Source organism: Leguminivora glycinivorella, chromosome 8, assembly GCF_023078275.1.
Source record: "Leguminivora glycinivorella isolate SPB_JAAS2020 chromosome 8, LegGlyc_1.1, whole genome shotgun sequence".
NCBI classification, from domain to species: Eukaryota; Metazoa; Arthropoda; class Insecta; order Lepidoptera; family Tortricidae; genus Leguminivora; species Leguminivora glycinivorella.
The window spans coordinates 19,953,057-20,025,145 of NC_062978.1; the positions used below are offsets into that span (position 1 = coordinate 19,953,057).

Genomic DNA, 72,089 nt, shown 5'->3' on the forward strand with positions numbered 1-72,089 from the left:
AAGTATTAGGTATAGTACCTTATATTATGCATGGCATATAACTATTTTGACGACCGGTCTGGCGCAATCGGTAGTGACCCTGCCTGCTACGCCATGGTCCCGGGTTCGAATCCCGGTAAGGGTATTTATTTGTGTGATGGGCACAGATATTTGTTCCTGAGTCATGGATGTTTTCTATGTATATACATACGTATTTACATGTATATATTATATATATCGTTGTCTGAGTACCCACAACACAAGCCTTCTTGAGCTTACCGTGGGCCTCAGTCAATCTGTGTAAGAATGTCCTATATTTATTTATTATAACCGCAAAATCCACGAAAATAGAATAAATGCCCGCAAATAGCAACAATATCTAAGAGAAATGGTGGCTCAGTTCGACAATTGCGGTTGGCTCCCTGGAACGGAGGGACAGTATTTTGACCGCGAGAGAGACTAAATTTAGAATTCGTCTTTTTCTAAATATAATAATAAATGCAAGAACTTTTTAACTAACTACTATTGCACTAAAAACCGTTAATTTTATAAGTTCAACCTTGGACTGGAAATGGATGTTTGTACCTGGGAAGCAACACCGTAAGTGCGTTTTCACATTATCCGATCCACATCCGATCCAATTTGTAAGAAGGATTTCAAAGGCAAAAATAAAATATGGCGGCTTAAATATAATTACGAGATAACGGTCCTACATCCGATATCGGATCGGATTTTCATTTTTCTTACAGTATCGTCCATAACTTTTGATGCTCCGCCGATGAATAAAACTATATTTTAGAATAATACCGTATATTTAGAGTTATTCAGAAGCATATCACTGTAAGCTTATAAACCTCGTGTTGGAAAAACTACAAGGCCGATCTTGACACAAAAATGCATCTCCTATAAATTTATTAAAATACCACAGTAAGTGCTATATCTGACGGTATATACGGCACTATTTACCGTTACGTGTGTTACTGTTGTATTTTTTTCGGTCATCGAGGTATATAAAAGTACCTATTTTTTTAAGTAAATAGTTAGTATAATACCTTTTCTCATTAGTGAAGTATTTTATTTACTAACCCCGGAAGCAGCATACCCTCCATATTAACCACAAAAAACTTACCTATCGCCGGTCAATGTTCCATACAAATCCTTGACAACATAATTTGGCCTTTATAGACGCGTAATAAAGTGCATACATCAAATAGCAACTAAACAACCATTTTGTAAATCAAACGTTCATTACCATTAGTATCCCTGGTCATTCTGACGCAGGGGAGTGAATCCTGTCTCATTTTAAAACAGCTTAAGTCTCAAAAACTTTGTATAGTAATAGGCTGTTTTAGATCGCAATATTGAATGCAAAGCCCATCCTGTGGGCTATTTTGTGCTCGATTATATGAATTGCACTTCTTTTATTGACTTTTCATGGTTTGTGTTAGTTATATAATAAAAATAAAAGCTATAAAGTATAAATTATTGAAAAGATGTTAAATGATAAATAAAAAATAAAATGATTTATTATTGTGGTTTTATTGAAAATAAACATATGGGTATGTTTTTAAATTCGTATAACTGTATTTGTACCACCTTTGTACATAAAAACATTATCAATATTAACAACATGTCAAACATGTATACACCTGGTTCAACACAAATCAAAATAACGTAAACAAAGTAAATATATGAATATTCTTTAAAATAGTCTGATGGAAAGAGGATATAACAAAAACCAGGTTTATACACCTTAATTTATAAAATGTCTCAATAAGCAGAATTATATTAATACTAAGCAATATTTGAATATTATTATTTTCTTTACTAAGCAATAAACCAATATGTGAACAAATAGCAAAGCAATATCTACTATAAAAATAATTTCATTTCATTTAAATCACAGCAATATAGAAAACAATAAAATGAAGCATGATCGTACCTCTTGTTGTCTTGTCGCTTAACCAGAACAAACTCTGCCCGAGAACCGAGCTACCTGGCCTTTTAAAGCCTTTAGAACAAGGAGCAACCATGCTAGTATGACCAGTTATCACTGTTATCAGTTAACCATCTTTTAAATTGATGGACAATACATTATGATCACAATTATCATCTTTACGAAACTTCAAATCACATAAGATATTTGTTTTCTTAGATTACATTACAGTAAAATACAATTAAATTATAGATAGGAATAATAAACACTAAACTGAAACATCAACGTCCAAGTAACCAAATTGTGATACTAATAATGAGGGTAGTTTACAATTCTGAAATGTTACTATGACACAATCTTTAAACATAATGAGGTTTTATAAATCTGTAAGTATGTGTAGGTGTTTGTATTGTATTATATTAGATAGAAAGCTATTGCAAATATAATCTATCACGGCCATACTGACAAGTACTTCGCTCTCGAAGTACCCAATAAAATAAAAATCTTCTGATAGTGATTGATTGTATTGAATATATAAGTTTTGACCACTTGCCAAGTATCTAGACATGTTTGTCCCATTCACCCGCTGCTTATGAGAAAGACAAACACCAAACAAATGGCCGACCAGCGGAGTGTATTAATATATATTTATAAAATTTGACCACTTGCCAAGTATCTAGACATGTTTGTCCCATCACCCGCTGCTAATGAGATAGACAAACACCAAACAAATGGCCGACCAGCGGAGTGTTTCATATATACATATACATAAAATTTGACCAATCAGTCACTTCTCAGTAATGTAATTTATAATTTAGGCCGATCAATATAATACAATTCAATACAGGTAAATATACATAGATTAACATACATTGCATCGCAGGTATATTGTGGACAGATCTCTCAATTCCAGAGATCTTTTTCGTAATAAAAAAAAATAATGAAACTTTCCACAATTCGTTCGGCCAATCTGACAAATTATTTCAAATACTACTGAGCATCTGTTACTGTGGTGCTCAACATGTAAATCTTTCAAAAATCAAAAATATTTATTCAGCAAGTAGGCCACAGGGGCACATTTACATGTCAACATTACAATAGATAATATGATGGATTCAACTCAGTAAAAAGTTACTATAATTAATAAGAGATGTATAGAGTTTCTAAATGTCCAAGTAAATCTAAAAAATTATACGTGATAAAATAAATACAAACTGATACAAATAAAAAACTAACTAAAATAACTGTGTAAAAGACTCTAAATAATAAATTAACTTATTTTTCTTTTTCTTAGAGATTATGGTCTCCATATAACAATTCTTAGTCACAGTTAGATAGAACAATCACTGTACAAATTATATTTTTATTAATAAATTATTTGCATTTGTATTTAAACAAGCAAGGACTGAACGAAGTGAGGCACTTTAAAAAGGGCTTGAATTTCGCTAGATGTAAAATTTTTTGTCGCTTTAACCACGTTAAAGTATTGCCCTTCAGGGCCTCACCGGCTTCTGCAACGGTTGCGATGCTGCTCCACCAGAACTCCTTGGTAAGCTCGGCGATGTTGTTGCACCACGTCTCTGCACCGTTGTCGCTTGTGGCCGGGTCGAAGACGGGTAGCGCCACGTCGTCGTCTGGGCGGCGTTTGGACACAGCATCCGCGATACTTCTTTTAATTCGGCAGATTCCATCCTGAAACTCGTTTCCAAATGTATTAGCAAATGGGTTCATGTTTCCAGCACTTCTGATGTTAGTTATATAATAAAAATAATAAGCTATATGGTATAGATTATTGAAAGATGTTAAATGATAAATAAAAAGAAAATGATTATTATTGTGGTTTTATTGAAAATAAACATATGGGTATGTTTTTAAATTCGTATAACTGTATTTGTACCACCTTTGTACATAAAAACATTATCAATATTAACAACATGTCAAACATGTATACACCTGGTTCAACACAAATCAAAATAACGTAAACAAAGTAAATATATGAATATTCTTTAAAATAGTCTGATGGAAAGAGGATATACGTAACAAAAACCAGGTTTATACACCTTAATTTATAAAATGTCTCAATAAGCAGAATTATATTAATACTAAGCAATATTTGAATATTATTATTTTCTTTACTAAGCAATAAACCAATATGTGAACAAATAGCAAAGCAATATCTACTATAAAAATAATTTCATTTCATTTAAATCACAGCAATATAGAAAACAATAAAATGAAGCATGATCGTACCTCTTGTTGTCTTGTCGCTTAACCAGAACAAACTCTGCCCGAGAACCGAGCTACCTGGCCTTTTAAAGCCTTTAGAACAAGGAGCAACCATGCTAGTATGACCAGTTATCACTGTTATCAGTTAACCATCTTTTAAATTGATGGACAATACATTATGATCACAATTATCATCTTTACGAAACTTCAAATCACATAAGATATTTGTTTTCTTAGATTACATTACAGTAAAATACAATTAAATTATAGATAGGAATAATAAACACTAAACTGAAACATCAACGTCCAAGTAACCAAATTGTGATACTAATAATGAGGGTAGTTTACAATTCTGAAATGTTACTATGACACAATCTTTAAACATAATGAGGTTTTATAAATCTGTAAGTATGTGTAGGTGTTTGTATTGTATTGTATTATATTAGATAGAAAGCTATTGCAAATATAATCTATCACGACATTGCGGTTTGTCCGTCTTTCACGACAAAACGGTGCGACGGATTGACGTGTCTTTTTAGTGGAGATAGTTGAAGGGATGGAGAGTGACATAGGCTACTTTTTGTCTCTTTCTAACGCAAGTGTAGCCGCGGGCAAAAGCTAGTGCATTATAAAAATATTTATTCAAATACCCATTCACAATTGCCGCCACTCATTTTTATTTCAAAAATAACACTAAAGATTATATCACACTAACCCTGCCACGTATCACTCCCTATCTGAACCTAACCTTCAATAAATAACCCAAAATAGCAAAAACAAATAAGTACACAAAGGCGAGCATTAAGGCCCGCCATACATTTTCCATCGAGCCCAATAGAGTCTGAGATAAAGTCGCTAGTGGAGCGAAAAGATAGGACCAAGGAATTGTCAAAGAGGCCAGGATACGTAGCCAAATGCACAAACGCTCACGATAATATCGTTTTCTTAGCCATCTATCTCTATCGCTCTTCCGTATTGGCGCGACAGAGCCAGACAGCGTTTCCATCGGCGTCTAGCGTTATTGATTGTCATTCGGCTAGACCGCCAGCTAAGAAAAGATAGGAGCAAGGAATTGTCAAAGAGGCCAGCTAAGGGGGACTAAGCCCCTTCGGACGCCAATGGATTTATTGTTTAGGGTTTTACAGCGGACGGGACGTCCGGCGGTGTTCTGTTTTCGTGACAGTTTTGATGAAGTTATGGAGTGTGTTTATTTTTAATGTAGTAGTTTAAAAAATGTATTAGGCTTATATTGAGCAGGATATAAGTAAGGCGTTATTACCTTTTTGATTACGTCATCCGTAATCATGATTTTATGGTACATATATAGGTAACTTCGTCGAAACATCAGAACTTGGAGTCTTGGACAAAAATCACAAAGGTAATCCATATCAAAGGTAATCCATCCACAAAAATCATAAAGGTAGGTAGAACTATCACGTACGTATAACCATGAATTATTCAAAAGTTCATGTGTTGGTTTTTAGACTTAAGATTAAAATATATGTACTTATCAAATTGTATTAACAATATTTGACGATAGAAAATGAGAGCGTTCGTCATAAAGAGCGAGAAGATCCCGCATGGAATGAAAATACCTAGATATTTTTTCTATTCTATGTTGTCGGGTATTCTGCCTAATGTTATATTGATGCATGTGGGTAAGCTGAGAATAAATGAAGTCAGTCTTGATCTGGAACTTGTGTTTGATTGCCGCTCCCCGAGTACTTTAACATGGCGCAGCCGAATTGAACCTATTGTAGAAAAATACATACAATATTTCGTTAGTGCGCGTTTTGAAAATAGGACAGTGCAGTGTTTTCTTTTACTGATTTTGTAGACGGTTCGATTACAAGATCTGTATTACGAGAAGTTGTAAGGGCCATAATGGAAGCTGTGTTGCCGCCGCCATTGCCATTTAGTTTTTCAAATAATTTAGAAAATGTTACATCGGGGAACTTGTCCAAGGAATGGGAAAAATGGAGGAAATCATTCCAAGTTTATTATGAGGCGTGTGAGTTATCCAAAAAAACTGCTCAGGTGCAAATGAGTATATTGCTACATGTGATTGGTGAGCAGTGTCGCGAGGTACATGCTCAATTTGAGGATACATTTGCCAGTGTAAAGGACTTGTTGGACAAATTTGAATCATTTTTCTCACCTAAGAGTCCCCGAGTACTTTAACATATGTCTAAGTTATCGAAGTTAATAGATCAGTATCCAGTATAGCAGTATAATATACGAAATTATGCTTACAATATTTTTTTGGAAAACATTACGTAGTCAAATCTGTAGTAGGTAACTAGGTAGGAATCCCTATAAACTAGAAAGTTACCTGAGTCTTCAATCTACATCTGTACGGATAACCATACATTTCGGCAAAGCTCTATTGAAATTCAAATAGCGAAGTGGCCTGCGATAACTAAACGGGTGTTATTTTTTTTCGATCCTGAACTTAAGCTCTCGATTGTTTTACGAAAATAAAAATAAATAAAATAAATAAATATTGGGGACACCTTACACAAATCAACTTAGTCCCAAACTAAGCAAAGCTTGTACTATGGGTGCTAAGCTCCGATATACATACTTAAATAGATAAATACATACTTATATACATAGAAAACATCCATGACTCAGGAACAAATATCTTCAATATATATATATATATATATATATTCAAAAATATCCTTACAAAAAATCAGCAATTTGATTGCGGATACGCAAAATTAGTCGAACCAATTATACTTATTAATAGAATTTTAAATGGAAAGAAACACAAATAAAATGTCTCACAAACTTCATTTATCTAAGGCTATTTATTACAATAGTATATTTATTATATTATAATAGTAGTCAGAGGCCCATTGTGTTATTGTTTATCTACTTTATTCAGCAGTAAAGTTATATGCAAAACCAAGTCGATCTCGCCAAAATCTAAACTAGGCAATCTCTCGCATCGGCATCGCAGCCTATCGGCTCATCAATCCGACGCTTGATCACCTGCAAAAAATAAAAGATCGCGATAACCCGGTCGGCTAATAAGCTAACAAGATTCCCAATTTATAATTTCTATACAATTTATTTATATGGTCAAGAAGCTCCTGAATAGCTGAAGGTTCTACGGATCGTATTGGGTAATTGCACAAAAGATCCCAATGGGTCAAGTGTATCTGTAAGGGCCCCCGCAGATTTAAGATAAGATATGATTTTTTTTATAAGATTTATTTATATTGTAAGACGACAATTACCATCGAACACCTTTTGGACTTAAAATAAGTGTGAAATTTGGAGTTTCTTTCTGCGACACCTTTGATACTAACATTTCTGATCCATATCACACTTGTCTTAAAGCTAATTATTCGACATTATCTTAAAGTCTGAATTGATCTAACAGGCAAAATAAAATCAAAACCGATACTCTGTACTCTCGTCCCTCGCATCGCATCGCAGCCAATCGGCGTCCCATCAATCCGACGCTTGATCACCTGCAAAAAGTAAAAGATCGCGATAACCCGGCCGGCTAATAAGTTTGCTCGCTCGCGCATGCCGAACGGAATTGCTCCAATTCCCTCTTTAATTCGGGATTTTTTTGGGGCACCGATTCGAAACGTAGGTAGACCAAGGTGTGTTTATGGTTTTGATAGGTAAACTATGATTTAATTTATTTTTAATTAGAACTGTTGACTGCTAAAATGTCGTTATTTTAGAACCAACCCTTTATTTTACTATTCCAATATGGCGTTTTAGTTTTAAACAAAAAATACATTTTTGACATTTACATATCCGATCTATAGAAATAATACTTTGCAATATTTTAACTATTTAAAGTACCAATCTAGCCGAAAATCTCATCTCACCAAAACTGAAATAAACTCTTTACTTAATTCCGGATCTTTTTTTTGGAGCACTGATTTAAAACGTAGGTCAACTGTGTTTTTGATTTTGATATGTAAATTATTATTTTTCTTTATTTGGATAAATATTAGGGCGCGTTATAATTTCATGACTCGCCCTAATATTTATCCAAATTATCCGTTAACATTACTTATATAATACAACTCAAATTCTAATTTTATACATTCAGAACGCGCAAAGGCATTAATCATTCATCCGGCATTAAATTTCACAACCGTCATTTCAGTCACTTAAAAAAAGGTACCTACTTAATTAATAAATAATACGAAATAAAAATAAAAGAGCCACCTTTCCGTGATCGTTATAAATTATTCTATCAGAAAAATATGTTATTCGCCTATCTTAAAAAAACTTTACCTGCCCAACTATAAAACCCAAAATAAATTCCTACGTTTGGCCTCTGATACTGTCTCTTTGCCAGACTCCGTGTTTCCCACACAGAAGGCCCCCACACGTCTCCGCCAACAGCATTACAATAATTGATTAACTAAACGCAAAGAGAAATAATCGCAATTCAGCGTTTCAGCAACTAAGGCCGGCCGCAGACAGAACTTTTTAACCCGCGACGCAAAAACGATGGGGTGTTGATGTCTGTCTGTTTTTCAAATTTATTATTATAGTGCTTCCATATTGGCTGATATGAAAAGTGACGGTGAAAACATGATCGAATTGTTTTGTAACAATTTACAATCAATAATATAAGAACACTAGGCGCCGTATGCAATATTGCCGTAGGCAATGTACCTATGTAGGTATGTCATTGAATAATTGTATATATTTGACTTAGAGTAGAAAGTAATAAAAATCTTTACAGCCAATGTAATCTAGTATTAGTAAATTGTACATTTTATAAGAAAACATGAACTTTATTTTTATATATTTATGTAAGGAAATGTATTTTATGTGTTTCAGTGATTTGTTAAACAGGTAAGAAATGGTCTCTCACTCACGTTTTGAAGTCGAAAATTGCTTAACGTTTTTGGTCCATAATGTAGTACAATTTTGATTTCAACTATATAATATGACATGTGTATCTAGTTACTATACTCAGACCTGTGTACAGAGGTAATATTGTGTACAGAATGACATGAAATAGTAGAAATGTACGAGGGTGGCCGCCACTTTCAATGTATCTGTAGTCTGTACTGTACCAAATTTTGACATAAATGCAACATGTTAGAAATTAAATGAAATGAAATCATACTTACGTGTCAATTGGCTTTTGCCAATAAGCATTTTATGTCTGTTACATACTTCTAAGTAGAAGTTAGAAAGTGTCATCATTAACATTGATAACATTAACATTACAATCATTAACATTGATAAGAAACATTTTAAATATCACCATCAATTCCTACCCATTTGCAGCCGACCTAAACCTCCGCCGTGCCAGGAAAAATGATTTATAAAAGCCAGCGGATCCCACCTCCCTCTCTTACCCCCACTTAACCCTATCGCCCCGTCCCTATCTGTTCGAGTCCAATTTCACAGGCTGGTGACTGCTCCTGCAGCTCGGTAATGCCTCCATTGATTAAGAAGCCTGAATATTCATTCAATTATTATACCGACGAGGTTTTCTGATGAAATCCTCGTGTTAGTTTACGCTTGACGTTTTTGCTTTTATTACGCGTGCGAGCTTTTTGAAACGTTTTGCATGTTTCGAATAAAAATTTTACAATAAGGACCCGCGTTTAAACGATGCGAGAACTCGTGTACGAGTTTTAATAACTAATATCTGGGCAACCGAGCTTCGCTCGGTTCTGTTTCGTATCCTTGACATGTGTCGCCATCTAGTTCAAAAATGAATAGTACCTACATCGAGCGAAAGAATTCTCAGCCTTAACAACACAACTACTCCACACGAGATGGCGCGCATTTCGCCACAAAAACTCAAATAGTGTATTTTCTATTCGTTTTAGCCTTGACCTGTGTCGCCATCTAGTGTTTGCAATAAATAGTACTTACATCGACCGAAAGAATTCTGTCTTAACAGTACAACTACTGCACACGAGATGGCGCGCGAAGAAAAACGCATGAAAACTCGAAAATTCGCGTTTTCCGGGACCTAAGGATAAGTTAGACCGATTTTTCACCCCCAAAAACCCCCACATAACAAATTTCTGCGAAATCGTTAGAGCGGTTTCCGAGATCGTCAGTGTAAATAAATATATATATAAATAAATAAATAAATAAATATACAAGAATTGCTCGTTTAAAAGTATAAGATGTACTAGTGTTCTGAAATGTATAGGTATATCCTTAACAGTCCATAATGTAACTAAAATCGCAAGCCATGTAAATGTGCTCTAAGGGTAAGTCTTTGTTAAAACTATAACAGAATCAGAACTACTAAAAGTTTGGTGTTTTATCACAACAGTCGATCGTATGTACATACCTATTTGTATTTGTACGGTCACGGACTTTAATTGTTGATCCACTTCTAGCTCATTTTATACTGGACATCTCACAGTTAAGCTTAGTTAAGCTATGTCGTTCCAGTATAAAATGAGCTAGAAGTGGATCAACAATTAAAGTCCGTGACTGTACCTACATACCTAGAACCCGCTGAAGGCGACAGACTGGCAAACAAGTATACGGTACGATCCGTCGTCCTGCAACTCATGAACTCTACCTAATAATCCCTAATCCAAACGAAAAATGAGTGAAAACTGCATGAGAATTTTCTCACAAGTTTTTAGGTACTTATAAAAATCTAATTTTGCTTAGGTGGTATGAATATTGCGAAAACTGAATATAATTTTATCTGTAAGCAAGCAATAGACAAAAAGTAAACATAGTTTCTGCGACGGAGTTCCTCTTCGTATAAGGTGCAGGATGAATATTTCCTTGTGCCAGTTCTATGAAAGCAATGAATGTGTTGGTTTTATTAACAAATAATTTCTGTATATTAAATACTAAAATATTTATGTTTGTAATATTTACTTTTAAATATTAATATTCCTAATGAATTTTTATTGTGTATTTACACATTTTTTGTTGTTGCAAATACAGTTACAAATTAATTTTCCTTTTAATCCACGAAATAAACGACATAAATGATAGTCAAGTGAAACATATTATCCTACAAAAGTTGCTCAAAAATATGTTTCAGAACTCTTACGTTCACGAATAATGGGACATAATTTTGAACAACTTTTAAATGCTTACCTTCACACTTCACCGTACCATTTGAGGCCATAACGCAGTTTTTTCAGAAATTGAATTAGGAATTATTTGGAGCAAATGGATTCGCTGTTCGTGCACGTGAGACGCCCAATGACTCAAGGTAGCAAAATATCAAATCCCTATCAAAATCGAAGTATGGTATCTATCTAGTAGTTTAATAATACATACAACTAAGTAAGTACTCCTAACTATTATATAGCCAGTATGAGCAATCCTGACTATGGATTAGAATTTTATAAGGCAATTACACTGACGCTTATTGGTTGTGATTGTGTGATACCTAACCGATTAAACCAAAGAATAGAATAAAAACTTTATTTAGGACAATTAGGACGCTTAAACAATAAAAATTACAAAAACATGTTACAATAATTGCATTTCAACGTCACTGAAAAGGTTTCCACTCAGATTGGTCAGGAACCTTTTGGATACTTTAACGCTGGTCTTCCGTGGTAACCCATCCATTATGTTTAAAAGTAAAAGATCCCCATGGGTTGAAAAACAGAAAACAATAGTTATTTGTTACTAGCTTTTACCCGCGGCTTCGCCCGCGTAATAAAAGTATTCATTAAGATTTTCATTTGGATCCTTAGGTTTCTCTGTAGGTATATTTATCTGCGATTATTTCGATTGCACATAATACTTTTGCTTGCAATGATTGTAGAAATATTACACATCGACCACAGCGTAGGTAATTCTATATACGCTGGGGAAACCTTTATAAACATCCCACATAGCCCGTATTTCGACACTATGATCGGTGGGTAAAAAGTACTTTTTTCTATTATCCCTTACAATTTTTTACATTTTGCTTATACTTATCACAAACGTAATCTTCAAGCAAGCAAACAACGATCGTCTTAGAGCACATTGATTGTAAGAGACCGCCGACCGATTATCCGTATCCCTCTAACGATACCCATATTATCCGTATCCGTATCCGTATCCGTATCCCTATCCCTATCGCTATCGCTATCGCTATCGCTATCGCTATCGCTAACGCTAACGCTGTCGCTATCGCTATCGCTAACGCTAACGCTATCGCTATCGCTATCCCTATCGCTATCCCTATCGCTATCTCTATCGCTATCCCTATCCCTATCGCTATCCCTATCCCTATCCCTATCGCTATCGCTATCCCTATCGCTATCCCTATCGCTATCCCTATCCCTATCCCTATCCTTATCCCTTATCAAGATGTTTAATGATATAACACTTTAAGTTCTCGCGCTTTGTACACATATTTAAAGTCACATACAGGTCGAACGCGATTAATTAACATTATTTTTACCTTTTTTCCCAACGTTTCGGCCAGGTTGCACTGGCCGTGGTCGCGGAAGACTGACGTCCCAGCAAAATGTCACCGGAGATGTAAACAACACAAAACTACCCGATATTAATTTATATAAATGTTCGGGGTAGACAAATAAATATAATCTACCCGCTTTTAGTTAATGTTTATTTCCCACCATGTTTATTTTAAAGGTAAAAATAATGTTAATTAATCGCGTTCGACCTGTATGTGACTTTAAATATATGTTTAATGATTTCTTATTTTTAAAATTAAGAAATCCCATACAAACTTTCAACCTCTTTTTCAACCCCTTCATCCCTTTTTTTCGAAATAAAAAGTAGCCTATGTTCTGTCTCAGGGTCTAAAGATTGTCTGTTCCAAATTTCATCAAAATCGGCTGCGTGGTTTAAGCGGGAAAGCGTAACAGACAGACAGACAGACAGACAGACAGACAGACAGACAGAGTTACTTTCGCATTTATAATATTATAGTATGGAAGTATGGATGGATACAAGGGGGCAAAGTTGTATTTTAACGCCGAGTGTGGAATTGAAAAACGAGCAAGTGAAATGATTCTATAGTTGAACCACGAGCGAAGCGAGTGGTTCGAGAATAGAATCCTGAACTTGCGAGTTTTTTAACACACGAGAAGTAAAATACATTTGCACCCGAGTGCAACACAAAACTTTTCCTCTCACTATAGCTAGGAAACTACAACGCAAAAAATGCATTTATCACTGCTTCCAGTAGTTCCACAGGTGGTAAATCATCTTTATTACTAGATTCACCTACATTTATCAATTTTAAAGCAGTTAATTTGACTTTATTCAAGGTCAAATTACTTTACTCACTAGTGGATAAAATGCGTTTTTACCCGCTAGTATTAAAGGACAAAACACGTGTTTCCGAGCTAGTGAGGGGAAAAAACAGTTCCGCTCCAAATCACATTATATAGTTACCTAGAGTAGTTAGAAAAAAAAACATAGTTTACCTATCAAAACTAAAAACACAGTAGGCATTCGCTTCAAATCAGCGCTCCAAAAAAATCCCGAATTAAAGAGGGAATTGGAGCAATTCCGTTCGGCATGCGCGAGCGAGCAAACTTATTAGCCGGCCGGGTTATCGCGATCTTTTACTTTTTGCAGGTGATCAAGCGTCGGATTGATGGGACGCCGATTGGCTGCGATGCGATGCTAGGGATTGCTGAGTTTCAGTTTTGTTGAAATGTACTAGTTTGTCACCTCGGTTGGTACTTTAAATAGTTAAAATACTTTAAAATATCAATTATATTGTAGATAAGATAGCGATCGGCTATGTACCTAAATTTCAAAAGGGTAATTTTTGTTTGAAACAAAAAACGCCCTTTTGGGACAGTAAAATATAGGGTTGGTTCTTAAAATTTAAGAACCTATTTAATATCAGAGAAAAATGTATTAATAATTATAGCAGTCTTATCAGCGCCTTCAGAAGTGTAAGACGCTTAAGATCATTTATTTGTAGGTTAGCAGTGATGACTGAACTCAAGTGTATTGGTTTTTTAATACTGCATAAAAATTTAAAACGAAAAATCTTACTCAATACAGTACCCTGAAGCAATATAAAGGAAGTAAGTTCAAACAAAATATTCATCGGTACAGGCGGAGACGCTCACAATCTATCGTGATATAATGGAGCTGTTAAGGACAATATTCCGGGAAACATATTGGATGCAGCTCGGCGAATGTGTAAGCGAGCGAACACAAGGACTGGGGCGTACTGGGAGGAAGAAAAGTGCGAAAAATATTGTCTTTGGCACCAGTGAATTTTTTCAACATTTCGCTAGCGGCCCATCTTGCTACGGGAGGAGTGGCGAGGGCTCAAAAATCGGCCCGCAGGTCTTAAATTTTTTCCCCTGACATTGTTAGGCAAAGATACCATATAAATTGGCGATAAACTGTCGTTTGTAAGTTACATGGGCCCATAAAAATATACTGGTCACATCATACTCGATACGTAACGTTTTGGGTAAAAAAAATTGTGGTGATTCTCTTTAGGAGGGGCCAGATTTTATATGTTTTTATAACTTATTCCAGCCGCAACTAAAATATTCTTTCATTGCTGTCTATTTCGCAACCATTGAATTAATTTAAGATTCCACCGGTTACAAACATATACTAACATACATGATATTGTAATTAATGTAGTAAACGCTCGTAGCTCTATATTTTGGAGGCAATCAAGTAATTTATTCGTTTCTGACATAACTTTGGCACTGAAGCTTCATGTGCTCTGCCTACCCCTTCATGGGATACAGGCGTGATTGTATGTATGTGTGACATAACTTTTTTCTTTACGGGATTACCCCTGTCAGGGGCGGCTCACTCCGCGATCCTTTCACCGCGCTACAAGTACATGCCGGCGGCCGCGAGTTCGCGGCCCATTCACTGGCGACGACCTTGGCGCGGCGCAATAGAATTCAATGTCGTCTGCACGCGTGCGGTCCGTTTGTTAATGTAGGTAAAAATTTAGAATGGCGGCGTTTTGTGAACATCAAAGGAGTGAGCCTTCTGTACTTGTACTATTATATATTCTGTGCCCCTGTGCACCCCCCGCCCGAGCGAGTGATAAATCCGCAGCTACATCTGGCCAGGCGCTCGGTTCAATTTTATTACCATTCTCTCTCGGCGACTTATTTGATTCGCCGTCAAAGCCTTCGAGACGATCTTGGTTACATTATCTTCTTTACACTCCCGCCTTTCCTTACCTTATCTTATCATCGCTATCCTTTGCTGATCAGTCTACATTTGCAACTGGGACACAGATGCTAAGCGGATCTATTGAGTGAGGCACGCTTTTAGTTCCGCGTGGTAGATTCGCTCGGTTTAAAAAAGTATTGCGTCTTATTTTGTGTCTACTTATATTTGAATGTAGCTGTAATCACTTAAATACATAAAAATTCATACCTGCAGGGCTAACGACGGCTGCCTATCATTCGTCACTACATACCTATGCAGATATAGGTATGTAGTGACGTGACAGATCACGTTCTAACAAGTATGTAAATGCGAAAGTGATGCATGATATGACAAGTGACAAAATCAAAACCATGATATGGCCACTCCTAGTTAACCAAAGGGTAGACTGAGCATTCTGAGCAAACTACTGCTACAGTTTCAGTGTATGTCAGTATGAAAGAAATCTAAATCGTAATATTGCAGTGACAGAATGCTAGCCCATCGACCATCTCACAATTGAATCCAAATTCCCCAGTCGACTTTTACAATATCCACGGGAGGAAACGGGTTAAATATGACTAGAAATAAAACCACCGATAGTCCAGTCATATCCTTTTCCTTTTTAATGTAGGTATGTCAATAGCCGAATCATTTTTGTTAAACTGTCTTAAGTAACCGGACTTCCGCGATACAGGCTTTGCCTAGTGTGGAAGTCACAGTAAATGATAAAATTGTAGCTATTCCTTTTCTTGGTAAATAAATTATTCTATTCTATATGTCGGCTATTTTCGATTAAAATATGTGTTTATTTTTACAAACCTAAACTTACAAAATATATTCAACTAGACAGGTTTTTGCGCATAATTACTGTATTTCTCTTCAGCGGCCAACCGTTGTTCTTGAATTGTAATATTTTACATAATTCTCAACAAAGTCATCCTGATTTTACGATACTGTGCGGAGAGCTTATCGATGTTGAATTTGTTTTGTTGGACAATAAAACGGTTTTACAACTCTTACAAAATATAACGTTCGCGTGAACGGGAAAATGGATTCAGTTAGTTTTGGTAGCTATGTTTTGCTTATATTTTAATCAAGTTCATATATTCTAGTTACAATTTTTTTACTTCGATTTTTAAAGCTCATATATTTTTTGGTTGTTTTTAGATGTTGATGGTTTATTTCTTATATCTTAGGAGTTACTTCGTATCTAAGATCATTTATTTATAAATAACATATAAAATAATACAATAAAGACTTAAATTAAAACTTACAATAAAACTTATAAATAAAATATTTGGCCCAGGTCTTGCTCGTTGGGTAAGGTGCCCAGAAGGCTGGCCGCATTGCCCCGCTGGATAGCAATGCTGATCCGCTGAGCAAGGTATTGGCCAGCCCTCTGGTCACCAGAAGCGTCTATAAGGCGCTTAGATAGGTCTTTGTAGAGGCAACGCGCACTTGGCCCCCACGGCCATGGGGCCATGGGGAAACCATGGGGTTTCGACCCCAAACGCTGCAAATATGTAACTACTGCCGAGGGTGACATACTTGCGACGCTTGAGGTATTCAGCCAAGGATGCAGCCGCCCCAGCACCAACTTTGGTGCCTGGAACATGGGACGGCGCCAGGGTATCTACACAAGTAGCATCCCAGACAAGCGGCCGACCCATACTCGAAGGCACCAGCGTCATTCCGTCAGGCCTCTTGCCGTCAACCCTGGCCAGTCCATTGGGTTCGAGGACGGCCGGCACTTTTGCACTAACAAGGGCCCTCCGGATGACATCGTTGAGGCTGGCGTAGCGAGGAATTCTCCCAGCACTTCGGCTGCATGAGAGGCCGTGGTGGCCAAGATTATCCACCATAACTCCGCACTGACACCGATGGGGCACATTTGTTGATGCCCCTATTCTCAGACAGGTGGCCAACCGGAATGTGGTATTGTCCAGCAATGTACCTATTGTGATGGATGGTAGTGTCTGCAGCCACAGACCCGACTCCCATTCCGCAGTAGCGAGGAGGCGAGCCCGATCAGTCGAATCAACATGACTTCTTTTAGATAATAAAAGCAAATTAGATATACTTCAAAAAAGTTTACGCAATATTTTTCAGCGTTCGTTGACTGGCATACGCTGTTTGGGTGTATCATCATATCTGTTTAAAGTTTTCAAAAGTGCTGGAATTTTTAATCATACAAATCAGTTTTTTAATACATGTCAGTCAGTTTTTAGGGTTCCGTAGTCAACTAGGAACCCTTATACACCGTGTTTCCGGTATCACTCAAAACCTCAGACACCCCAACTGATTTTTATTTTTTTAAACGTATCTAGAATATTCATTTTTTAATTTGATGATTATTGTTTTTTTAAATTGAATATTTAATTTTCTGTGCAGCTCTACTCGACTTTTAACTCTACACTCAATAAAATAATTGCTAGCTACTGTCGTAAACCTTAAAACTGATTAATTGTGTACATTACTGCAACGACATAAGGTCTACCAATATACAGCTATGTCACTATAAAGCACGTTAAACTGTGTCACAGTAAACTTCAAATTGGACAGGTGACGCAGTAAGCAAATTTAAACCTAACGTTCAAAATGACAAGGTTGTAATTAGGTAAGAGTTCAATTTGTTATGACTTATGATAAACTTTAAAATTAAAGTGACGCACAACGTCAAACTCGTAGCGGAAAAAATAATCGTCCAAGTAACCAGCCAGTATTAATACCCCTAAATACTGAAAAAGGTATACAACCTCTAGCAATATGATATGCACAATGTTGTATTACGAATTTGTAGAATGGGCACGTAAACAATAACTAATAATACAAATTAAAACAAAAAATATGACCCCCATCAAGATATAGCTCAATCGATTCTACTCTCGATTCTGAACAAACGGTTTTCAGGTTTTTAGTGTTAAGTGAAACACGGTGTAGATTCGCCATGTCTGTCTATCCGTCCGTCCGTCCGTCCGCGGATAATCACAGTGACCGTTATCACTAGAAAACTGAAATTTAGTACTAATATGTATAGCCTGTCAACCAAAGTTTGGCAGTAGCAATGTACATCGAACTAAAGTATGGTATCCCTATAAAACGAACAAAAACCAGCAATGTACGTCGAACAGCCACAGATATAAACTAACTACCCTTTACAGCCAAACCACTTCAGAAAATAAATCTTCAAATTGCACACACTGCTCAGAATACAAAAACGAAACAAGACAAAAGAAACTTGTGTTATACGGACTTCATGAAAATCACTGGGAAAACGACTCTGAACTTTTCGATCGCATTTTATACATTTTCCAGGATATCCTTAATGTGAATTTAGTTGAGTATATGGAAACCTGCACAAGACTCGGTAGAAAAGGACAGAAAAGACCTATAGTGATAGAACTATTAAGTAAAAAGGTGACAAAATACCTACTGGATAACAGAGCTTACTTCAAGAACACAGGCGTATGGATATCTGAATTTCTTGACCAAGAATCACTAAGATCTAGACAGACATTACAAAAATCACTTTACAGAGCCAGACAAGAAGGACACCACGCAGTTATAAAAAACAACAAGTTATACATAGATGGAAAACTCGCAGAGGAACACGACCAGAGCCATACCACGTCACAAAGAAGATCCCTCCAAAACAGCGATGCAAAAAACACAGCCGATTTAGAGATTTCAAACGCGAGTAATACGACCCCACCTACGAGCAGCAGTGAAATACATGAACCTTTTTTCGTAAATAAGTTTGTTACACTATACCAAAATATCCAAAGTATAAGAAATAAACTGCACTTAATTGAAGAACTAACAGAGGAAATCAATTTCCAGGCCATATGCATTACAGAAACGTGGATAACGACAAAGAAAAAAGATTTACTAAAACTGGATGGCTTCAACTTAGCATCGAGCTACTGCAGGCAGCACACCGAAGGCGGCGGCGTTTGTATATTTTTGCGTGAAAATATAGAGTACATAGATAGACAGGATTTAGTGAATATGAGTAAAGAATGTATTTTTGAAATTTGTGCCGTAGAACTTAAAAAATTCAACACTATATTTATTACACTTTACTGGCCACAAAGAAATAGAGAGTTTGAAACCTTCTATAATTGTTTAGAAAAACTTCTAAACCAACTTTTAGTGACAGATAAATGTAAAAACATTATTATAGGCGGCGACTTTAATATAAATGCTCTAGATAACTCGAAACTAACACAAACTGTTTTAAATTTATTTCTTAATTATAATTTTAAACAAAACATTAAAGAGCCAACACGCATCACGCAATCATGCGCTAGCTGCTTAGATCTAGTATTCACTAACTTTCAGGACCCTGAAATGACTACCTCTGTAAACGAGTACGGTTTCGCAGACCATAAAGGCGTCTTGATAAATTTACCTCTGTATGATACGAATACAAAAAAATGGTTTACTGAAAAAATAATCTTCAATGAAAACAATATAAACATGTTTAAAAGTGAACTTCAAAAAATAAATTGGAACTCAATAATTTCTTTACAAAACAATATAAATGAAAATTATAATAGATTCTCAGCTAAAATAATAGAAGTACTCAATAGGACAATACCTAAAATAAAAATAAAAATAAGAATAAAACCTAAAAAGAAATGGCTAACAGTTGGAATAAAAAAATCTTGTCAACATAAACGGCTGTTAAAAATTATGTTATCTAAAACAAAAAACGATGCTCTTGAAACAAAAAAATACGAAAAAATCTTAAAAACCGCGGTAAAGACTTCCAAAAAATTACAAAATATTAAGAGACTAAACGAATCTGAAAATATCATGAAAGGGATGTGGCAAATTATAAAAGAAAACTCAAACAAAACACCTAATAAAACATACAAAAACATGTCTTTAAGGGTATCAAATAAATTAACTGACGATCCTAATATAGTAGCAAACACATTTAAATGATTATTTTTTATCCCTGGGTAGTCAAAACATAAGTAGGAACAAGAGTCCAACATCTGAGCCAGACGTTTACTCGAATATTGATTCACCTACAAATTCTTTTTATTTAAGCCCAATAAGTGAGATAGAATTATACAAAATAATACGTAAACTCAAAAACAAAATGGATATGATGAACTACCTCCATCTCCATTGACGACCGGTCTGGCGCAGTCGGTAGTGACCCTGCCTGCTGCGCCGCGGTCCCGGGTTCGAATCCCGGTAAGGGCATTTATTTATGTGATGAGCACAGATATTTGTTCCTGAGTCATGGATGTTTTCTATGTATATAAGTATTTATATATTATATATATCGTTGTCTGAGTACCCACAACACAAGCCTTCTTGAGCTTACCGTGGGCCTCAGCCAATCTGTGTAAGAATGTCCTATAATATTTATTATTTATTTATCTCTTATAAGACAGTGCGCCAATGAATTAACGATTCCCTTAACATTTATTGCAAATCAATCTTTTAGTGAAGGTGTAATGCCAGACAATCTGAAGTTATCGGTAGTTAAGCCGATATTTAAAAAAGGAGACTCCAGTAACACAGCACAATATCGTCCGATAGCTCTAATGCCCACATTCGCAAAAATAGTAGAGATAATTATATTTATGTGACAATCAGAATGGCTTTCGTAAAAATAGGTCAACGGTACTAGCTCTTTATAAATACGTTCAAGAAATACACAATATTATAAACGATAAGGACTACGCCGTCGGTATTTTACTGGATATGAGCAAAGCCTATGACAAAGTATCTTATAAAATTCTACTAGACAAACTTTACCAAATAGGAGTAAGAGGCATCATCCATAATTGGTTCCAGTCTTACTTATCCAACAGAACACAGTTAGTCCAAGTAGAGTATCATAATTCACAAACTAGATTAATAGAAAATGTACAATCAGAAAAGAAAATCCTGTCGGGGTCGATACCACAGGGAAGTAACCTTGGATGTCTCCTATTTTTAATTTACATAAACCATCTGCCCAAAATATTAGATCATTCGTGTGTTCTTTTCGCTGATGATATTTCTATAGTTTTCCCTTATTCTGCTAATAATAATAACTTAAACTCTACTATACACAATACTCTATCCAAAGTTGACAACTGGCTCCATCTTCACAACCTTGAATTGAATCTAGATAAAACAAAAATTATGCAATACAAGCCACACCAAAAAAGTAATTTACATATTGAGTTTACTTACAATGACCAGGTATTAGAATGTATAGAGTCATCAAACCTTCTTGGACTTGAAATTGATACAAATATGAACTGGAAATTACATATACAAAAAATAGCTTCAAAACTATCAAGCTTTACTTATGCCTTAATGGAAATAAAAAAACATACTGATCTCAAAACAGCTTTATGCGCCTACCACGCATTTGCCCACTCTAGGCTGCGGTACGGTATTATTATATGGGGCAACAGTACAAATGTCGACGATCTATTTTTGTTGCAAAAAAAATGTATACGGATATTAGTAAATATAGACCAAATGGATAGCTGCAGACCACATTTCCCTAAGCTCAACATCATGACACTAACATCCTTGTACATATTTGAACTATGTAAATTTTTAAGAAAGTATAACCAGTAAAACCAGTTTTTCCCAGCAGCAAAAAATCCTTCAAATATTAACTTACGTCCTAGAGATAAAATTCCATTACCGCCATCTAAGTTAAAAATGCATGTCTCTAGTCCACACTTAATGTGTATAAAGGTGTACAACAAACTCCCAAAGTCTATAAGAGACGAAGAGGCCAATACACTATTTAATAAAAAAATTAAAAAATATTTAATAGATAACTGTTTTTATACCCTGAAAGAATTCTTTGATAGTTGATGTAGTAATAATAGTATATTTAAGTGCTTAGTATAGTTGTGTTACTGTAATTTTAATAATATTTGTTACGGTTTTAAAATTTTATATTTATATATATGAATATCTTGTATATTAGTCATATACATTTATTAACATCTTAAGTCATAGTCATAGCATAAGTTAGATATAAGTTAAAATTGCAGTGCCCTACAGGGTTTCGTTTCGTAGCAGACCAAATATAATGTACCACCTGTATAACCTACGAAAGCAATAAACATACTGATTACTGATTTTTTTTTTTCAAGGGGCTCATTGGGCCTGCAGCATTGGAATGCCTCCCTAATAAAAAAAGCATATGAAACTAAAAAGCGTTTACTCATCCTTTACTTCCTTACGAATTAGATAGTGTATTAAAAAGGGACGGATATATGGTAGTTATTTCTCTTTTTCGTAAGGTGGAGGTTTCCACAGATAAGATACAAATGACAGGCGAATATCCACCGATTTTCAAAACTGGTGTTGCTAGCCCGCGATTTTTCAAATTTGCCGGCTTTTTCTAGTGACAAGATTTGGTTGACGGTCTATATATCAATCACGCCGACAAAGTGGTAAAATAAAAAATTGGAAAAAAAAAACGATTTTTTAAGGTACCCCCCCCCCCCCCCTCCCTACACGTAAAGTGGGGAGTGATTTTATTTTTCATTCCAACCCTAACGTGTGATTTGTTGGATAGGTGTTTAAAAAAAAATTGATATAGTTAATATTTTCGGAAATAATCGCTCATAAAGTTAAAAAAAAAATGTCCACCCCCCTCTAACTTTTGGACCATAAGTTTAAAAAATATGAAGAAACTCACAAAAGTAGAACTTTATAAAAACTTTCTAGGAAAATTATTTTGGACTTGATAGGTTAAACAGTTTTTGAAAAAAAATACGGGAAACTCCGGAACCCTACACTGAGCGTGGCCCGACACGCTCTTGGCCGATTTTTTTTATAAATATTTTAACTACAACGACATTCACCTTTCCAGTTATATTATCACTCGTGTTATGCACTATTTGGGATCCACGCCGCACAAAATCAGAGCATGTTAAGCAAAACACGTTAAGTAGATTAGATTTGGTGAGTTTCGTTAATTTATTAACTAAAGTAACCTTACCACGAGTGAGATCCACTGTCAACAATGACATTGTAGCAAGTAAATCCTAGATGGATGAGATTAACCAAGGACCGGGAGAAGTGTCGTTCTAGAAGAGAGGCCTATGCTCAGCAGTGGGCGATAAAGGGCTTTATGATGATCAGGGCCCGTAACTTTCATGCCGATGACATAAATTTGACGTCACGCTGCATAATAGGATGATTCAAGAGTTTTATTTAATAATTAATCGTTATTCATCAATCATTTTAATCATGACTTCAATACTAATCTATTCATACGTAAAATAATTAATACCTACTTGATACGTGAATTGTAAATTAAATGATTTGTTTATTTTTATACATACCTTTTATTAAATAGTTTTGTTACCATATTTCAATAAAAAATAAAAACAAAACAAAATTGTTTCCTTTTCGGTTCACGTATCAAGTAGGTATTAATTATTTCACGTATGAGTAACTCACTTTTGAAGTCATTTGTACATGATTAAATTGATTGATGAATAATAATTAATTATTACAATAAAATTATTTGAATCATCCTATATGCAGCGTGACGTCAAACTGATGTCATCGGCATGAAAGTTACGGGCCCTGATAATGATTATGATGATGAAATCCTAGGTAAATTACTTCAAGTTAATTTCGCGAGCGCTGATGTCCAATATGCTTAACAAGCGAAATACATAGGAAGATGTGACTCTTAATATGGAAATAAATTTTGTTTTTTACAACTTCTATGTACAATGGTCCTATATTAAAAGTGGGTCCGTCTGTTACATGTTCCTTGTTAAATTTACGACATCGGAAATGATACCGTCAATAAAATTTCAGTCTCAGTAAAGGGCTACCGTAAAACTCCCCAAAAGGACCAATTGGTAAATGATTCTTAAATTATTATTGAAATTGTGGATCATAGTAAAGTTGCAGTATTGGCCTATAGTTAGGGGGTTTTATGGTAACTGATAACTACATAAATCCATTTATATTATTATAAATGGGATCACTGTTGGTCACAGACTAGTCACTAGCCAAATGCAAGGTTAGCCAAAGGCTACGCACATGGCATAAATAAATAAATATTACAAGACATCCTTACACAGATTGACTAAATAAGTCCCACGGTGTTGTGTTGTGGAGAACAAATAAATGCCCTTACCGGGATTCAAAGTCTGTATATCCTAGATAAATCGCGAGCGCGAGCAATGATTGAATGAAAATAATGAAATCATCATCATTCTCCTTGCGTTATCCCGGCATTTGCCACGGCTCATGGGAGCCTGGGGTCCGCTGTGACAACTAATTCCAAGATTTGGCGTAGGCACAAGTTTTACGAAAGCGACTGCCATCTGACCTGCCAACCCGAAGGGTAACTAGGCCTTATTGGAATTAGTCCGGTTTCCTCACGATGTTTTTCTTCACCGAAAAGCGACTGGCAAATATCAAATGACATTTCGCACATAAGTTCCGAAAAACTCATTGGTATGAGCCGGGATTCGAACCCGCGACCTCCGAATCGAAAGTCGCACGCTCTGACCACTAGGCCACCAGCGCTAAGCGCTACTACTATGTACCAACTTCTATGTACAATCGTTCTATATTAAAAGAGGTTCCGTCTGTTACATGTTCTTTGTTAAATTTACGACATCGATAATGATATTGTATTTACAGAAAATCTTACGAGACAGAGTAGGTAAAAACACAGTTGTGTCATCGTTTGCTTTTCGGCTGCCTCTTTGCAAACTTGCAGTTGCCGCCTCAGCTGCTACTAGACATGAAATTATATCCATACTTGATATAACAACACTTAGCCAGGTATTTATATTTTATTTTGGACTATTGTGGTTTAGTTTTCATATAAGTACTTTGAATTTCTCCTAGTTTTAATTGATGAAACAGTTTTATAGGATTCAACTGATTTGAAACTTATGCCCCTCTGGAACCCAGTCTTATTTACATCGTACGTTTTATTTGCTATAGAATTCACATTGACGTTCAGTGTGAAAAGGTTGAACAGTGGTGTGGCCCTGTAATAATTGTAATTGCCTAATTCTTTTAATATCAATCTTCTTTCTATTTATTTTCTTAAGTATTATTGTTGTATGAATATAATAGTACATTACGATGCAAGTGCGTGAAGTTCGAAACGAGTGGCGATAAATTAAAACACGACCGAAGGGAGTATTTTAAATCGACACGAGTTACGAATTTCCTTTTCGCACGTGTATCGTACGACGTTTTTCAGTACAGATGAGCCTCCGAAGTTTCGACCTGGCATATAATGAACCACTTCTCGCACTAGTGCGTAAAAAATACCATCTGTACTGAAAAATTATTATTTTTTTAAACCAAATCATGACGCGTGAAATGGCTTTACAAATAAATGAGTATGAGTAGGATTCAAATCGGTTGACTGTCCTTTTCCTTTAATAACGAGTATAATATTATGTCGGCTTATAATATATTGTACCATTATTTTTTAGAGATTCTACAATGACAAGATTTTTTTTTCTTCATGACTGTATCGATTACTTTACCTGTTATATTTTTGATTAAACTACATATTGTAAATTGACTCAGAATTGAAAACATAAAACATTATAATTTTATATTTTCAGACAAAATCCTGCTACTCAGGCTTGTTTCCCGCTCTTTCGCCCATATTGGAGACAGATTTGACCATATTGAATAAGATTTACGTAAACTACAGTAGTAATATAGACGATAAGTTCGTCCTGAGGTCCCATGATTATGGTGTAACAGTGTCCAAAATAGGTTTCAATTTTAGAAGAGATGCTGTTGCCTATGTTAATCGAGAAGTAAGTCACATCATTTTTACCTGATATAACCTAACCACAAAATTAAAATTTTGAAAACCCCCGACCGCTACATAATGGGCAGATTTTCATGAAACATGGCTAAGAACACTCCAGAGAGGAATTGATTAAAAAATATATACAACGTGTTTCTGGTATCACTCAAAACCTCAGACACCCCAACTGATTTTTATTTTTTAAACTCATCTAGAGTATTCATCTTTTAATCTGATGGTTACTTTTTTTAATTCAATTTTTAATTTTCTGTACAGCTCTACTCGACTTTTAGCTCTACACTCAATAAAATAGTTGCTAACTACCATCATAAACCATAAAACTATTTATTTGTGTACGTTACTGCAACGACATAAGGTTTACTAATAGACAGCTAAGATGTCACTGTAAAACACTTTAAAACTTTGTCACAGTAAACTTCAAATTGGACAGGTAATCGCAGTAAGCAAATTTAAACCTAATATTCAACATGACAAGGTTGTAATTAGGTACGAGTTCAATTTGTTATGACTTATGATAAACATTAAGATTAAACTGACAAACAACGTCAAACTCGCAGCGGAAAAAATAATCGTCCAAGTAACCAGCCAGTCTTAATACCCCCAAATACTGAAAAAGGTAAACATCCTCTAGCAATGCCATATACACAATGTTGTATTACGAATACAATAGAATAGGCACATAAAAAATAACTAATAATACCAGTCTTAATACCCCCAAATACTGAAAAAGGTAAACAACCTCTAGCAATGCGATATACACAATGTTGTATTACGAATACAATAGAATAGACACAAAAAATAACTAATAATACTAATTTAAATAAAAATATTACCCCCATCAAGATATAGCTCAATCGACTCTACTCTTGATTCTGAACAAACGGTTTTCAGGTTTTTAGTGTTAAGTGAAACACGGTGTATATACTAATTGGTACACCAGAACAAAAAAAATTACATATTTGTATTTTTTGCAGTTTAGCGCCAAAACATACATGCGTATACAAGATATCCTGGATACAGATGACATTGACGAAGACTCTTCTATTTTGGTCGTCAATGGATTTCATTATAAAGTAAGAGTCGTAAACATTAAAATGTAAAGTAAGAGTCGTAAAGATTAAAATGCGACCGCCTAAGAACGCGCATACACTACACCACACATAGATGGCGCCACAAAAAAGTTCTTGTAGCTTTCGATTATACTTGTAGATGTAGATGGCGTTAAGTGTCACTTTTGGCATAGATTTATGGCTCGAAAGTGGCACTTAACGCCAATATACAAGTAATCAATGCCAACAAGGCATTTTTTTGTGGCGCTATCTATGTGTGGTGTAGTGTATGCGCGTTCTTAGGCGGTCGCATTTTAATGTATGGGATGGTATGATCTACTTTTAGTTCTTATATTTAATCTTTTTTTTTCTTATTTATTTAAAGGTACACATACATTTTACAATTTTAAAGTTACTCGCCAAACTGCTTATGCAGTTTGTTGGCAGAATAGAATGATAGAATTGAACATTGTAAGGTGACAGTGAATTCTTCGAAGTGGTTTCTTACTAAAATTACTTTGGCGTAGAAACTCTAGGTCCAATGGGGTCCCAGCGCGAACAAGTTGTTCACAGAAATCGCGAAGCGTCTGGTTGAGATAACTGGTGACCGAAGAGCTGGCGACTTCCTCGCACAACGTATCAGCATTGCGATACAGCGAGGAAATGTCGCCAGTATCCTTGGTACAATGCCTCAAGGGCCTATTCTAGACATTAGCTAGCTTTTAAGTTTAGTCTTAGTTTCTTATATAATTAGTAAATATGTTCATGTAAATAAAGACATTTCCACCAAATTACTAAAATTAAAAACACATTTTACGTAACCTTCTCGCTGTCGACAGTGTCGAATATGTCTCTAAAAAGTATTTTAGAGAGTCACAATAGTCTTTTTAATTGCAAAACTGCTGTGAGACAATAAGATTATATACAATAGGTTTAAACCCTTGTACATAGTCAAAGATCGTTCGATATCTTTCGCTCCATTAACGAGGAACATTCTTAGGGCCGGTTGCATCAAACCATCTGTCATCGTTAAAGCGTTCGTTAAATTTTATTGTATGGGAAGTTCCATAGACGTCTGCTGCGTGACGATGATGTGTCTGTCAAATGTGGTTGGTGCAACTGGCCCTTAATTAGAGCATCCTTTGTAGACCCGACGCAGTCGCGGTTTAACGGGTGGTCCCTGTAAGAAAAGCAAAAAATTAAACCATAGGCTGATACTCCTTAAACTGCATGAGCAACACTTGTTCCGCGACTTCTTAAAATATGATATTTTAAAAATTTTTCATACACCATTATTAATGTCATTGACATTGTCTATCACGATTTAGACTTAACAAAATTCGCAATTCAAGGGTGATATTTACAAGTTATTTTTAAAAGTCGCTGTACAAATGTTGGTCACTATAAGTAGTATAGCCTACAGTTAAATTTTTCGCTTTTGTTACAGGGCCCACCCGGCATTTAATGAGAATAATGAGACATAACATGAGAAATACATGGCATATTCTTTAAACATAAATATCTACACTTCAGGGCATCTGGGAATCTCCCTTTGATCAATTTTCTACAACATTTAAGCAATTCCGAAGTGGAGATAAGAATTTAAAAATTGCTATGATGTACAAAGTCGAACAGACCTTGTACTTGAACGATGCCAGTGGACAATTTAAGGTAATATTAACAAATCATTTTATCCTACAACAGAGAAATAAGTAAGAACAGAATGTTCACTCCATACATCAGCTTCCTTAACATAACCAGGGCTTGAAGAGGACACTCTCCCGATCGGGCGATTCTGGCTCGCATTGCAAAGATAATCGAGTATATGGTGAAATACTGTCAAAAAAAAGGTGTTATTACAGTCTATACACTGGCAACTCTCGACACAGGCTTAATACTTTTGGACCTCAGTTTTCACAATATGGTCCACATTCTCTTAACATGATAATATGTCTTAAAATGTGTTAAAATTAACAAATGTTGGCAAAACTTACACGTATTTTGTGCTTGCTACCACAGATTAGATAATTAGTTTAATTATTACATTGCTTTTTCCAGCCAGTGATAAAGCTGTCTCATTTAGAGATTTTTTTTTATTGATTTCAGGCCATTTCTTTACATTTATCTCAAGTCGGCGTTACTATGACATTCGTGTTACCATACCGCAATTCCAGCATCATCCGTATTCTAGACACTATGTCGCAGTATCCAACATTTATTGAAGATATCAATGAAAAAATGGAGTGGAAATTTGTGAAAATCGTTATGCCGAAATTTAAATTGAAAACATGTTTGGATTGGACGCCTTATTTAAAACAGGTAATATTTTTTTAATAAAATATTTTTTATACAAATTTTATAATTAAAAAATATATGTATTATTTTCATATGTACTAGTTTTTTCTTACATTATTGTCTATTTGCGCACGGGTGAATAATTTTATAAAAAAAGTTGTCATGATTGGACTGGTCCGATGATAGAACCCACAGGTGGTCCATTGATAGCAACTAGGTATCACATCACAAATAAAAATATAAAAAAATAGAGAAAACAAATGCCTGGAAACTGTTGTTTTGAATTTGCTCATTAATAAATATTTAAGCATTATACGTCAACACACAAATTCAATTGTCAATGTATTTATACTTTCGTGATTTTATTCCTTCGCGTAATTTAACTTCAACAGCGCTCGAAACACACTTGGACGCGTTACTCTTTTCCGGGAAGCGAGGCGCGACTGAGGTTACGGGGTGGCCCAAGGTGAGGCCTAAGGTCATCTTGTACCTTACTGGATTCCATCTAGCACGATTAGATTTAGAAATATTTAAGTGGTCCAATCAAAGCGCTGGTCCAATGATCGCAACCTTCCCCTAATGTGGTCATATTCAAATTGCAATATACGAGATTGCACTTTCACTGTTTCACCAATTTGCACGAAACGCTTTGCTTCTTCATTTCTTGTGCGTATCGCAGTGGAATTCCTTGCCGGCGTATATATTTTCGAGTTCATATAACTCACCAACCTTCAAATCAAGGCTGCAATCAACTACAGGTCCTATTGACCTAAATGATATAGTTGAAAATTTCGCTGACGTAGTTGAAGTCTTGGCGGAATTGGCAGAGCGCTAGAGCATTGAACAGATGCCGTAAGTTAAAGTCTCATCCAAGATAATATTTTCCACCTTTAAATCTATTCTAAACCCTGTGGCATCGATGGCAAAAGTTTTTGCTTGTCAAAAAGTTAAGTTCAATGCCATGTAAATCCTAATCTGTGACCTCCATTATGCTCTGGTGCCGTAGCCGAATGGCATGTCTGTAACGCGAAACGAAAACGAAACGCCGCGAAAGGTAGTATGGCTCTGTCGCGCCAATACGCAAGAGCGATAGAGATAGATATCTACGAGCGTTTCGATTCGTGAGCGTTTCGCGAGCGTTTGTGCCATTTGGCTACGTACACTGGGGACCTAGCTTACTCGTAGAAACAACAAACAATATGAGTAGATTCTAGTATATTTTGCTGCAGTTTTGGCTATTAGGTTACCTGCTTTTAGGTTAGCTGTAGGTGTAACCTATTTTTCCAGTTAGGTTATGGAAATGGAAAACAATACCCCACTACACCTGTAATACTATTACAAAAATATGTGTGATCTACGTCGCGTCGAGTTACTTCGCACCAATCATGTGCTAGCTCTGCAGGCCGATATTGCCCAACAAACAGGTACAGTCACGTCTATACAAATCTAAACTTCTATCTAAACTGGGGAAGAAGGTACAGTCAACCAATTGGAACTCTAGGCCACTGTAGAACTATGTCATAGTGACGTTATAAATGAGATTGTAAGAAATCTCTTATTGCTTGTCAATTGGCTGACTACAGGTACGAGTATAGGTATAGATATTTATGTAGCTGTATGAAGGTGTAATAGATATTTTATGTAGCTTTTTTTGACTGGATTAGCAGAAACTTCTGCAATGGATGCCACTAGGTATATATGTAGCTAGCCGTAATAATTATATGAACTTCCATAAGAACCAGATTGCTCAAAAACATAAAAATAAATTTACAGATCGGTCTCAACCTGACTACTCATAAGAACAACACTGGTCTGAATCGTATCTTAAAAAGTACAAATTCTGGACCAAACATGTACGTTAGTAAGGCAAAGCAAAAAATTTTCGTGGAAATTAACGAGGGCCCCAAAACTTCAGAGCATGGTAAGCAAATAAAATGTCTTAAATTTTCAGTGGTAAATTTTAGTAAAATGGTAACTATTTTTATGATTGAATATACGTAGGCTTTTAAAAATACTTACCATCGATTTAATTTCTTCGGGAATAGAGGATTGTTTCCGAAGATCGTAATAATGATTACCATGGGACAAGTTCAATTCTCGGTCAAGACAGTCATTTCTAATTTTAATTTATTTCTAAGTTTAATAGTAATTTATACAGACACATCAGCTTGTTAAAACAATACCTTGTTGTGATTTCAGCGGGCGTCGCAGAAAATCCTCTAGTGAAACCAGAATTGAGACAGCCGGCAATACCTGCCGTGGAGCTAAACGACTTCACCGTAGACGGCCCGTTCTTTTTCACTGTTTCTATGACCCCCCGTCAAACTGAGCCAAAACAGACGAACAAAATCTTTCGATTGCTTAACGGAATTTATTATGGTCCGGATTGACGTAAAACGTCTGATAATCTCATTGTAGTTAAATATAAGAAGTGGAAAAAAATGTTAGCGCAAATATTATTTTTCCACTTTTGTGTTAAAAAGATTTTCCATTGAGTGACGATAATTTTATTTCGCCGCTCATTTTTTTTATAAGAATTAACCCAAAAAATGTCTATTCACTCTTGATTTAAGAAGATCCAAATTACAGTGGGCTGGAAATAGATATGCAGAAAGTGAGTTACACTACTCCTCAATTAAACATTTTGACATACGATACGGCAAAATCACGCTTTGGTATGTTTTACAGGACAGGATAACCATATTTAAACACAACATTGTATCAAAAGGCATGTTTAAAAGTGGATAAAGACAAAGAACAAAAACAAAGCAAAATTAAGCAATTTTCATTATACCTCTCAACCAAGCCAACCTACTCGTACCTACACACATTGACTACAGATCTAGTTGATTCTCGCCCCTATAATCAAAAAGCTAATAAAAAAGAATGTACTCAAATTAACTGTTAAAGAGTAACGAACTTACCCCTTGCTCTGCGTAATTGTCAACGGGCACGCTTCGGACACGCGTCCGTAGTTAGCTATTATTGTCAGACGTCACTTTATTAAGCCATTCGGCCAATTATAATTGTGAGTGAAATAATTGGGTGTTGTGTGTCTTTTAACCCTTTGTCACCCTACTGCAAATGTTGCAATAGTGTTGCTAATAGATATATTTCTAAGGTTTTAATTATTATGCGCACAAGTTATTTTCAAATATATAATATATTATGTAAAAAATTAAGATGACACAAAACTAAAAACATGTCAGGTGGTATAAACAATACACAATATTATACACATAATACTAGGAAGTATTTACCTAACAAAGTTGAACGGAAAATATACGGTTATGTGTTATGAAAATATGTCATACATATCAAATGTCAAAATGGTGCGTACACAAGGTAATAAGTAATACGAACGTCACGCTCATTTCTTAGCCTTTGGAAAACTAAAACTTCGAAGCAGTTTCAAAACACCGTACACAGAATGTCGATTCAGTTAGGTTAGGGTCTAGAGTTCGATAATTGTCACCCCTGAGACGTCACCTGTCGGATAGAGAGCGACCAATTCGATTTCTCTGCTAAAATCCGAAGGAGCATTGTGTTCCTGCCGGTGCACGGTGAGTAAAGTTGCTAGGGTCGCCAATGCTCATGTAACCTCTGGCACAGTATAATAAAGAGTACTATCGTACAGTATGGCCACTCCCTTCCCGCTGAAAGTGCCGCCCACCCCCTCTCGGTTACCTCACAGTTACAGCCTGTCAAGAACGCGAACAGTCGACCTGTCATATTTCACTCATACAAGCATAGTACGCGTTCACCTACACAAGCATAGACTGTCTGCTAGGAACGCGCCTCTTTTATACATTTGATTGCCAGTGTCCGAGGTGTGCAGGGTCACAGATCATATAATACTAGTATTCTGGTGTAGCAGGCGTACATAGGTTTTTGACACCGTTTACTATTAAGCGGGCAGCGGGCAACGCATCTAATTTTTTTATGAAAATGCCCTCAAAGCGTACAAATGCTTGTGAAATCTGTTTCCTTAATAATCCTTCCTTATTTTAGGAATTTTTCATTTAAGTATGTGTTGTATATAAGCCGATTTGTTTATTCTGTTCATGAGTTAACTTTTTTATTACTTAATCATGTTTTTCGATCTCACTAATAGGGAAAAAAATCTTAAAATTACTTACTTTTTCCACTGAGTTACTATCTTACGTACAAATTCGTAAGAAATCGTAACTCAGTGGAAGCGATTTAATTTGACAACAAAATAAAAATCTACCCAAATATCGCTTGCAAATGTTTCTACTTGATACAAGTTTAGTTATGTTTGTACATTAAGCTTGCTTTCTACCGACACCGATAAATATTTATATATATTCAATTTTTCAATTATTTCCTTCCAATTATCTGGCCGTATTTCAATTACGTATAATGAACAAAAACTACATGCATAACCATAGCCCCAAGACATAAACTTTATTATCCTCTACACTAAATAACAATGATCCCTTGAATATTATTCAGGGGCACCACTCTATATGCATGGCAATTTAGTCTTTACAATATTCAAATCGCAGTGACAATGAAGGGCAATTATCAAGGCGCTACATCGCTCTCGGCGTTCGTAAGTATGCAGATGAGTTGTTATTTTGATTGTGTATTTGAGACAGTCGTGTTTTGTTTTAAATGTAAATAAAAACTTTTAAAACTCACAGAGTCAAACTAAGTTATTTTGACAATGATTTTGATACCTCTGTGGCTCTGTAGACTTTCATTTCAACTGATATGGCAGTTACTACTTGGAAAATCTGGCCTATCGAAATCGTTCTCAACTTTCTTGGTTTGACTCTAAAAACCGACCAACAGGTTGTCGGCCCATGCTTAATTCTTATCAAAGAGTTTAAAGGCCAAACTACACCTTTAGCAAAAACTCAAAAACAGTTCCACATGCACCTTATAGTTTTCCTCGAAAGTGTTTAAGTACTTAGTTTTTTTTTTTATATTTAAGGACCCAATGTACAAAACATGACCATTCTTTTGTATAACTAATTCCGAAAATAGTATATTTATCAAATATAGTTTTTAAAATCATATTCGATCCTTGAAACTCCCAGCACTCGGGTGTGTAGATAAGATAATTCATTTTTTAAACCAATGGGCCTACGGTAGTTGTAAAGGGCATCTACTTATGATTAAGTTATGTGCAAATATTAACCATCACGTCAGTAACCAAGGGCAACTTTGACAAAAATCGATCGTCCTTCGGGTTCTTCCTCTCTCGTCAAGAAAATCTTCGAGACCAAACTTTGTATTGATCGAGCAAGGCAAGCTTGAGCCGGCACCTATAGGCAAGCCCCATTAATTCGGCAGGCCAGCCCACCGCACCTACATCATGCCTAGCCTAGCCTAGGTACGGTGCGCAGAAAAATCGAGCCCCGCGCGCGCTCTGACAGGAGGTCATTTGTTAATTCGTTGAAATATGGTGGCAGGCGACGGCCATTCATTATAAGGCCGCTCGTTTACGCCACACGTGTGTTGTACGGTTCGCAGTTTTGGGTTTGAGTGCCGTTTGTGAAAGTTTGTCTTTTTGTGAGTGAATGAACGTTTGAATTTAGGAACTTGAATAGGGCTGTCAAAATACCTATAATCACGCCTGTATCCCATAAAGGGATAGGCACAGCACACGAACTACTAAGTTTCAGTGCCACTCTTGGCAAAAAGGGGTTGAAAGAAATCCAAATTGTGACATTGCAGTGACAGGTTGCCAGCCTCTCGCCTACGCAACAATTTAACCCATATCCCATATCCCGCAAATATTAACCATCACGTCAGTAACCAAGGGCAACTTTGACAAAAATCGATCGTCCTTCGGGTTCTTCCTCTCTCGCCAAGAAAATCTTCGAGACCAAACTTTGTATTGATCGAGCAAGGCAAGCTTGAGCCGGCACCTATAGGCAAGCCCCATTAATTCGGCAGGCCAGCCCACCGCACCTACATCATGCCTAGCCTAGCCTAGGTACGGTGCGCAGAAAAATCGAGCCCCGCGCGCGCTCTGACAGGAGGTCATTTGTTAATTCGTTGAAATATGGTGGCAGGCGACGGCCATTCATTATAAGGCCGCTCGTTTACGCCACACGTGTGTTGTACGGTTCGCAGTTTTGGGTTTGAGTGCCGTTTGTGAAAGTTTGTCTTTTTGTGAGTGAATGAACGTTTGAATTTAGGAACTTGAATAGGCTCAGCCTCTCGCCTACGCCACAATTTAACCCATATCCCACAGTCAACTTCTACGACACCCACGGGAAGAAAGGAGGTGGTGAAATTCTTAACCCGTCACCACACGGGGCCGACACGGGGGACATATATATACAGCTTATGGTAAACTGTACATTGCGTTGCATTGCGACATAATTATAAGGCGTCCCAGAGTTTTAGACCGTGTGACGAGGGGTTAAGGATTTCACCACCAGCTTTAATATCCTCCCGTTGGGAATCGCAAAAGTTGACTGTGGGATATGAGACCAGTTGTGGAGTACAGTGTGGCCTGTCGCTGCAATAGGTACACAATTTCGTTTTCTTTTAATCCTTTGATTGCTAAGAGAGGTACTGCTAATTGAGTAATTTCATGTGCTCTGTCTACCTCTTTTAGGAATACAAGTGTAAATTTATCTTTTAATAGATACAAGCATAAGTATATTTAAATAAATAAAAGATATTAAGTGTACAATTTGAACTACCGAGCTCCCCGTCGAGCTTTTCTCGAGGGTCCCAAAATCTAAAAATCTCCCTAAAGGTCCTAATTCAAAAATGGAGTGTTCACTTGAATGTTCTTCCTTTTGACGTGACAACGTCTAATAACTCGTTACTACGGGCTACATGCACGAAAAAGTTGACGTCATTGTCCCGTTCCGCAAGCGATTGTCCCGTTCCTGTAATGTTTGACGTCGTCACATCAAACTACCGTCCGTAAACCGACTTTACAGACCATCATTTTTAATGAGGCTCACGCATTGTTACACCTCTGTATCTGTAGGAGTCCATAAGTAAGACTGTTAGTCACCGAGAACGAATTTCAAAAAACTTGTTCATTTTCTTTTAAATTTACAAAGCAAATACCTACATAGTGTACTTTTAAAGGAAGTACGAGTACATTATGTAAAATATATACTCTCTTAACTGACTTTTTTGCCGACGCTACAGTCAGTGCAACCGCCTGTGCAATTGCTACAACCTACATTCTCTCGCTCTGTACCAGTACATTACACGCATTTCTATCTCTTTCACACATGGAGTGCAATTTTGTCGTTGTACATAGTTAGGCCTGCAGGACTTTGGGTACGTAATTAAATATTTTGTAAAAATGGTGGCAGTTGGCTTAACTGAGCGTGTAATTTTATTTAAATTCTTTGATAAAATATGCTCTGTTTTTTTTGGTATTCATAAATCACTATGAAGCAATATTTGTCGCGATTTATTAAATTATGACTATCTTTATATTAGATATACACCCTGTTTTTATTGGATTCCGTTAACTTTAAGGGAAGATTCTTTAGTTCAAATAAAATCAATTTCCTTAAGAAACTAGCCTCTTACCTCTTACGGTTATCGAATTATTAAAAAAAAAATACTGAACACGTGTGTGGCATCCCTTACCACTTCCTAATGTTAATTGTTCTGTCATGTGCCGTCAAACACGAAAATGACTTTAATGTTATGATTAAGGTCCTTTCACACTAATTAATCCATTTATTATGTATAGAAACTAAAAAAAAAAATATTTTCTCGAATTTAACAAAAAGCGATATTCCTGATGATGAACCTGCGTGAAAAAATGAAGAAATGTATTTGTTACTTAAGTTTTAATATAGTAATCCTTAATAAATTGATAGAAATAATGGCGATCCTTATAAAAGAAAAAAATCCAAAAATTTTCCTACTTTTTTCATTTTTACAGATCAAAATTTAAAAAAAAGTCGTAACTCAGTGGAAAAATATTTAGACACTTTTCGCCTACAGAACCGAAAAAGCATACCTTTTATTAAACTGAAAAATAAATAAGGTCATTTATACAGCGGCACACTGCCGCTCACATAATTGGGCAATTTAGTGAGTACTTAACTGTTTCAGTTAAATCACATTATAAATGTAAACTTTAACCATTTTAAAACACAGTTCATATTCCATTACTCCCTGAAATCCTACGTGAACCAACAAAGGTACTGAATGACCAATAAGCCTTATTATAGGTAATGGGAGGCACATAGCCCATTATAAACATACATACATACATACATAGGCACAGGCATTTCGATGCTACGCACGGCGGCTGGTGAATATGGAATGACCCGTGGGTATATGCTTTGCATATTATATACCACGCTGATTACATAATGCATCATCTTGCTAGAGAGACCTTTTATGTTGTGATCTTTTAGTTTTAAGGCATTACAATGCTTGTTTTGTGGGTAGTTTTATTTCACGTTTCACCCATGTTTTCAAGGTACTCTGACCATGCATCACTTACATGTCTTCCTCTTCCATTCTCCCCTATCTCTCGTCATCTCAACACTCACATCTTTCTTTCTCCCTCTCCATCCATCAACATTCATCTCCAACATTCTTTTGCCTATATGACACTCATCCCTCCTCATTACATGACCGTACCACGCCAACCTGCCACTCCTCATCTTTTCCGTTATAGAAATGTTACAAACATAGTGATTGAAAATGGTAAAAATCTTCGGAAAATAAATGAGGAAGCTTTGCTTCTTCATTTGTATTTTTTTCCTCGCTAGTTTCGCTATACGTTATTTATCAAATCAAAATCAATTACTTGAACCTTATAAAATTAAATCAAATTATTTGTTTCAATAGAAAATTTTATTATAAAAAAATGGTAAGTACCTACTTATGCATACCTATGCATCTACTCACTCATGCACACTGAGTTTTCTAGTAAAAAGGAGGTCAAATCAAATATAAAATAAAATAAAAACCGGCGAAGTGCGAGTCGGACTCGCCCACCGAGGGTTCCGTACAAACTACCTAGTTAAAATAATCTCATGTTAATTTTTCGTTGGACATAAAAAAATTGAGCTCTCTCTAATGATACCCACTTGACCTAGTACCTTGAAATTTACAGTTTGCCCCCCTTTCATTTTGGCCATTTTCTACAATTATAATTAATAAATAATAAAAAAATATAAGTATAGCATTAGTAGTTCTCTAGATATTTAGTAATGTGACAGACGGACAGAGTCGCACCATAAGTCATAACTAGTCATAAGTTCCTGTTGTACCTTTTTGGTACGGGACCCTAAAAAACGCACCAAAGGGATGCTTTCAAATAAAACATGTTTCATACGTTTTTCAATTTTTTTTAATTAATGTACTTTATTTTCTATTGTCCAGGGAAAATTTAAAAAATGAATTATCGATAGTACCCGAACTCTCCATCAATATCACTTCGCAATTTCAGGATCGGATTCCAATTACACCTAACCGGATTGAGCTAAGCGTAGTTTTGCTAGTTAAAGACAAACAGACAACTATGCAGACGGCCTGAGATCCATTTAATTAATACAAATTCGCTGCGAGTTGCAGAGTCGCTCAAACACATTAGGGGATTTTAGCTCCGAAATGCCATTAACTTTTGTGTATTAAATTTGAGAAGACTATTCGGATTCATACTGTATAACTGTTGCAGCTTTACCGCTGCGGTGTTGGCGCGGGAAGTCATTAAAGTTTGTGTCAATCTCTCTTGATGAGTGGACAATATGTTGAGATTCAAAGTCGCGTCATTATTCATACTGAATATTTGATATTTATTTCCTTATTAAAAAAAATATTGATCATTCAATAAAATTCTCGAATGTGGGTAAAGTAAGAAAAAAAAATAGAGAGCATTAGAAGGAAGTTACCAAATCAATAGCTGGATGTCACATTTTAAAATTCAAACTGGCTAACGATCTTTTAGGTGAAACAATGGATAGATATATAAGAAAATCGGTTAACCAACAACCACAATTACCTTTAATTAATGACACATATAACTCCGTATAGACAGATAAAGTCTAAGAAAAAAACGTACCTCAGTACCATACAGAAAAATGTACGGTGGCCTAGATGGCATTACACCTTTGGGGTATGCTCAGCTAGATGGCACTAAATTATTTGACATTTTAACACATATCAAGCTAAGAATATGGGCAAAATTGTCAAAACTGAGGTTCAAAAGTTCTAAGGCTGTGTCAAGAGATGGCAGTCTATGCACTGTGATTACACATTTTACTTCGACAGTAACTCTCTATAATACTTTATCCTCTTTGCCTTTAATTAATCTGCATTTTTTTTTCAGAAAATAGTTTTAAGCATAATGTGTTTAATAATTATTCAGTAATCAATTAATCATTATCGTTTGATTTTTAATATATAAATACATATAATGATATTAATGATAATGAAGTAACGTAATGTGCCTTTTTCATTAGAGATTCCTCTTAATTTAATTATTTCTCTAGATACCTACTAGCTTTGCTGCTATCGAGTTTCAAGTTTAACTTTGTAAAATTTAATGACCAGGTACAAAATATAAGCCTAACATAGGGTAAATGCGCTAGTTAGTGACCGCAAACATGCCCATATCGCAATCAGCTACATTTTGTTTGATTTGCAACACCTCGTTAACGGCCATTGTCCGCCATTTTGAAACGGCTGTGATGATATATTTAATTCATGAGTCCTCGCTTTGACGATCTCCCTGCAAATTACAATTGCGTGTAATCTCGATCTGAATTTCAATTTATTTTAAATAAGCCGTTATTTACTTATTTTCAATTGACTTCCGTCGTGGAATCAGAGGAAGAAAAGTTGGCAGTGAGTCTTTGCAAGTGTTAGGTATTTGAAACGAAACTTTTATAAAAATTAAATATTATATTATATATTATTTAAATATTATATTATAGGACACTCTTACACAGATTGACTGAGTCCCACGGTAAGCTCAAGATGGCTTGTGTTGCAGGTACTCAGACAACGATATATATAATATACAAATACTTATTTATATACATAGAAAACATCCATGACTCTGGAACAAATATCTGTGCTCGTCACACAAATAAATGCCCTTACCGGGATTCGAACCCGGCATCGGCACCGCGGCTTAGCAGGCAGGGTCACCACTACGCGCTAGGCCAGACCGGTCGTCAATTGTGACGTTTATTTGGTCTTACTATACGACTAAATCTTAAATTTAAATTGCAGTAAGTATTTTTTCCGCACACTGTACTTCAAGCAAATATCAGTGTTTGCGTTTGGCTACAACTATGAGGCTGTTTCGTTTTACTTAACTTGCTAACATTTGCATTAAAGTGGCTGTTGATTATAGTGCCAAACAAGTTTATTAATTTTTAACACTTAGTAACAAACAAGAAGTACATTTAAATAAATAAATTGTATTTATTAATAGCTTTAAATTAATCAACATCCAGAAATATTCAAAAATGTTTAAATGCATTTCTAAATAAATACTTTTTGAATTGAAATGTCATAGTTACGTACAACAAATAAAAATGCTTCAAGTATAGTGCGCCATAGTATAAAATAGACGAAATTAAATAAGGGCAAAACTTTTATTCAATCGATATTATATTTTTATTTCTACTATAAAATGTAAAAAAAAAAACATACACATACAGGCGATACAGGCGGATACAGGCGTGACAGTATGTAAAATGTAACACATTTAAAATAACGTTCCAAAAAGTAAAGCAAGCTAGCACTGGCCGCAAAACGAAACCCCGCTTCCAAATTCAAAACGCGTAGAATTAAAACAAAATAAAACACTTCCCAATGGAATTAACAACTCGTTGATAAACCGTTAACCGTTGCGCTTACGTGATGCAGCTGCTAATATCGTTATATCGTTATTTCGTTATGTCGTTATTTCGTTGCGCGTGTATTCGGCGCACGTCGCGTGCTCAAAAAGCGAGCACAGCTTCAATTATAATTTGTACGTCGAATGAGTCTGGTTTATTCAAATTGAGCGTGTTAGCTAATTGATTAAGTGAAATTGCGGTAAAAAATTGTATTTTGTGAGATTTCCAGAGTTTAATCAATTTTGTGTCACATTTTCAAACATGTGAGATTCTTTATTAAATAACAAATAAAAAAATATTATAGGACATTCTTACACAGATTGACTGAGTCCCACGGTAAGCCCAAGAAGGCTTGTGTTGTAGGTACTCAGACAACGATATATATAATATACAAATACTTATATATAAGTACATAGTAAACATCCATGACTCAGGAACAAATATCTGTGTTCATCACACAAATAAATGCCCTTACCTGGATTCGAACCCAGGACCGCGGCGTAGCAGGTACCGGCTAGGCCAGACCGGTCGTCAAACACTTAATTTATTAGCGTGTTTCAAGGGAAGAATGTACCAGAAGAACATATTTATTTCAAAAATCGTTCAAACCTGGTGTGACTAAGGTCAATCACTGTCCAGTTTATAATAATAAAAAAAAAAAAAAAAATTCTGTACTCATAAATAAAATTCAAACTGTGTGTTGAAATGATATGAGGGACCTAAAAATAGTAAATTCAACTAATTTTGTTTTAAAAAAGTGAGAACAGTTTTTTTTAATATTTATATACAGGGGGTCGAAGTCTTTCTTTTTATTTCTGGTGGGTAATTTCAACTCTTTTTTTTTCTATGGTTTGCATTAATAAGTAGAGTGCCATAATGAGTCTACTGAACACAACACACGGTTCGAGCGCCATCTTAGCGGTCTCGTGTCAAAGTGTAATATCGATAGCTTATTATACAGTAAACTAATGTTGTAGTAAGAAGCTGATGAAGAATAAATCTCGAAACGCGTTTAGCCTCTTTTTTGTCGTCAACGCCCGGTAGTCCACGTGCTTTTGTAAAATCTAGCTATCAATTCACAAGTGCTAACTCACCGTACACTGTCGTACTTACCGTACCAAAATCACTAATTAATATTAGCTCATATCACCTTGACACTGATGAAATAGTCCCAATAGTGGACTGAAGCCATGTAATTTTAAAAACTTAGTGTGCTGTGTCCGCTTGCACCTTATACATACTATTTCTCCATTAGTCATATGCCAAATCATAAAGAATATTTATTTAATTAAAACATTGCAAAACGCCTTTCGATTCCCACGCGGCTTGACCCGGCTTTAAGTTAAAGCCAGTATTATGATAATACCGGGCCCAGAATTGTAACTCACACCCTGCTTGTTTGTTTACTAACGCGTGGGGTGCTCACAAAAAAAGGATTACGTTTTTTTATAGGGATTATCGGGACGATTCTAACGTACGCTATCGGAATGATATCTGATTTATAGCAGTTTATCGAAAATGAGTTTATTGAAAGTTTGTCGAAAAGTTATTGGGTCATATTTTATATAATGAATTGTTTATTTCATTTTTTAAATACGAATCCATACTAATATTATAAATGGGAAAGTGTGTGTGTCTGTTTGTTTGTCCGTCTTTCACGGCAAAACGGAGCGATGAATTGACGTGTTTTTAAGTGGAGATAGTTGAAGGGATGGAGAGTGACATAGGCTACTTTTTGCATCTTTCTAACGCGAGCGAAGCCGCGGGAAAAGCTAGTATTATTATACATAGAGGTAGAAAACTTTCTAAAGTATAGTTGACAGCGATAAGTTTGTTTTCAAGTTTAATAAATCTATTACTCCAACTTTAATTAAATTGGCTCGTTTAGCCTTATAAATTTAAAATTATATAAACGAGCAAACAAAAAATGTTTCAAAACGATTTATATTGATATTATTTAGGAATCAAATGACGAGCGCCTTGTAGTCGTATTCCATAACTGCACAAGAAGTTACGCGAAATTTTTGAAATTGGAATTGGGAACTCAATCGTCTCACACAAACAGTGGGCCCAAACAGGGCTGCAACTTAGATTGCTTGCACATAATGCCAGCCTTGTGACTCGGGATTAACAAGCGCCTTCTGTGTAGCTACTACGAGTTTTAAATATGTTACTCGATAGAGAGGACGTTGCGGAAAGTGACATTGTATGGAGAAGGAACAGGGCCCCACAAAAAGCCTTCAATAAAAAAGAACGGCGTTTATACGTGACATTTTCGGAATATCCCGCTTTCCAACTACTGTAAAATATCCTGGCAGTTTTTTTTATTTAATTATTAAAATTATTTTTTATAGTATCAGAAAAAAATGGGTGTAAAGTGGGCAACTTAAATGCCAGCTGCATTGTGAATGGAATTAACAAACGTAATGTTCGGGTTATGTGGTGTATATTCCAAAAGTTCGAACGTTCTGATTTAAAAAAAAGTGTCGTGTAAAATGTATCAAATTTAAAATAGTTTTTCCTTCAATGTACGTAACAGCTCACAAAATACACAAATGTACCATTTTCACGCGGAACCCTAAACAAATGAGTTATTTTTGTCACAGGCAATTCTATATGTGTATCTAGCAGACGTACCCTTAGACCGTTTTCACATTATCCGACCCGATATCGGATGTCGGAAGGTTTTCTATGGAACAAATCCAAGATGGCGCCTGTAATGTATGGGATATCGGTCCGACATCCGATATCGGATCGGATAATGTGAAAACGCACTTAGGTATATGATGAAATACTTTGTCCATTTTACAAACAAAAGGCCGAGTTCAGTCTTGCAGGCTCGCTTCGCTGTTATCCAAAACTAAAAAGGTTCTTATCAATTTTCTATATCGAGAGATGAGCTCCCATAACGATGGCAATACGGGGCCCTATTTCCTCCCCTTACACCTTAAGCTTAAGTTACTGGCGACAAGCGGTACAGTGGGCCGAAATGTTTTATAACATTTTCTATAAAAATATGACTATAATTGGATGCTGATAAGCATACATACATATAATCACGCCTGTGTCCCATAAAGGGGTAGGCAGAGCACATGAACTAAGTTTCAGTGCCACTCTTGGCAAAAAGGGGTTGAAAAAAAAACAAATTGTGACATCGCAATAACGTGTTATCCCACATGCACTTTGCAATAAGATGTCAACTCGAAAATTTGACGTTTAAAGTTGACAACACATTATTGCGTATCAGCATCCAATAAATTGTGAGTGTGCACGGGAAAATGTCCCACCTTGTCGATTGCTATAAAGCCGCTTTGCTGAAGTTATATAAAATCACGCCAAATCTCTTCGCAGAGGGGGGGAGGGGTCACGTGGAAAAGACCCAGGCCCCAGGGCAGGGGGGGGGGGGGTGGCCAACCTAGTCTCCACTCGATAGGCTTATGAATGAGGCTTAGGCTTAGGGAATGTATTGATTTATTTAAATACACGCTTTTTTCGTGCTTGTATTATGGGTACTCAGACAACGATATAAATAATATACAAATACTTATATTCATAGAAAACACCCATGAATCAGGAACAAATATCTGTGCTCATCACACAAATAAATGCCCTTGCCGGGATTCGAACCCAGGACCGCGGCTCAGCAGGCAGGGTCACTACCAACTGAGCCAAACCGGTCGTCATCTGTTTCAAGCTTTGCTTAGTTTGGGGCTTGGTTGATCTGTGTAAGGTGTCCTCCAATATTTATTTATTTATTTATGTTTTTCATTTTGATGACAATGATAAGCGCTTGCTTCCAATGCGTGGATACTGTTTATCTTACTTCGTTGGTGGATACATTAATTTCTTATTATCTGAGTAGTTATTTTTCATAATTTTCATCAATCGCTTCCTCCCACAACTCTTTGTCCCCTCAAGACGGTCATTTGGCCGTAATAATCGCCGTGTGGACTTGAAAGAAGCTCGCCCCCATTATCCGTCGTAATTGGACGGCTCAAAAAGATGTTCGCATCTGAACCGCTTTATTCTCTAGCTCGACTGCCTGAGAACAGACGCACTCAATTATGGTGTGTTCTGTTCGGATTAACGGGATTGTTAAAGACACAAGAAATCTATTATTGGTCTCTTTTAGCTTTTGTTTTAGGTTAAGGAAATATTCGCTTAAGCGATGTGTTGACTCGCGCGTGAAAGCGGAGAAATGAGACGCTCCGCGCATGGATGAAAAAGTTATTTATTTTTACCTCATGAGACTTCCTTTTAAAAGTTTTCCTTTTAAAGTAAATAAATAGGTAATAATTCAATTAGAAGGATTTCCTTTTTTTTCAATATCATTTATATGATTTTTATAGTATTCTTACAGGCATTTTCAGAATTTAGGACCCCCAATAAGACCTGATTTAGACGGCGTGCGAACTCGTATGCGATTTTAGTTACATTGCGGGATGTTGAGGGTACATACAATTTTGCACAGTAATCAAATACCGCAATGTAATAAAACTCGTATGCGAGTTCTCGTATCGTCTAAATGGGCCCTTAGCGTAAGTTGTTAACAAAAATTAACTCGCTGTCAGTTTTGCGACGATAATTAAGCATAAAATCTGTCTAAAAATTTACTTTTTTCACATTCTGAATATAGATTATCGCTTAAAGTTTATGTAATTAACACAAAAACAATATTTTTATAGAAATTTCATACTTAATTATCGTATGAGATGGACTAATTCCCAGGGTAAGTTCAAAAAGTCTTGAGTACTCAGACAACGATAAAATTATATAAGTAGGTACATAAAGTGTCGAGATCCTAGCATATGTCCCAGCTTATTTAGGCCAGTTCTGCACTTATCGAGGTTCCACTTACCCAGGATTCACTGTAATATTGGAAGTACTTAAATACATAGGCAAACATCCATGCCTCAGGAACAAATAGGTATCTGGTAAACAAATGCACCGGGATTTGAATCCAGCGGGGGTCTAGCACACTAGCGTGAGAAACTTTATCACGTCAGGCCATCCTTTTCGCACTAATCGTAAGTGCGATAGGGACGCATCGATGCGATAAAGTTTATCATATATTATGACGCTAGTGTGCTACGCCCACAAGTTCGTCGGCTTAGCAGGCAGGAAGACCGGTCGTCAAAAACCAAGAACTATTTAATACTGGACTGACAAAGCCCATACAAAAAAACGTAGCCCTGAAATGTATGGGCCTTTTAGGCTTAAAACTGGATGGCGCTGTTCGCAGCCTGGAAGTGGCAAAAATCATATTTTCCCCAAATATTTTTACGTGTTTTTATGTTTTACAAAAACAAATGACATATTTCTTTATTTTAAAATCATGATATCACGTCAATACACATTTTGAAAAAAAATATTGTAGGTATCATCAGTGTAGTTATGATAGTATTTATTTAATAGGTGGCGCTAAAAAGGTATGATTCTTAGTATAAAGTATGTACATCTTATATAAAATATTCCTTGTCAAAAACCAATGAAACAACAAAAAAAAACAAAACATTTATTTTCTTTATTCGCTCTCAATTTGCTCTATATATTCGCCAAATCAGCTTTCCGAGCTAATCAGCCCCCGACAAGTTTATTCACGCGTTATAACTGGTCACCCCTGACCGGGCCCGAGGGACCCCGGCCCGGAGTTGGTAATTGAAATAAAGGAACTATTGTGACCTCCGTAAATGTTTAGTGACTTTTTAAAGAATACATTTTTGAATGGAAGGTAGGGTTACAAGTTTTAGTACTCTAGTTTATAAAGTAACTAGCTTTTGCCCACGGAAAGAGACAAAAAGTAGCCTATGTCACTCTCCATCCCTTCAACTATCTCCACTTAAAAGATCAAGTCTATTCGACGCTCCGTTTTGCCGTGAAAGACGGACAAACAAACAGATACACACAATTTCCCATTTATAATATTAGTATGGATTACCTAAATAGTTACACATCAATTTTTTTTTTAACTACTCTGTGCTTAAGTAACTTTTTCAGTACAGATGGTTTTTTTTTCCGCACTATTATGAGAAGTGTTTTATTATATGCCAGGTCGAAACTTCGGAGGGTCATCTGTACTGAAAAACGTCGTACGATACACGTGCGAAAAGGAAATTCGTAACTCGTGTCGCCACTCGTTTCGAACTTCCTTTTTTACGCACTTGTATCGTAATGTACTATTAAAGTATGTACACTAATATGAACACATTAAAAAAATCCAGTAGCTGCGTTTAAAGAGTAGCAACTGGAAGTAGTATAATAAGAAAGTGATCGATAGTCTTGAACAGTAGACAATATTGATATCTTCCGTTATCCCCACAATTACGACTGTCAATAGTTTATCAATTAAAAAATGCAAACCGGTTATAACCGTAACCGAAATAATCAGTTATAACCGGTTATTTGACTTTTTTTATACTACGTCGGTGGCAGACAAGCATTTTCATAACCGATTATTAGAAAACTCAAATAACCGGTTATGTTCATTATCGGTTATTATTTTATGACAAATTCGATGAATTAGAACTTTAGTGGCTGCAAAATACTGCCTTTTAAGGCTGTGACAAACATTTTTGTCATTTGTGTACATTAGTAACGAAAATATAACATTTTTTTTCCCTTAATTGGACGTAGTTACGCAGAAACGTTCCAATCCACATGAAATTGTCATTAAGTTTTAGACCTTGTATGAAAAACACAAGTCTTTCATTTCAATGACAATTTCAGATGGATTGGAACGTTTCTGCGTAACTACGTCCAATTGTGAACGATTCTGATTGAATATTGTATCACGTTTTGACGTGATACAATACAATACAATAAGGCCTTTGGGCCTTATTATCACTTTCACAATTTTGCTGTTTTTATTTAAAAAACACAGATTATACTTACATTCCTAATACCTACCTTTATTTCGGTATTTTTTTCAATTATATGTGTAACCGGTTATGATATCTGGTTGGTTATTGCATTCCCTATTCTCAATGTATCTTATATTTTAAAGCTGATTTCAACTACACAACTTCCACGTCTAATCTACATAATAATGTATGTGATTCCGTTTGTATTGCGGGGCAATCACGGGGTTGAAGAATAGTGGAATTAAAGTTAGCGTTCGCTGCAGGCGTCGGCTGATTGTGATAACTTCTTGATTAGGGTTCCAGTCGGCGTAGCCGAAGTGACAATTGCTTATGCTTCGTAAGCGTTTCATACTAGTGCTCTCCCTATATCGCTAATCGCTATTCAGGGTACGTAGCCAAATGCAGACGGCAGGCGGCCTATTAGCCGAATGACAATCGACGCGAGATGCCGATCGAAATGAAGTCTGGCTCTGTTGTGCCAATAAGGAAGAGCGTTATATTTTACAATGATTATTGATCCGCCATGTTCAATGAGTCAATCGAAAGTCCTATTCCGCTTGGTTTTTGTATTTGGTTGGTTAAATGACAAATGTTGTAACTTTCTCGGAAATGTACAAATTATTTGTCTACTTTCTTTTAGATACCTAAAAGTACAATATATGGTGAAACACCCAAAAAATATAAAGTACAGCAGGACAATTTCCATTGGGGGCAAATGCAACTGATACATAATTATGTTTTTACAATATTTGCAGTATTAAATAGTAGGCGTGTTCAGTGTATACATGTAGAACTCAACATCATAGTGAAATAATGGAAAAAATGGATAATTTTCAATTCTCCCCATTTATTGTATACTAACAAATTGTATGAGTCTTGTTACTTGTGAAATAAAAATGGAATTGAAATTGAAAAATTTCCCAAGATTTGCCCCGCTGTTCCTTATAATATACGGCCATTGTACTAAGAACCGACAGACAATGGATTGGGCACGAGCGTTAGTATATGATATGATCTGTAAATGTGTACAAGAATACGATGTACGATTCCATAACTCCACAGATTTTAAGAAACTTAAAACTCCAGTATCACCCCCCGATCGATGTCTGACAAATAATTCAGTGAAAACTTGAAGACAGCAGCTTATGTTAATTTGAGCTGCTTCAGCATTCAAATCCGGTAGACCGTCCTATCGGCTGCGAGTATAGCTAAGATTTAGAATTTGTAATGCTAAGTGAATTCTGTTGGTTCTGCTCACGAAATTTGATAGTCTTAGGGAAAGTCCAGATGTCAGGGACAGTGAGGCAAACTTTCATTTTTAAATGTACTGATTTAACGTGAAAAAAATATAAATCTTAGATCAAATCCAGGTCTCTTTAAAGCAAGAGTAAATAGGTATCTCATAGGTAAGCGTGATCCACCGTAGACCGCATCATCACTTGCCATCAGGTGTGATCGTGGTCAAACGTCTACCTATTCATACTAAAAAAAAAAATCTAACTATTTTCTCACAGAAAATATTTTAATTTGTATTCTTAAGTAGTCTCACTCCTACTATACTACCTCTATAAATATTAAATAAATGTCATATACAAAGAAAAAATGACCAATGCCTCCAAGTGTTCCAAGCTGGATTCGAACCATCGTACTCCGTTAACCGGACGGATGCCTGAACCACTCGGCCATCGGTACACGAAAGCAAGGTTCGAAGGGTTTTTTCTTTGTATATGACAATTATTTAATAAAAAATATAAATATCGGCCTAGCCGAAGACGGCAATCGTTGACGCTACTTGGAAATCGAAACGCAGTCTGTCTCTGTCACGCCAGTACAGAAGAAGAGATAGGGAGAGTTAGTTACGAAACGTAAGCGATTTTGACGTTGGCTAGTTACCCTGTGTCCCTTTAATAGTAATAATGGGTACCAAGTCCCGCACAGTTTAGGAATAAAACGGTCCACATTTACGGCTCAGCCACGACATTGGTCTAAGCGCGACAGCGGTGAGCGGCGGCCATACATTGGAGCGAGACACAGCGATGGGACTTTTCATTCGCACGTATGGCTGCCGCTCACCGCTGACGCGCTTAGACCAATGTCGTGGCTGGGCCGTTATAGTACTTAAGCAACACAAGACTTGTATGACACACCTGAATCTCTCACTAACTTTAGGATTCTTATTTATATTTAATCGTAGAAACCTCAGCTTTGGTCAGGATACAATGTACTAACAGCTGCAAAAGTGCATGGTTAATTTATCAATGAATTCATTCAATATTTTCTCCATGCACTTTTGCAGCTAATAGTACACCCTCGCGTAAATATGTCATTTTTCCCCCTTGTGACAGAATTTACTATTCAGTTACAAACATCAAACATTCCAAGTATAATAGTTGTAATTATAATATGTAAGCTTGACCTGTAATTGATATTATTAATAAATATGAGTATGAGTATGAGTATGAGTATATAGGCAACCTACAGTAAAGTTTGTACTAAGCTTGCTCGCCAAAGGCGACACGGAGATAGCAACTGTCCAAACTGACAGCAAGCGCGGCACCGCAACAGGATAACTGCATTTTCGTGAAAACGCTACTTTTTTATCCAAACAGTTTTAACCATATACCTAGGCAAAAAAAAATTACAAAATTCAATATGTAATTCTGAACAATTTCGTGAAGCATGACCATACACTGAAAGAGAGCTAGGTAGGTACTCTACTTGATCTCGAATCAGTACCGTGGTACCGCTTTTTGCCGTCGTCTAATTTCGAAAGTCGCATAAAAAACACCATTGTTTCCATCATATCAAGATTCCCCTTTCAGAATGGGGATGACGATTATATAAAAAAAACCGGCCAAAAGCGTGTCGGGCCACGCTCAGTGTAGGGTTCCGTAGTTTTCCGTATTTTTCTCAAAAACTACTGAACCTATCAAGTTCAAAACAATTTTCCTAGAAAGTCTTTATAAAGTTCTACTTTTGTAATTTTTTTCATATTTTTTAAACATATGGTTCAAAAGTTAGAGGGGGGGGGGGACGCACTTTTTTTTCCTTTAGGAGCGATTATTTCCGAAAATATAAATATTATCAAAAAACGATCTTAGCAAACCCTTATTCATTTTTAAATACCTATCCAACAATATATCGGACGTTAGGGTTGGAATGAAAAAAAAAATTCAGCCCCACTTTACATGTAGGGGGGGTACCCTAATAAAACATTTTTTTCCATTTTTTATTTTTGCACTTTGTCGGCGTGACTGATATACATATTGGTACCAAATTTCAGCTTTCTAGTGCTAACGGTTACTGAGATTATCCGCGGACGGACGGACAGACAGACATGGCGAAACTATAAGGGTTCCTAGTTGACTACGGAACCCTAAAAATGGCATTCTGTTTAGTCTGTCAGTTAGATCGTCCAAAAATACTGAACACATATTTTTTGCTTGTGAAATGAAAAATTTTTTTGTAGGTAGATAAAAACGGAAAAGGTATCGTGGAAAAAGGTGAAAATAGTCCGTTGCTTCTGGAAAGTTATGTATGAAAATGTTGGCATAATTAATGGAAGATTTTTTTTTGATTGGGATATGTACATTACAGGCCGAAGTTATTTTTTATCAACCCTCCCCATCCCTCCCCCCTCTGCGTCACCCCTCTAACCCCCCTTAAATAGCCGAAAATGCGGTTTTTCGCGATTTCTGACAAAACCGTTGTAGATACAGAAAAAGCGTGTAGGAAAAAAGTAATCCTTGATAAATTTACTACAAATTGTTCATTGACACTTTGGTTCTAGCACTTATAGGTTTCGCGTGATCCGTCACGAAAGTTGGTCCTTTACTGCAATTTTCTTTAGTGAATGTTAAGTTTTCTCCCAAATTGCTTACGAAATCTGTTTGATATTACTAAAATATTATAAACTGAAAATGAATGACAGGGGGAAAAATCACTACCATGGGTGGGACTTGAACTCACGGCTACTGGATTGATACTCCAGGGCTCTACCAACAGCTACCAAAAGCTCATCCCCAGTCATAGATACACTATATAGATCAATGGTACTCCTAGCGACTACTACCGTGAAAATATTACGTCTTAAATAGTTACTGGAATTCCAAGACATATTGGAAATTCCACCCATGGTAGTGATTTTTCCCCCTTAATTTTATTTTAGTCATGAGTTACAATATTTTAGTTATATCAAACAAATTTCGACGATTTCGTATGCATTTTGGGCGAAAACTTAACATTCACTAAAGAAGATTGCAGCAAAGGACCAACTTTCGTGACGGATCACGCGTAAACTATAAGTGCTAGAACCAAAGTGTTAATGAATGATTTGTAGTAAATTTATTAAGGATTACTTCGTTCCTACGCGCTTTTTCTGTATCTTCAACAGTTTTGTCAGAAATCGAGAAAAACCGCATTTTCGGCACTTTAAGGGAGGGTAGAGGGGTGACGCAGAGGAGGGAGGAGTGGGGAGGGTTGATGAAAAATAACTTCGGTCTATAACGTACATATTTCAATTTAAAAAAACCTTCCATTAATTATGCCGTAATTTTAGCTAATTTCCCCCTGCTAAAAGTTTTCTTATGGAAATGACCGTTACCGTTATGCAAAAGTATGTTCCCATGAGGATTGTCTATGAAGGAATTGTGTGATTTTGTACAAGTTTTTGTAAGTTTTATTCCTTTAAAGAACATATGACCAACAGCAAATAAACGAGATTTAATTGGCCCGGCCTAACACTTTTATTTATTTAAAGTTTATTGCATGAAATATATACAAGTGGCAGATGGCGGATTTAATGCTAAAAGGCATTTTGTGCCCGTCAACAATAGGGCCAAACGGAGATAAAACTACATAACTATATTGGTGCGTACTCACAAATAGAAAAAATTGGCCATGTACATAACATTATACCACATATCACCCGCATTGCTAGAGCATGCTACGCGCTATGAGCGTAGCCAATAATATGGGTAGACTACCAGCTTATAAGCATCGACCGCCTGGCGAGTTTCTGGCAGTGAATGCATCAAGGTATGTGTGTCTGTTTGTTTGTCCGTCTTTCACGGCAAAACGGAGCGACGAATTATCGTGATTTTTTAAGTGGAGATAATTTAAGGAATGGAGAGTAACATAGGCTACTTTTTGTCTCTTTCTAACGCGAGCGAAGCAGCGGGCAAGAGCTGGTTTTCTACACGTGTCAATAAAAATAAAGTTTTCTACGTCACAACTTCTAAGCGCACTTCAAAAGTACAAATATTTACTCCCATCATTTATGCTTTTAAAATAAATTTTTAATAAACTTAAACTGTGGTTTTAGTCTAGCAAAATTTGAACAACGCCAGCACTTTGTTTTTATTAACATTTGGAGTGTTGTAACTAGAATTACAGCCTGTCTAATATTAGAAAGGGGTGCGACGCTAAGTTACCCCTTTGTGTATTTATCGACACTCGAGGTCTTAACTTTTGGAGGCGATGGCTTTAATTTTAGACGCTATCTAACCCTCTCCGATATTTTAGCGAGGTTAGAGTTTTCCTTGAATTGGATGCATTATTGCGTCGTAATTTGACTGGGGTACCTTTAAATAAGGGAATTAAAGGAAGACCCTGCTTTTTGGCAAATTAATACGTTACTTATTGGAAGTAGCACTAGATTTATGTACCTGTGTGTTTACTATTTTTTTTCCGTGCCGAGATTAAAATGTGATTACAAAAATGAAATATGTAAGTACGGTCAACTGGGGTGACTTTAAAACGCAGGGGCTACTTTGAAAATTTAGTTTTAAAGTCATACTGTAAGTAAATTCGGGATTTTATATGGTATCTTGTAAATGTACAAGATATTTACAAGATATTTATTGATCTAACTAGTTATATGAACAGTTTCAGTAAATAATGAATAATGGTTATTTTAAAGCCGTTCAAATACCATCAAAGTAACCCCAAAATTTCCTAAAGTCACCCCGGTTGACCAATCTGAATCCTAGGCCACTGTAGAACCCTTTCACAGTAAAAGTCAAAGTGACTGCTAATAAAGCATGGTCAATACGACAGGGTTCTAGAGTGGCCTAGGATTATAATTGGTTGACTACCTAATCATGATCTACAATAAAATTTTAAATTATAAAGAAGAACACTCAAGTCATAAACATCTGCGTTGGGTATCTTTAAATACCATACATACCTATATTCTTGCAAATTCACCAAAATTGCAGCATATATATTAAGCAATTTGTTTAATTACGTGAAAATTTGATTAAAATCAAATCCTGCACACGTTCGCATACCTTCCCTCTAATTTGCTCTAAATGCTCTAATAACTTCAATTAATCTAAATGATTCTAAAATCTATCTCTTCACAATAGGGCTGTCACCGATTATTGCACGAATTGAAGGCTAATGGAAATTTAAATGCCTGCTTCCGTACGCGTGGCGGTTCATGACCGCTTCGTCACAACCCTGTTTCGTCACCTTAAATAGTAAAGTAGTAAGTATAAGAAGAGCCCTTGGAATCCAACCATTTTCAGTGCCTGCGTGCAATATAATTAAGCGTTTTCCTCTTGAACATGGAGTATTTGTGGAACAATGTTGAGAATCGTCCCTGTATCCTTTTTTCAGCGTGTCGTGGGTATCAAACCAGGTCTCGTCTAAATATACGATACTTTTTCCAGCAGATCTCTTTAATCGTATAGTGGTTATGAATTCTTCTCTTAATTTTTTAAGTCTTGAAGTTTCCATTATGATTCTTCGTTCGTTTAACTTTCCATATTTAAACCCAAGTTGTCGTAAAAGTCTCCACAGTGTCGTTTCTGAATACGGGAATCCCACTTCGCTTGTTAATAATGATTGATGAATCTCTGTGAGCGTTGGAACTTCATTTTTTCTATAAAATTCGTACACAGTCCTCTTCGCAACCTCCTCTGTAAAATTGTCAATTTTTTTAAAGGAAGCTTTTACTCGTTTTCGTGGAAGATATCTTGGTCCTGATGACTGGGATGAGACAATCCTTTTAACAGTCCTTTCCGGAACACTGGTGAATATTGATGTCTCTTTAATTACACCTTTTTCGCCCATTCGATTCAACAAAGTTTTATGAACACTTTTCACCACGTCTTGAGCGTCCTTGCTTAATAATCTTTTCTTAGATTTCCGCAAACTAACTTCACCTTCCCAAGGACGAAAAAACATAACTATTCATTGACAGAGTATACGTGTATTCACAAAAGAAGTCAGATGACAACTAACATTAAATATTACATATTTACACTAATAAAGACTACTAGGTTAAACGATCAAGATCATTAGGTTGCGAGAAAAACACCACGCCGCCAAAAGGGTCTGGCCAGGTATCTTTTGTTATCACTAATCCTATTGTTAACGCTAATTGACCGTCTCAAGTGCCATCGGGCCATCGTATTTGAAATGGACTATAAAGTAAAGTAAATTTTTATTACAGTACATGACAATAAGCAATTACAATTATCAAGACAAAAATAAGCAGTACTCTAATAACATGAACGCAAAGACTTACAAAGGTTCCTACACTAGGCAGAGCCTGTCCTGTAGGTAGCCAACACAGTTAGGAGTATTCAAAACAACAGGTTGCGCGCATCGTTAACAACAAAACACACAGTTTTTGTACTTATGTATACTAGATATGAACAAACTATTTAAGAAAATATAGGGTGAGTCTATCAATTTGTTTTCATTAATTATAACTAACTACAATTTGGGAAAAAAAAAGATTTGTGTGTTCGTGAATGTGTGTGTGTGTGTGTGTGTGTGTGGGGGGGGGGGGGGGTTATGATTGAGTGTATGTAAATAAATTAGTCCATGTGTTTACTCTCACTATTTCTTCGATCTCCTCGTAGGATAGCGTACTGAGCCATCCTTTGAGTTTGCGTTTGAGTTCTGTGATTGTACAATCCTTAAGAGGGGGTAGAGCAGGGAGAATTTTCAGAATCTGTCAAATTACCCCATTACACACACAAACACCCTTCACTCACACTACCTCAATTTACTGTGAAAGGTCAGTGACCCTTAATTTTTTTCAAGAGTGTTATTTTGAGTTTGTAGTCAACTACTGACCTCCTTTGAGAAATTAAAACTGTAAAAAAGGTAGCATACAAGAAGACAGAGAAAAAATACGCGTCATCTAGCTTTCCTTCTCTGTCCATGTCTCATGTGACTTTAATTTACCTAAATATGTAGATAACGTTCCTTACTCAGTTGATTGTTTACCTAGGTGTATTTCAAATTACTTTGCACTTTATTTTGCGTTACTTTTCTATACTTAGATTAAAAATCGTCAGCCTGCCTATCCCCGCAAACATTTTTCAAAGACGTGTGTGAAGGCCGATACCTCCAGGCAAACAATTATGGTCGCGTGCTAAATGATAAAACATCAGTCCTATCGCTTTATTTGTAAGTGCGATAGGAACGGTCCGATGTTTTATCATTTATCGCGCGACCATGATTGCCCTGCAAGTCTTCAGAGGCCTGAGCTGTGCATTACGTATATGCGGGTTGTATTAAAGACTATCAGATATTTTCTTTATTCTTTTTGGTCGTTTTAGCTTCGTTTTTTTATCATTTAGTTTATACAAAAATGAAGCATGTGTATAAAATAAAAACCTAATGAATAGAGTACAGCTAGCAGCAGTCAAGTCAGAGACCCAAAGGAAGACAGGGAATATCGACGCATATCTTATCATATCCAATGCCGCCATCGCTATCTGCATCAGACTCTTGATCTTACCCAATTTCCTAGTCTCTTCTCTTAATTTCAGTTTCTTGAGTTGAAAATGTTGAAACTCATACTTAGCATTAAATAAAACACAAATACATATAAAATCACAATATAATTTTAAATTATGGCTTAGGCCCTGTACCAGTTGCAGTCGCCACGTCTGTAAAGCCACTTGTAGTTTCTTTTAAATGGCTAAATACCTAGATGTTATGTCATAAACATCTGTGACGTGACTGAAAATTAAAAAACATCGCTCAGAGATAAGGTTCAAATTAGCATGGCAAAAAATACAACAGTGCAGTCAAAATACCATCAAAATACGAAAAAGCAAATATCAATGTCGCCGTATTTCAGGCAATAAGGGCTGTTTTCTCAAATATGAAAAAATCTCAAAAGCAGAACTTTATTAAGACTTTCTAGGAAAATTATTTTGAACTTGATAGGTAGAACAATTTATAAAAGTTTTACAGAAAAAAATTCTGAACTAAGTTTGTAACTATATGAAAAGCATTTTTTTATCTCAGATTGCATATTTTAGTATCGTAACGATTTTTCTTTCAAATAAAAAGAGAATTATTAGAAAAGGTTCACGGTGTCTGCCGTAAACTGGGGTTACATTGACCAATTTGGGAATTTAAACTTCTCTAGCTTCTACATTTAATGGGTATTTTTACCCATTAAATGTAGAAGTTAGAGAAGTATAAATTCCACAATTGGTCAATGTAACGTAACAAAGAAAGAAAAAAATGGGACCATCAACTTTTTTAGTCTTTTCCTGCTAAAAATATAGAAAGGTAACAAAATAATGTACGCAAAAAAAACGATGTTATCAAACTTAAACTGACATTGGGGTTACTTTGATACCCTATGTATTTTTTTAATGGTAATCGAATGTAATCCCTTACAAAAGTATTTTATCTCAAGAAAAGATAAAAAACGGTTCGCAGAGTCAAATATTACAACTCTTTAACGCTATTTTGGGGTTACTTTGATTAAAAATAAAAATTACCATCTTCGAAATACCAACTTTATTTGCAATTGTTTAATATTTATCACAAGAAGAGATCAAATTATCAGTCTCAACAAGTACCGTGATATAATCAGACAATAATCAACTATGTGTCATTATGGTCAATGTTACCCCATGCAAGTGATCAAAGACACCCCACATAGTAAATAATTAGTAATAAATGCCTAGTTTGACTTTATGATACAACACTCAATACAATGGTATAGCTAAACACATGTCTGGCAAGCTAATGTTCACTGTGAACCTTTTACTTTAATACCCACTACGTTAGTTTAGAAGTTATTTAAACATGAAAAATAGCAACAAACTATGCTTATATTTTGACACGTTATCAGCACTGCCCACGACCATACTTACTTGTTCACTGCGTCAGAGCACCATATAACTATAAAGGTTGGTTTAGGGTTATCATATGTCTAGATTTCGATAAATTTATTTTATTAATACATTACCGACTACTCATAACATATTAGTTCCTTATTTTTTGATAAAATAAATATAATATGCTCATGACAGGTCAGGTTTTGTTCGTAATCCAAAAAAGTCAACCCTAGCACTTTTCCCTATTCACCCCCTTCCCGACCCCATTCACCCCAACGTTAGGGTGAGCGAAAATTACTAAATAAAACCACATATTTTCAAAGACAACCCGAAGTTCACACCGCTGGAAGATTTTTTGTGTAAAAAATTATCATGGCACATATAAAAAAACTGCTATCGACGTTCAAAAGTCGGTTTTGGCCCTATTCACCACAAATTAAGTTAGTTCATACCCGTTCCGACCCCATGAACCCAAAATCTTCAGAAAATGATGTACTAAGTAGCCCAAAGTACAGCGCCATCCTAGGTGAATTGGGTAACTAATTTATGCAAACTACTTAAGTCGCAATAGATGTCATTTCATTTAGTATTTTGGAGGTAACTAGTAAAGATAATTTAGTTTTACAATTGTGCGAAAATAGATTCTCATTTGGCCGGATTTTTTAACCGAATTCCAAAATTCAAAAGGTTATAAATGTATAGTTTTTTTTAAATATCACTCCTGGTCCAATTTAATATCCCACAAATATTAACGGCAAACTGATAATGACTTAAGTATTTCTGAAATAAATTTGTGACAAATGTGGGTAGTTTAGTAATTAGGCGCCGACTGATTGTGGGTAGGTTATATTTTCGCTCTCTGCTAATAAATCTTGTATGGAACGGACGTGTTTTCTTTGGTGCCTCTTCATCAGCGCTGATCTTCGGCTGGGAGCATACCTTACAAAATTGAATGCCGAAAAAAAAGTTTACATACATACATACAATCACGCCTGTATCCCATATAGGGGTAGGCAGAACACATGAAACTACTAAATTTTCAGTGCCACTCTTGGCAAATAAGGGGTTGAAAGAAAACGAAACTGTGACATTGCAGTTTGCCAGCCCTTCGCCTACGCCACAATTTAACCCATATCCCATAGTCGCCTTCTACGACACCCACGGGAAGAAAGGGGGTGGTGAAATTCTTAACCCGTCACCACACGGGCACCGTCACCACACGGGCACACGGGGAAAAAAAAGTTTATCAGCAAAAATTACTTACTTGAAAATAAAGTCATAACCGTTTTCATACTTATGCATTGAAATAGATATCACGCACGAAAGTAAGAACGACAAGGCCTCCTGGTGGCTGAGCCGGGAATCGAACCCGCCATCTCTCTCGCTATACCCTAATCCTCTAAGTGCCACTTGCACCAACGAATATGGAGGGTTAACCTGAGGGTTAACCCACCATTTTACATGGAATTTGACAGTTGACAGCCCACTAACCCTGAGTTAAGTGGTTGGTGCAAAAGGGCCTTAAAGATTTCATATACGAGGTGGTCAAAATGTGCCTATCAGAGATAACATACACTAGAGAAATTTCGTCGGGTACCACACGGCGGGCGGGTGGCCTAGTGGTAATGACGTTAGCTGCGTAAGCTGAAGACCCGGGTTCGATTCCCGGCTCGGCCACCAGTGGGCCTTATCGTTTTTTCTTTCGTGTATGATATCTATTTCAATTTATGTATGTATGTATGTGAACACTTTATTGTACATAAGACAAGTTAGGACATAAAAATACAGTATAGTTATGGTGTACAAAGGCGAACTTATACCTATAAGGGATCTCTTCCAACCTTTGAGCGAATTGAGAATTTATTATTTATATAAACTTGAAAATAACAAATCAAAAATTATTCAATAAAATAATTTTATTTCTTCCCTAGATGTATAGTTTCATACTTATGATTTTTATTTTAAAGTAATCCGTTTATATTATAGCAACCATGGGTGATTTTTGTGGACTTAAGTAGAAACGTTGACTTGTGGTTGACAGAAGTGTGATTAACATTTCTAAATGTTAATTTATTGTATCTAGTCTAACTACGAAGCAATACATTGAAGCAATACAGAGAGGTCATTCATAAAAACATCACTTTAGGTAAGTTATATATCTTTTATACAATTTGACAACCATTGACTACACATCCCAATTCACCCCTCTTCCGACCCTAATCACCCCCTTCGTAAACCTATTCACCCCCTTTACGACCCGTTTCCCCCCATTATTGCTCCCATTCACCCCTCAGGCCGCGGATATTTGTTCATCCCGTAAAAGTTCCCCAACACAGTTGCATCGCTTTCTTCATGAAAACCATTATAAAAATGAAAATATGTCTTATGATTTTCTGTTAAACATAAACTTTAGAAGTATAGGTATACACTACATTCAAAAGGATAATGAACAAATTCTTAGCAAAATTTCACACAAAAATGAAGTTAAAATGAGTAAAAAATCCAATAAATTTGAATGCCTACTTTGACAGACATTTTCATGTCTGTAAATATATTATTTACATAAATCATAAAATATATTATTTAAATATAATAGCATTATATACCCCGGGAACCCTATTCACCCCAAATTGCGGTATTTATTAAATTGTCAATATGTAAAATGTCGGAAAGTACGGAACGGAACCCTACACTGACCGTGGTCCGATGCGCTCTTGGCCGGTTTTTCTTATATAAAATAATATAAATATTCACCTCCCAATTTATAATAAGTTTTTTTGCAAAAAAATCATTTTTGGCACAGGCTTTACCTTAGCCGACTGTACCTTTCTTTCAAAAATCATCTATTGCTCTCCGAGATGTCTCTAAATACCACTTACTCAATGGGGATACGACGTTTCATAACAGAGTTCCTCTGACCACCTTTCTGCTCCATCAGATCACCTCCATGAGACCAGAATATTGCATTGTCACGTGATTTACATATGTGTGCAAAATTTCAGCTCAATCGCAAATCGGAAAGCGGGTCAAATTTAGCTTCTACGTTTTGGCCCAAACTAAGATAAATACTAACAAGGCAAGTTGAATAAAAGCTTATAAAAAGGCTTCTGATATCAGATTTGTAATAAGTTTACTTGTCATAGTTTATCAACAGATGAGACAGACATATGCACTGACAATACTTCACGTGTTTCGTGAGATGTCAAATCACCTCATACAATTTACCGCTCTAAGGTAACTAAGGTAGGGTTTGTTATTGCACTTTAATTACATATTAATGATTTCTAGCCCGTAAGATATATATTTGCTTTAACAATGGATAGATATTTATGCGAGTGAGAGTGTAATTTAGATTTTTATTTATAAGGAATCAAATATTTTTAAGCTACCCGATCATACAGATATTTCTGCGGATAAGGACACTCCCCACATCTGCCGTCTAGCAATCGTAGCGTCGGGCCAACTGTATGGCTAAGCCGCGCCGACGCGGCGTCTTTTCCCATACAGTTGGCCCGACGCTACGCTCGCGAGACGCTAGAAAGAGAGACGATGTTTTTGCCGGTCACGGAGCATCACAAATTTTTGCCGGGAATATGTCGTCATATACTTATGGTCCCTTATAGAAAATTAGATATTTTTGCACGGCCGTTCATAGTCATATAATTATGCTGGTGACTGTTCCATGAATATTTGGTCTAGTCTAGTTGAGTGGAGAAGTACCATTCAAAACGAGCGTTAACTTTCTAAACAACAATATATTTAGGTACTTTATAATTATTATTGTTTTCAACTTACGGTTACGTGTTCGTGGTATGCACAGAGTAAATCTTTAATGAAATTGAGACATTTTTTTATATATACAATTAAATTTGAACTAGAACCACTAAACCTATACCCGCTCGCATTCCCCTTTTTTCTATTCTAAGTAAGAATCAGTTAATAAGTATCTGAATATATGTATGAATAAATTAAATTGTAATTGTTTACATACATCCTGTGAAGTTTGGTTGACAAAATTTGACGTAGGTGCTGTCATATATATTTTTAAAATGACGTACTGTTAATACCAGCGTAATGAAAATGTATTCCGATGAGTAAAAGAAAACATGAAACTTTTTTCAATTCAACCGAACTAGAATGAAATCATTTATACTCATTCAGTTGTGTTCGTTATTTTCTTTAATAATGTGATATATTTTTATTTATTTTTTATGCACAAGCCATGCACCTTTAAACTTTAAATGAGATTGGATCTCCACCTGACATTATTGATTTACCCTATTTATTTTGAGCACAGTTTTACACTGGTATGGTTTTTCGTGTACGTACACTATTTTCTGTCAAAATATTTGTCAAATTTAAACGTCAACGCGGAGCGACCGGCGACACGTCTGCCTCCGATGAGCCGCTCAGGGCGTCTAATCGAAAGGAGAATTCTGACAGCAATGGCGAATGTATGGAAATTTTACGATAGTTTAAATTTAAGGTAAAATTTCTTTGTTGCCTTTGAGAGGAAAAATATAAAAAACCTCAAAACTTCTAGTCCATTTATCTGGCTTTTAGAATCACTTAATGTTATAACTAAAGTATTGAATTTTTTTAACAAAGTTTACTAAACGGCGACATACGTTTTTCTCATTTTAGGTCAACTTTGTGTGGGTTTAGTTATTACACCGTTAACATTTGGAGATTGTGAATAGTCAAAAGTTGTAGACACACTCTTTAAGATAATAACTACATTTATTTTATTTCATTTAATTTAGAAATGTGAGCAGCATTTGTTAAACGCCGAATGCACTTTTCGAGGATTTCGTACGACCCCCTCTTAATATTAATTGAAGCACTTTGTTGTAGATATAGGGTTGGAGAAATTCAACAAATCTTTTGGAAAATGATACATAAAATAATGGGTTACACCATAACAAATAGACCTGGCTTCAAACTAATGATTACCATGGTTCAAGTGCCTGCTCTAGCCATAACACACAACATAAACAGACAATAGAACATATGTAATAATCTCGTCTCATCAGAAAGAAATATGTATTTGTAGTAGTCGTCATCGTTTATTTTATCTCACAATCATCCACATACCAATAATGTCTTGATTTCAACTATTGGTGGTGGTTAAATTTACAAAGTATAAGTAAAGTAGAAGTGTAGAAGTCCTCACTTATATACCACCAGGAGCTGATCCATCTGTTCGTTTGCCTATTATAATAAAAAACCGAATCAGTTTTATGGTCAAAATGGTAAAGTAGACGATGTGAGACTAGAGAGGACTGTATTTAACTTCTCGTAGGGATTGTATGCTGACGACGACAAGGCAAAGTGCACTATTTAAATAGGTGACGAACTAGGATTGTAGACGAAAGGGTCCCACGAAAGGGTAGGGGTTGACCCCACGTAGCGGCCAATGCGCGGTGAGAACCGCGCAGTAAATGACTTTTAGTTTTTGTGAAGTGGTCTAAAGTTTGATTTTTTCCGATATTTGTTAACCGCCTAGCTCCACTCAACGATTATCTTATACTCTGTAGAGGTAAATGAAATACTAAAAATATATATTTTAACATTGAACAATGAGGTGACGAAACGACGGATGATGAAGTGAATGATGAAATGACGGATGATAGGGAGGTATGGAAGCGGAAGACATGCTGCGCCGACCCCAAATGAATGGGATAAGGGCAGGCGAATGATGATGATGATGATGAATGAGGTGACGAAACAGGATTGTCCACGAAACAGAGACATACCAGCTTGGCGGACAATACGCGGTGAGAACCCTAATGGTAGACTTTTAGTTTTTGTCGAGTGTCAAATTGGCCATTGTCGGCGCGCAGCGACGTGGACATCGCCTCGTTTTTTTTTGCATTGAGTGGAAAATTGTCCATGCTCTATTGAAAGTAAATTTTTAGTATGGTGGCGATTGAAAAGCAGGGGTTTTTATATGCGGCGCTGCGGAAATGGGAAGATGGTCGAGTTTAAGCGGTTTGATTTCCATGAAAAAAGAAACAATGTGTGCTTATGACAGTAGTACATACGCTTACGAGTAGGTACAGTCGCCATCAGATACATAAGAGCGCCCGAGGTACTCAAAAATATCTGAACACGCCTCTAACGCCTAGGCAATAGAGGCGTGTTCAGATATTTTTGAGTACCTCGGGCGCTCTTATATATCTGATGGCGACTGTACATAATATTACTTTAAATGTTTATAAATTATTGAGGTACTTACTACCTACAAATTTAATATACATACATACCAAAGAGGATCGAGTATTATAGAGAGTTACTGTCGAAGTATAAAATGTGTAATCACAGTGCATAGACTGCCATCTCTTGACACAGGCTTAAAACTTTTGAACCTCAGTTTTGACAATTTGGCCCATATTCTTAGCTTGATATGTTTTAAATTAGCGCCATAGCGACATTACCCCAAAGGTGTAATGCCATTTAGGCCACCGTACCTTTTTCTGTATGGTACAGAGGTACGTTTTTTTCTTAGACTTTATCTGTCTAGACGAAGTTATATATGTCTTTGATACATAAATATAATCACGCCTGTATCCATATTATATTATATCCATAGTATATTAGCATGTAAATTCATGAACCTTCCTTTATATGGTGGTAGGACTTTTTGACAAAAAAATCAAATGAAAAAAAAATAGCAATAATAAAAAATAATTCTATCTTTTGTCCAGTGATTGACAGATTCGTTAGAACTAATACGGATAATCCCTGTATCGGTAATAGAATCTTCAGTTAGGGGATAAGTTAATGTTCCCGTACGTAGTAATTATCGGCTAGATCAGAATCGATCCCCACAGAGGGGTGAAATATGTTAATGTCTATGTAAACATTGTACCTTCGGCGGAGATAATAACTTTGCTACCTTCGTAGCTCTTCCAATTAAAAAAAACCGGCCAAGAGCGTGTCGGGCCACGATCAGTGTAGGGTTCCGTAGTTTTCCGTATTTTTCTCAAAAACTACTGAACTTATCAAGTTCAAAACAATTTTCCTAGAAAGTCTTTATAATGTTCTACTTTTGTGATTTTTTTCATATTTTTTAAACTTATGGTTCAAAAGTTAGAGGGGTGGGGGGACGCACTTTTTTTTCCTTTAGGAGCGATTATTTCCGAAAATATTAATATTATCAAAAAACTATCTGAGTAAACCCTTATTCATCTTTAAATACCTATCCAACAATATATCACACGTTGGGGTTAGAAAGAAAAAAAATATCAGCCCCCACTTTACATGTAGGGCGGGTACCCTAATAAAACATTTTTTTCCATTTTTTATTTTTGCACTTTGTTTGCGTGATTGATATACATATTGGTACCAATTTTCAGCTGTCTAGTGCTAACGGTTACTGAGATTATCCGCGGACGGGCGGACGGACGGACGGACGGGTTCTATAAGTTTTCTAGTTGACTACGGAACCCTAAAAAACATGGAATTTATTGGTTTAAATGTCAACTTACTTACTTTGTTGGCGCGACGACCCAAAGTGAGTCTGCCTCCAACACAAGAGCACGCCACTTTACACGGTCCGGAGCGATCTCTCGCCAGCCCTCGTTAACGCCAATTTCACGGAGATCTGCCTCCACTCTATCTAATATGGCCAGCAGGATGGCGCGGCGTCCAGTTGGACAGCCCAGATAGGCCCTCTTGACTGCCCGATCTTCAGTCCTCACCCATTCTTACGAGATGGTCAAGCCAGCGGAGACGACGTGCCTTAGTCTCGCCTATTATATTCGGTTCGGCTATTAGATGTTCAATTTCGGCATTCTTTCGGATTCTCCAATTGCCATCGACTCGTTTCACGGATCCCATCAGAATCTTCCGTTCATCCAGTTCCAACAGTTTATTTATTGGGAAGAAAGAATTATCATCGACTAGCTTTTGCCCGAGGCTTCGCTCGCGTTAGAAAGAGACAAAAAGTAGCCTATGTCACTCTCCATCCCTTCAACAATCTCCACTTAAATAATTTTTAAGAAAAAAAAAACCGTCGCCTTTCGGGTTCTGGTGAAAGTTACTTGCGAATGTTGGATTATGTAGAAATGTGTAGGTATTTTTTAAAACTGCTTTTAATGCTTTAATTATTAGATGGCAAAATAAATGAATATACGTATAACGTTAAGGTTTCAGGAGTTTCCTCAATTCCTCATGAATCCGATATTATATTATAAGAAATCGAAGCTTGACAAACTTTGACTTGAAAACTCAATATGCTTAACAAACATAACTAAATAAATAAATGTCACTGTTCTGAACTTAAATGCATGCTTTTCTTGCAAAAATACCAAAGTCACTTATGAGTGTGCCGTTCAGATTTGAGGAGTACGGTTCTGACTATCATCAGCAGTTCCACTGCACCAAATGTCACTGTTCTGGACGCAAGTGCATGCTGTTCTTATAAAAATACCAAAGTCACTATAAGCGTGCCGTTCAGATTTGAGGAGTTCGGTTCTGGCCATCATCAGCAGTTCCACTGCACCAAATGTCACTGTTCCGTACCTAAATGCATGCTGTTCCTTTAAAAACACAAAAATCACTATATGTATGCCTTTCAGATTTGAGGAGTTCCCTCGATTTCTCCAGGATCCCATCATCAGAACTGGGTTCTGAGAAAAATGGGACCAATCTGTATGCATATACATTCAATTAAAAAAAAAAATTCAAAATCGGTCCAGTAACGACGGAGATATCGAGGAACAAACATTAAAAAAAAAAAAAAAAAACATACAGACGACTTGATAACCGTCCTTCTTGAGATATAAGGCGACGGTTAAAAATCACGTCAAATCGTCGCTTCGTTTTGCCGTGAAAGACGGACAAAAAAACAGACACACGCACTTTCCCATTTAAAATATTAGTATGGATTAGTGTCAATATAAACATGTGTTAGGTACAGTAAAAAAAATCAATTTCAGTCAATATAAAGTGTTAGGTACCTACAGTAAAAGGTCGACGGCTGTTACTGACACAAAAAATATTATGTGATTTAAGTAATTGAGTTTCTAGAAAAATATGATTAAATAATACCTAAATGTCTACTTAAATATGTACCAAATTAATATGCGTCATGAAATTGAAAACCTGTACAAATAAGTACTTAGGTAATAACAAAGTTGACATAATTTGGGTTAAGATAAACTTTATTTTAACGGCTAAAACTGTAAGTTTACAGTTTTAGCCGTTAAAATAATTGCTATTATTGCTTGCTAATTGTGTACCACAATTCTTAAATTTAGAAATTATACCCAGTTAAAAGCATGTATGTATAAACGCATCCAGTGTGCGTAGCCGATGGCACAAACGCTCACGAAACACTCACGGTAATATCTCTTTCGTAGCTATCTATCTGTATCGCTCTCGCGTATTAGCGCGACAGAGCCAGACTACATTTCTGTGGCATTTCGGTGGCGTTTCGCGTCGCAGAAATGCCATTCGGCTACGGGTCCTGAACCTAAATTAGGTTACAACTCGAGTAAACTTGAACCTGATAACAATCTTTTAGCCAGATTTATTTTGAACTCCTTCTCTTATTTTACGTTGATATTTTTTTTCGATTCTATACAGGTCCACACATTTAATCCGATTTCATCATCTGTGGATTTCATTATGTAACTGCCTCTGGAGCGTTTACCATGTCTCGTACGTCAGACTTGGTTTGACTTAGGATTTTTTAAGTACATTTGCATTGTGAATTTAACAAGTTCGACTTGTTGCGGGTTTATCCGTTTGAAACAAAAGTCTTTTAGTAAACGGAATAAACCACAATGTTGATGATACAAGTCGAATTTGTTCAAACAACAAGGTCAAACTTGGTAAAAGATATTTGATTGAATCAGCCAAACATATGTTTAAAACAGTAGGTATGAGTCATGTTGCTTTTATAAAATCGACTTGTTGAGTCAAATAACCAAATATCAACCAAATTAACCAAATTAACAAAAAAAAAATATTTTAACCAAAAAGTTTGTTGAACGAACATGAAAAATTGTTGTTTTTTCTCTCAGTGTATGTGTACAAACAACTAAAAAGTAAAAACTAAGACTAGGTAACAATTCGAAATAATTTAAAATCTACTTAACATTTAAAAAAATACAACTTAAAAAGCAGTCACACATGTAGAGACTGATTCCTTTATATTCATATCATAATATGCTTGATTGAGTATTATATTGATGTAAAATACCCTAAGTATGAAGAAACCAATATGAGTGTCTATCTATTCTGCAATACGCTTGAAATGTAAAAGAAGGAGAACACGCTCAGAATTTTTACACGTATCAGGGCCACTTGCACCAACGAAAATGGTGGGTTAACCCGAGGGTTAACCCACCATTTTGTATGGAATTTGACAGATGACAGCCCATTAACCCTGAGTTAAGTGGTCGGTGCAAGTGGCGCTCAGTGAAATATCAAAAATAGGCAAAATTTTATCTTAAACTGTTCATGATTGGGTCCGTTACCTTACTGTATTAATATTAATATTTTATTCATATGAATTTGAACGTGGTGTAACTTTGATTCGTAGTGGAGCCTTAATCTTCTGTACGATGGCGGTGTTGGGATCCCGCGGCACACGGCTAGGCCGCTCGCCAACCGGCGATACACGCGAGTGGCGAAGCACCGCCGCCACAGCCACCAGCGACTGGATGTAACCCAAGTGCTCACCTACAAAATAAAATGTATTTTGAAGAATCAGGGTACGTAACCAGACGCACAAACGCTTGCGATTATATATTATCGTTATCGTAGTTTCGGCTAGGTCGGATGGAGATTCAAATCCTGCTCGTTCAGCACCTCTTTCGTTTTGCTCTATTGCTCGCGGTTGCTATTGCGCGAGACCACGACATGAGATCACCAGGGTGGCTAGCCGAATGGCACAATCGCTCACGAAACGCTCACGAAACGAAGCGCTAGTAGATATCTATCTCTATCGCGCTTGCGTATTGGCGCGACAGAGCCAGCGGCGTATCGCTTTCGTTTGGCGTCGGAGAAATGCCATTCGGCTACGGGGCCAGGCCCCGTAGCCAAATGGAGCATTTGTGCTCAGCTACGCAAACGTATAATGAGCATGGATAGTTTTTTCTCCGTGGGTGTGTTCGGGTTCATGGGTATATTCTATATATTGAAGTAATTATGAATACATATATTATATCGTCTTGTTGGTTGCCACAACTCAATATACTTACCTACCTAATTTCATTAAGGGCCACTTGCACCAACGAAAATGGAGGGTTAACCCGAGGGTTGATCCGCAATTTTATATGGAATTTGACAGATTTGACAGACTGCCCACTAACCCTGCGTTAAGTGGTTGGTGCAAGTGGGCCTTAAACGAATTCATATTTTTTCGTAGTGTTAACATTCTGACATTTCGACTTATTGCTAAAATTAAAAAAAAATGGATATGTCAGAATGTGTTGCGCTTCTAATTACCTATATAAATAATTAGGTATTGCACCAACACAATACATACTTAAAACCTACATAACATCTGTCCTTAACTCACCAATGCATGCTCTAGGTCCTTTAGCAAAAGGCATGTAAGCATCCTTGAAGATTGCATGTTCTCCGTAGAAGCGGTCAGGACAGAACCGCTCAGGGTCGGGGAAATACTGAGGGTCCATGTGCACCGCCTGCGCCGGGACGACTACCAACACGCCGGGGTCGAGCGTGACATTAGTGCCGGGGATGGTGTACTGCTTCATACATTTGCGCATAAAGTTTCCAATCGGCGTGAACAAGCGTAATGCTTCCCTGAAAGATACATTCAGAAGAATCGGCAAAAGGGATAATTATAATAGAACTTCACATTTGATTTTATAATATGTCGGTGACAAAAAATAATTATTTACGTGACTGGTGCGTTAATGTCTAATAATGTAAAAAATGCGATGCAATAGCAGATACATTTCTAAGCAAAGATACTGAGGTGTATGATGTGAGTATGACTAAGACCGCCTCTTGTTTTACCTCTTAAGTTGTTGTTTATACTTGCTATGTTGTTTCGTGTATTGAGGTGTGCAATAAAGAGTATTTGTATTGTATTGTATTGTATGACTGAATATCGAGAAAACTATATAAACATATGAAATAAAACTATGCAAACGGATTAAATCGCGTATAATGAATTTAAAATTCATCCCGACGTTTCGAACTCTTTACAGCGTTCGTGGTCAACGGTGGTTTGTGTAGATTAATTGGTTAATTAGTTTTTAACATAGTAATGGTAATTTTTTTTTAAATATTATATAACTAGCTTTATTAATAGTGTGTGAACCTGCCTTAGTTAGAAATCTATATTATTTGTGGTCATGGTTCGTTAATATTTCTTGTATGCGGCTAGCTTTTGCACATTGTAATTTTTCCTCAGTCACCCGTTGACCACGAACGCTGCTGTAAAGTTCGAAACATCGGGATGAATTTTAAATTCATTATACGCGATTTAATCCGTTTCCATAGTTTTATTTCATGAGTAACTATCGCGGTAACCGAAGACAATATTATATAAACATAGTTACCGGAAGCAGGCCTCGAGGTATTTCATCTCTTTAATGGCTTCATAAGTTAATTGGTTCCCATGACGCGCTAGCACGAAGTCAATTTCTTCGTGGCATTTTCTCTGGTATTCAGGATGGTGACCGAGCTCGTACAGTGTGTAGCTTGTCGCAGAAGTCGTCGTATCAGTCCCGCCGGCAAAATACATGAACACTTGAGCAGTCAGTAGTGCGTCGGTAAACTCTATCTCCGTCTTAACAGGGGAACCGTCGACATTTTTGCGCGTCAAAGAATCTCCAACCATCACACCCTTCTCTTTTAACTTCAAAAGTAAATCCACAAAATCATTCTTGTCGTAGGGCTCATCATTTCTTTGTTCCATAATAATTTTCACCACAGCTTTAGTAGCATCTTGCACAAAAGATGGAATTAGGTGGACATGCTTAAATATAGCCGGCATGGTACATTTCAAAAAGTATACAAGTACATCCCTGTTTGTCTTTTTAAAAATACGTTTACCGAGTTTCAAGACCACTTCATGCTCGCCATTTAAGGTATCCAAATCGATACCTAATCCGCAAGCTCCAACGACGTCTACAGAGTAACGTTTCACTAAATCTACAGCATCAACTTCTCCTTTGTCCGCTTTACATGCAATACGTTGCAATTTTTCCGCTCTAGTCAAAATCTGAGGAAACATTCCCTTAACCTTTCCAGTGGAGAAAGCAGGCGAAAGATTTTGCCTCAATAATTTCCACAAGTCACCTTCGCCAGAAGTTATTTGATCTAAAAATGGTTCAGGCACTTTGTCTAGTTGGAAAATTCCTCTTGAGTAGAATGTATCAAAGTCTCTTATAAGGACATATTTGATTATTTCAGGATCTCTGACCATGAGTACTGGTGAAGTGAAAATATAAAATCCGACAATTTTTTCATTGGGATACTTGGCGTATACCTTTTCGTACAACTCTACCTCGTTAACCTGTTTCAGACACTGTCGCTTGAACATACGTAGTAACGAAAATAAACTAATTTGCTTGACACCACGCCTCGACCAATAGTTGTAAGTATTTATACAATAAAAATAAAACAAAGTTAAAAATAAACCTATAAAGCAGATCATAATTTTAAATCAAAACTATTTTCGCAAAAGACGTTAATGATTATATGAACCTTCACGGCGACTTAACAGCAACTAATGAAAAGAGAAATGAATGAAACTGGAAATGAAAAAACACCGTGTAAAATGCCCACCACAATTAGCAACGTGGCAACATTGCCTTCCGTAAGCAACTTTACCATAGTCTACATTTAAGCATAAAATATGGTTTTAAGAAATATACGCAGTTGAAAGAAACCTCCTTGTGAAAAG

At 36.2% G+C, this 72,089-nt stretch overlaps 2 protein-coding genes across 2 annotated transcripts; one reads left to right on the forward strand and one right to left on the reverse strand.

Annotated features, from left to right (window-relative positions):
* Positions 1–24,880: 24,880 nt before the first annotated feature.
* On the forward strand, positions 24,881–32,445 carry LOC125229104 (serine protease inhibitor 3/4-like). Its single transcript, XM_048133882.1, has 7 exons — positions 24,881–25,042; positions 25,846–26,046; positions 27,035–27,133; positions 28,643–28,780; positions 29,216–29,428; positions 31,178–31,325; positions 31,604–32,445. The coding sequence occupies exons 1-7, from the start codon at positions 24,881–24,883 to the stop codon at positions 31,792–31,794; spliced, it is 1,152 nt and encodes a 383-aa protein (XP_047989839.1). The 3' UTR covers positions 31,795–32,445.
* A 36,169-nt stretch (positions 32,446–68,614) lies between these two features.
* LOC125228943 (cytochrome P450 6B2-like) lies at positions 68,615–71,888 on the reverse strand. Its single transcript, XM_048133665.1, has 3 exons — positions 70,741–71,888; positions 69,729–69,976; positions 68,615–68,887 (listed from the first exon to the last, which is right to left on the reverse strand). The coding sequence occupies exons 1-3, from the start codon at positions 71,838–71,840 to the stop codon at positions 68,706–68,708; spliced, it is 1,530 nt and encodes a 509-aa protein (XP_047989622.1). The 5' UTR covers positions 71,841–71,888; the 3' UTR covers positions 68,615–68,705.
* Positions 71,889–72,089: the final 201 nt, after the last annotated feature.

Excerpts from the sequence above, each read along its gene's own strand:
- LOC125229104 (XM_048133882.1), top strand. The coding sequence starts at position 24,881 with ATGATATTGTATTTACAGAAAATCTTACGAGACAGAGTAGGTAAAAAC. Across the intron at positions 25,043-25,845 it reads ATATAACAACACTTAGCCAG|ACAAAATCCTGCTACTCAGG; the intron begins GTATTTATATTT and ends TTATATTTTCAG. Across the intron at positions 28,781-29,215 it reads ATGCCAGTGGACAATTTAAG|GCCATTTCTTTACATTTATC; the intron begins GTAATATTAACA and ends TATTGATTTCAG.
- LOC125228943 (XM_048133665.1), bottom strand. The coding sequence starts at position 71,840 with ATGATCTGCTTTATAGGTTTATTTTTAACTTTGTTTTATTTTTATTGT. Across the intron at positions 69,977-70,740 it reads TACCTCGAGGCCTGCTTCCG|GGAAGCATTACGCTTGTTCA; the intron begins GTAACTATGTTT and ends TGTATCTTTCAG. Across the intron at positions 68,888-69,728 it reads AGGACCTAGAGCATGCATTG|GTGAGCACTTGGGTTACATC; the intron begins GTGAGTTAAGGA and ends TTTATTTTGTAG.